Here is a 63797-nt window from a genome sequence, read left to right as displayed (position 1 = left end):
GCAAGTAGATAAATAGGTACCACTCCGGCGGGAAGGTAAATGGCGTTTCCGTGCGCTGCTCTGGTTCGCCAGAAGCGGCTTAGTCATGCTGGCCACATGACCCAGAAGCTGTACGCCGGCTCCCTTGGCCAGTAACGCGAGATGAGCGCCGCAACCCCAGAGTCGGACACATCTGGACCTAATGGTCAGGGGTCCCTTTACCCCTTTACCTTTTACACATGGGAGTTGTAGTCTGAAACACCTGGGCTATACACTTGGCTGCTGCAGGCTCCCTTAAGAGATCCAAGGATCTGTTTTGCACCCAGAGAAACAACTCAGCCTGCCTCATCAGGTCAGGTTGGAGGTGGAAACTGATGTGTCGTCCCCTCACCCCATAAAGCACCCAACACCCACTCACAGAAAAGCACCCCCATACGGCGTTTGCCCTCCCCCCTGCACTCACCTTCTTGCCTTTCTTTGCTTCGTGCTCCATGCCTCGTCCTCGGTCTGCTCCTGCCCCAGGAAGGCGGCTTTTCCTTTACGCCAGCCATCCTTTGTTTCCTCCATCCTGTGTCGGAAACTCCACCAAGCGACCGGCCCTGATGTCAAATTGCCAAGTTCCTGCCCCTCCTGGGATTGATAAGCAGATGGAGCTGCTGTGGAACAGCAAGGGGCTCGGAGGGGCTCTTGGATGTCGGAGGATGAGCGAAGTGTAGAATTGAGAGGTACCCCCAAAGGTCATCCAGTCCAACCCTCAGCAATGCAGGAACCACAGCTAAAGAATCCCTGCTAGGTGGCAACCCAACCTCTGTTCCAAAACCTCAGTGGGGTGGGGTGGGGTCGAGGGTGGACTAACAAGGCAGGGTCAAGATTCTGGGTTCATCTACATTTCCTCTTGCCCTGGCACTTTCCCCCAGGGAAAACTCATTGTTTACTGCTGAATCACAGCAAATGCCAACTAGGTTTTATCTGGATTGACATTTGCTCTGATTTAGTGCTAAAGAATGGGCTTTCTGGGAGAAAGCAAAACTGCTTGGACCCGTGCTTTCTAGGTATGGGATGGGTGGAAGTGAGGACGAGCCCGGAAACAAGAAAGGCAAGTGTTTTCCAGTGGGATCAGAACACCGGTCAATTTGTAGAGTCATAGAACTGTAGAGTTGGAAAGGGTTCTCAGGGTCATCTAGTCCAACCCTTCTGCAATGCAAAAGTCAGGAAGAATGGAACCTCCCGGGTGTGGGAGGTACATGGAAATCCACTCTGCTGGCTGGGGCTGATGGGGACTGTAGTCCAGAACAGCTGGAGGGCACCAGGTTGGCGAATGCCGCACTAAGCTATGCCTAATCTCCCTTTATTTCCCTTGTTGTGATTTGATTCATTATAAGATGCCTTGCAGGATGCGGGTGGTGCTGTGGGTTAAACCACAGAGCCTAGGGCTTGCCAATCAGGAGGACGGTGGTTCGAATCCCCGCGACGGGGTGAGCTCTCGTTGCTCGGTCCCTGCTCCTGCCAACCTAGCAGTTCGAAAGCACATCAAAGTGCAAGTAGATAAATAGGTCCCACTCCAGCGGGAAGGTAAACGGCGTTTCTGTGCGCTGCTCTGGTTTGCCAGAAGCGGCTTAGTCATACTGGCCACATGACCCGGAAGCTGTACGCCGGCTCCCTTGGCCAGTAACGCGAGATGAGCGCCGCAACCCCAGAGTCGTCCGCGACTGGACCTAATGGTCAGGGGTCCCATTACCTTTACCTTTTAAGCTGCCTTGCACACCTTTATTTCATGTGTGTGGCATAGCTGTCAAGTTTCGGATTTGAAAATAAGGGATCAGCAGTCTCACCTATCCCGGGGACAGTCACGTGTCAGTGGTGGGCGGAGCCAGAAGCAAAAGTGGGCGGAGCAGCAATGTAAACTCCAAGCGGGCTCGGAGCGGAGCAAAGAGGAGGGCAGCCAGCAAAGAGGAGGGCAGCCATGTGCTCCGCGCGATGGAGCCCCATCGTCTTCTTGTCTGATCCCATCAAAACAGGACAGGAAGCAGCAGCTGCTCAAAGGTAGCCAGGCTCCGCCCGCCAGCTAACCCTATTGGCCGGCTGAGGGGCTCAGCGGCAACGGACAGGGGCTGATGCAGGGGGAGGAATACACCCCCCTGTAAGCACGGGAAACGGCTCCCACTTGCTTTGAGGGCTGAGGCTTTTCTCTCCAAGTAGGCGAGGTCTTCCCACCCAGTCCCTGGCCAGCAGGGGAGGAGCTGCTTCCATTAAAAACGGGAAATTTAAGGGAAATAAAAAAATAAGAGAGAGCAGCGGGAAACTGCTTGAAATAAGGGAGAATCCCGGGGAAAACGGGATACTTGACAGCACTGGTGTGTGGTGGGAAGGCAGCGACATGAAGATCCCAAACCAAAACGAGCTTGGTGTGCTGTCCACAACGGCTGGCAATGGCTCCCTGCCTTCTTACCTGAACTCTTTTTTTAAGCAGCAGTACCAGGAAGGGAACACGGGCGCAGGGAGGAGGTGTTCTGCATGCAAACCCTTTCCTCCCGAGCTACGGCCCTACTCTGTTCCCCCTGCCTGCCTAAGGAGCCAGCGCTGTGACAATGTGAAGAGAGCGTTCGGATTTCATTCAGGGACTTCTTTCACAGCGCTGAGGCAGAATGCGAGAAGAAGGCACTGAGCCCTCGCCTCCCCACCCTACAACAACAGATGATTTTATTTTTCTCTGCCGCGGGGAGAAGTGTTGGAAGTCGGCACCTCCTCTCCTCTCCTGCAACAGATCGGCGCTGTCCCTTTGTCCAGAAATGGCAACAGCTCCGAACGCAGCTGGTAACTTAGCTCTCTCTCTCTCTTTAATTGCGTGAAATGGCAGGAAGCCTGGACATGAGAAATGCCGGTGTGCCAGCCAAGAGCCGGTCAGATGACAAGCATAATCATGGCTAGTAGCCACCAAGAGACCTCTCCTGCGTCGCAGGCATCTGATCTTTGCATTAATCTGGAATAAAGGCCTGTGACCTTGCAAATGACCCCTAAGAAGGAAGACCATAAAAACAGCCCTGTCGGCTCCGGCTGAAGCCACACCATGCATTTAAAGTAGCATGATACCACTGTGAACAGCCGCGGCTACCCCAAAGCATTCCCGGAGCTGTAGTTTGTTAAAGGTGTTAAAGAGTGATGAAGGGTAAAGGTAAAGGTACCACTGACGGTTAAGTCCAGTCGTGGACGACTCTGGGGTTGCGCGCTCATCTTGCTCTATAGGCTGAGGGGGTCGGCGTTTGTCCACAGACAGCTTCCAGGTCATGTGGCCAGCGAACCAGAGCAGCGCACGGAAATGCCATTTACCTTCCCACCAGAGCGGTACCTATTTATCTACTTGCACTTTGATGTGCTTTCAAACTGCTAGGTGGGCAGGAGCTGGGACTGAGCAACGGGAGCTCACCCTGTTGCGGGGATTCGAACCGACGACCTTCTGATTGGCAAGCCCTAGGCTCTGTGGTTTAGACCACAGCGCCACCCGCATCCCAGAGTGATTAGGGCCCCTCCTGTTCCCTGCCGGGTGCTACCATTCCCAGAGTGGTTTAACAATCAAGCCCTCTTCACAGGGAATTCTGGGAATTGTAGGTCTCCTAACCACCCTCAGTGCCCTTAACAAACTACAGCTCCCAGAATTCTCTGGGGGAAGCCATGACTGTTTAAAGAGCACATCACTTCCCACAAGCAGGACGTAAAGGCAAGAGAGTTTCCAGCAGCTGGCAGTCAGAGGGACTTGTCCAAACTGGGCTTAACCATAAGTTGCAGAGGTGATTTGATTCCAAGTTTTCTGGGCATCATTCTCATTGACGTTGCCCTCAGCCAGAACCAATCTCACATTTTTTGTCTAGTGACTTTGGATTTCCCCAAAAATGGGGAAATCCCTCCCCCCAAAGGAAAACCCAAGGCAAATCTGCCTAGCTGCATACTCCCTTTTCATGCAGTACATACTTAAAAACTATAAAACTCAATTGCAAAGGAGGAGGGAGAGAGGGCTTTCGAAGGCTGCTAGTCATGTTGGCTCTGCCCTGCCTCCACAGTCAATGCTTCTGAATGCCAGTTGCTGGAAAGCCCAGAAGGAGAGAGAGCTCTTGTGCTCGGATCCTGCTTGCAGGTTTCCTACAGGTGTCTGGCTGGCCCCTGTGAGAACAGAAAGCTGGACTGGATGGGCCATTGGCCTGATCCAGCACGCTCTTATGTTTTGATGTACTCCCTCTTGCATTCTCTTCACAGGTAGGTAGCTGTGTTGTTCTGCCGTAGTCAAAAAATAATAATGAAAGAAATTCAAAATAATTTTTTAAAAAAATCATTCCAGTAGCACATTAGAGACCAACTATGTTTGTTATTGGTATGAACTTTCGTGTGCATGCACACTTCTTCAGATACACTGGGCCTTTTGGAGTTAGGAAAGCAATGCCAAGATGCACTGAATAGTGTGGGATGAATGAATGATCAAGAAGAAGAGAAACACCAGGAGAAATGCTCATTGTAGTATGACCTCCCCACAAACAAATCAGAATAAATGCTCAATAAAGACTGGGTAGAGTATAATCTCCCTGCAGGTTTTCTGCAAATAAATCTGGGTGAATGGTCAATAAAGAGGTTGTCCAGAGGCCCCCCCCCCCAAGTCTGATCTGTTTTTAAACCATCTAAGCGTGTGATCCTCATCATATCCTGTGTCAATGAGTTCCACAAGTCAATTGCACGCTATGTTTCGCAAGCCATTCCCCAACGGCAATGAGAAGCGTAGGTGGCCTGCAGAGGAGAAGAGAAAGCAGCAGGAGGGAGAAGAAAGAGCCTCACCAAGGCAGGCTTTATTGAAATGAATTTTAATATCATGTTGCAGCAGAATTAAAAATATACAAAAAGTTTGTGGTATACAAAAGAGTCTCAGTACAGATCCTCGGCTCCTCCCGCCCACCGGCATGTGTCTGCGTGGGAGAGTCAAGAGAAGATGGAGGCATTTGATGTATGTACAGAACGTGGTGGAGAGGAACAGATCCCAGGAGGGCGGAGGGAGAAGGGAAGGGAGGCATGGATGGGGAGGGGGAGAATGTGTCCATGTGGGGTCCTCCGCACCTCCTCCATGGTCAGCGGCTGGCTCAAGTCAGCCAGTTTCTTGGCCTAGCATAGATCAGAATGGCCCCACCAAAAAAGCCAAAACAGGGCTCTGGATTCTAAAACAGGTTTTCCTTGAGCATCATAACTCCATAGAAGATACTGAATGACTCTTATAGCAGAACATCACAGCCACAGAGTGGCCTTGTCCTCCCTTTCCTCTGGCAGTCCTGCTTCTAATTTGCACCGGTGCAAGCCAGGAGTTCAGCATCCTCGTTTTGAAAAGTGTGTGTGTGTGTGTGTAGCACCTCTGAAGGCACACCTGCCTTGCCCCTCACCCCAAACCAGTGTTTCTCTTAAAAAGCAACGCCACTCTCCTTCCCCCTTCCACACGCACCACCATCCCAGTGAGACCTAAATCTATACGGAGGCACCCACCCAGGTTCAAAATTCGGCACGTGGCCCTTCAACCTGGGCCAGAAATCCTTGTTTCTGGGTTGCATGGTGGCCTTTAACTGGGGAGAAAAGGCTTAAGAGCGAAGCAAAACAAGGTTTGGTTTTTGAAATAGATTTCCTCATGGATACAATGCACCCTGGAGAATGGGTCCCCCGTTCTCCCTCTTGTGGGGCTCGCGGCACCCCTCGTTTAGGATCCAGGTAACAGCAAAGCATACATTTTTCAAAGGTTTCATTCTCCATTTAGTTAAATGAGTCAGCCCTATTTTCAACTTCCATGAAACACCGAAAACAGTAACGGAAAAAAGTTGCGAATGATGGGAGTTGTTTCTCTCTTTCTCTCCGAAGCTCCTTGGCCACCCATGATCCGCACCGATTCCCCAGCTGCATCCCGTAATCTCAGATGGATGTTCCAACATGGCAATAATAATTTTATTATTTATAACCCGCCCATCCGGCTGGGTTTCTCCAGTCCATCTGCAGATCTCCCTCCCCCCCCCCACAACACACACCTGTCCCAGGTATGGCAGAGCTACAGAGACTCAGTATGGAAGCAGACCCCCTCAGCCTGGGGAGAGAGGGGGAATGCTATTGTCTTCTCCTTTTAATCTCCCTTCCATCACCGCCTTTTGCATGTAGAGACATGTGCTGGCACCCACACCAAACTCACACACCTGTACACATCACCAGGGGGGAGGAGACGCTGGCCGGCTGCAGGAGTATCTGCTTGGGATCTACTCTGAGATTATTGCAAAGGTTGAGAGAGCTCGCAGCCCAGAGGCTGAGAAGACCGTGGCGAGAGTGCATAGAGAGTAGACCCCCACCTCCTTTTGCCAGCAGGATCTCCCCCTTCCCCAGCAAGAGCTCCCCATGTAGAGGATGCTGCAGAGATGCTGTGCATCTTAAAACAATGGCTTTGCTCAGCTCTCACCCAGCCCTTCTGAAAGACCCACAGAAGGTCGTTTCAAAGTCATTGCTAATCGTGCCGTTTTCCCCACAAGGAGAGGGAGCAAAACATGCACACACTCATGCTCAGGACTGTCCAGTCCTTCGTGTTCCCCATCCCAGAAAGGCCCGGCAAGCAGAAACTTCAGTCCCTCTCAAAACCCATAACCATCGTGGGGAGGGGGGCAGCTGGGCACCCAAGAGATGTGTCACCAGGGGAAATGGTGCCTTTGGTTTGGGTGACAAGGGCGAGTAGCACCAGATACCTAAAGCTGCCTTGGTTTGCTCTTTCCACTTCAGCCCTCCTGAATTTCTGGTGGTGGGGGGGATGAAGGCGGTGATTATTTGCCCATCCAAAACCACCCCCTCAACAGAACAAGTAGCATTGCGGAGACGTTACATCTGCTGCATTTTAAGAACCAGCTTGGCTACATAAGCATCTTAGAAGGGCTACTATTTACTTAAAGGATTGGTGCCCGAGTTTGCCATTTTTCCTCTTCCCTCCCTGTTCCTTTTCCCTTTTGTGTCATGTCTTTTCAACCGTAAGCCTGCAGACAGAAACTGAAACTCCAGGAACACAGGAAGTTGCCTTAAACTAAATTGGAATGATGGTCTTTCTAGCTAAGTACTGTCAGCAATGGCACTCCAGGAGGACTCTCTCCCTGCCCCACATAGGGATGCCAATGGGGCCTGACTCAGAGACCTTCTGCATGCAGTGCAGATGCTCTGCAGCTGAGCTACTTCCCCTCCTCAGAAAGAGTGCAGAATCCTGCCCTTTCGAATTGGACCCGTGGCAAGACCTCAGACCAACAACTGCACATCTCAGGCAAAAGACCTGCAGGCAAAAGAACAGACCACCAAGAGCTGGTCCAATTCACCAGGGCAGGAGACAATGATGGGGTCGCACCAGCCTCGCAGAGGAAGCGTTTCTCATAGATGCTGCCAGATGGCCTTTTAGGCACCTCTTTGGATCAACAGGATACGAACAGCAGGAACCAGCAGCTTCAGAGGGATGCTAAGGTACAAAAAATAATGTGGGGGCAGAGAAATAATGTGGGGGAGTGGAGGAACCTCCGAAAACAGTGTGCTCACTGATGACACTTGCAGGTGGGGTGGAGGGACAGAAAACCAGGAGGGAAAAGGAATGGAATGGAGTCATGTGCAGGAGGGCACAGCTGGCTGGCTGGCACAGTGAATGGGACCACCCCATACTGCAGGTCCCATTTGCCTTTATGACTACATGGCCTGATATTGCTTCCTTCTTGCTTTCCCAATAGAGTCTCGGTTCCTAGGGAGCGAAATCAAGCTCACCTGCCGAGGAAGGTGCAGGCAGGCAGCTGTGATCCGATTCAGAGCCATGCTCTAGACCAGTGTTTTTCAACCACTGTTCCGCGGCACACTAGTGTGCCGCGAGATGTTGCCTGGTGTGCCGTGGGAAAAATTCAAAAATTACTTTATATATAGTCAATATAGGCACAGAGTTAAATTTTTTAACATTTTCTAATGGTGGTGTGCCTTGTGATTTTTTTCATGAAACAAGTGTGCCTTTGCCCAAAAAAGGTTGAAAAACACTGCTCTAGACCTCATTTTCAGCCCTTGGACGAAGCGTTGGTGAGCTCCCTGGATCCCATGCCAAATCCCTTTCCCGATAACTGTGTAACCACAAGCAGCCTCCCCCCCCCCGCCCTTAACACACACAAGAGGATAAGCCAATGACTTTAGCCTTCCTTCTTCAGACAGAACCAGGTGAAGTTGGTTCACGTGTGGGCTGCACCCAGAAGTTCTAAGATATCTAGTGGACGTCTGGAGCACAGCAATGGCAGCTGCCAATGAAACCATCACCAAGCTGCCAAACACAGACTGAGCAAGCTCCTTCGCCAACCTGGCGCCCTCCAGATGTTTTGCCCTACAGCTCACGTCAGCCCCATCCAACAGTTGGTTTCCTCCACACCTCGGTTAAAACTGTAAGCCCTTTTACAACCAGTTCTGTTATTTTTAAATACCCACATCTACTTGGTGGTGTCCCACTCGCATGGACGGAAGTGAACTCTCCCACGCTGGAAGAGTCAAAGCAGTGGTCAGGTGGGCATCTGTCAGGGATCCTTGCTCTGCGATTCCTACATTGCAGGGGGTTGGACTAGATGGCTCTTGGGGGGGCCCCTTCCAACTCGACCATTCTATGATTCCGTGGTGGCAAGGAAGCCAGCGGCCCCATCGCAAACCTCCAGCTGGGTGAGCCCTCCCCCCCCCGGACGCTGCCAAATGGCACCATGGAACTCAGTGAGATGGGAAGCTGCCTTCTGTTGAACCAGACCATTGGTCCATCCAGCTCAGTGCTGGGCTGGCAGCGGCTCTGCAGGGTTTCATCCTGAGGACTTTCCCAGACCTACCTGGCAATGCTGCCGGAGACTGAACTGGGGGCTTCCTGCATGAAAAGCAAGAGTTCTGCATCTCAGCTAGGGGGCCTGTATCCTTTCTTGGAAGGTAAGAACCTGCCTCAGCCTTAGCCTTTACTGTGCCTAGCTTTGCTGAGTAATCTCCTAAGTGGTTTACATCAAGTGGACTAGAGGTGCCAGCGCAAGTCAGGCAGGCACGAAAAGCCCAGGGCCCAGAGGAGGACTGGATCTTCCATCAGGACCAGCACATGCGCCTGGCATGGTCTGGCCAGCGCCCCTGAGCCTCCAGGCGTCCCACTGCGGCTCCCGCCCCCCCCCCCCGGCACCCCTCCACTTCTCCATTTTCAACTCACTTCTCTATTTCAACCTCTCCCCCGCTGCTGTCGTCCTAATCCAGTTTGGCTGCTTTGAGAATAAATTAGGATACATTCGCAGAGACGGGAGAGCAGATCACGGGCCTTTAATGCCTTCACCCCCACCCTTCCCTCGTGTCAATGCGCATTTTGCCGCTTCGTAATAAAAAAAAACCAGGGGCTCCCATATCCCTTGCAGCACCGCTTATTTTGCTAAGCCGAAAAGCAACACACCACCGCCTACAGCTTCAGAGAACACGAGAAGAGTCTGCTGGATCAGGCCAATGGCCCATCCTAGTCCAAGATCCTGTTCTCACAGTGGCTGAACAGTTGCCTCTTATGGGAAACCAGCAAGCAGGATTCGAACACAAGAGCCCTCTCCCCTCCTGGGGTTTCCAGCAACTGGTATTCAGAAGCATTGCTGCTGCTAACTGTGGAGGCAGAGCCCCTAGCCCTCCTGGCTAGTAGCCATAAAGGCGTCTTGCTTGCCTCATGCAGAAGAGGGGAAAACACAAGCCTGGGGATAACGTTACAACACAGGTTATTCCACAATCACACCACCCGTTTGCCCTCCGTTCTGTTTCCACACTGCTGCTGATGCTGGATTTTAGAGCCAGCCTTTCAGATCCTTTCCCAGTCTCGAAATAGCCCTAGTGGCATGGAAGGCTATCCCTGATGGCCGAGACTCAAAGAGTACAGCAACAGGGACAAAACTGTTCCTTTCAAACGGCCCCCTTTCGTCTCGGCGCCTTGGCAGGCGTTGGGGGCCACAGCTGCAGTCTGCAGGAATCAGATGGCATGGGTTCCGACCTGCCACAGAAGCTGGGAATGCTTTGCTAATTGCCCCGTCCGAGCTGTGCATGGGAAGATGGCAGGGTGGCACAGGCTGTTCAGGGGAGGGAGAATGCAGGGAAGCCCCCCCTCTCCTCCCTCCTAAGGGCCCTCCCTGCTGCTGCTGGTAGTGGGTGTTTCAATGGACACTGCTAATCACAGCCTGAGGTAGATAGTTTTGCGGAAGCAAAGCGATGGGCAACTGTTTTCAGCTGAGCTGGTGAAACAAGGTGGGAAATGGAAGCAGATCGGATCCGGGCCTTTTGCACAGCAGTCGTTCTTGTAGGGAAGTTTGAGGTGGGGCCAGGGACCTCTCCCCTCTCTGCAACAAATCCTCTTCGCTTTTCTCTTCCTCCTGTCCCTGCCCTAGCAGGTGCAGATATTTTTTGCAGTAAATGTAGCACCAGGGGACTCTAAGCAACTGCTGTGTAACTGCCCTTCGACGTTGCACAGTTAAAGGCAGGGTCATGTGCATTCCATGCGCCTGAACCACGGCAGTGCAGAATTTAATGTAGGCCCTAGGATGTCAGCTCTCCAAAACAAGTTTCTAGCCCTTATGGAAGCCAGAGATAAACTCGGAAACGGCTGCGCAATGGCTGGCGGCATCTCAGGGGCTGAATGGTTTCAAGTGCTCTCCATATCCCCATCAGAACCAATGGTTCCTATTTACATAATCTAGCCACACCACAAAAGTCAAGTCACTTCATCACAGAAACATGGATGTGTGAGCACTGAATCTACAAGGCTCAGTTAGAGCTGGAGACTAATTTTCTAATCCAGTTAAGGAAAGCTTTAGAGTCAAAATCAAATGGGCTGGACACTCAAATCCCACACCCAGCAAATAAGGGTCCCACCCACAATTTTGCACACACCTCTTACTATTTTGGGTGGGAGCTTTTGTCAGCAGTAGGACTGATGGAAAGTTTCTAAAAATATCCCTCTCACCCTCCAAAGCCTCAACAGCAAAAAAAAAAGGCAGCACAGAATATTTTCAACTCAATAAACCAGAATGTGCCCCCCTTTCCATCTTTTACCCGTCATCAGTAACATCACTGCCCCCCCAGCTGACAGGCCCCATCCCCGCCCCTGCCAAAATACCAGTAGCTCCCCCCTGCTCCTCCCACCCTTATAATCCAAGTCACCTTTTCTACTGACCAAAAAGCACAGCCACTCCTTCCACATTCTTCCTTCCCCCGCGGCTGCCAATGCTAGACAAGTCGTGGATATCACTTCATTCTTGACATGTGCGTGGACAATTTAAATGATGCTCTGATACAGGGAATCACAGAATCCTAGAGTTGGAAGAGACCACAAGGGCCATCCAGTCCAACCCCCTGCCAAGCACGAAACACCATCAAAGCATTCCTGACAGGTGGCTGTCAAGCCTCCGCTTAAAGACCTCCAAAGAAGGAGACTCCACCAAACTCCTTGGCAGCAAATTCCACTGTCCAACAGCTCTTACTGTCAGGAAGTTCTTCCTAATGTTTAGGTGGAATCTTCTTTCTTGTAGTTTGAATCCATTGCCCTGTGTCTGCTTCTCTGGAGCAGCAGAAAACAACCTTTCTCCCTCCTCTAGATGACATCCTTTTATATATTTGAACATGGCTATCATATCACCCCTTAACCTTCTCTTCTCCAGACGAAACATACCCAGCTCCCTAAGCCGTTCCTCATAAGGAGGCCATCCCATCACTGCCTAGACCTAAGGGTGCTTAGTCATGTATGTGGCCTGTGCCAAGGATGACACAGGTCCAATAGGAACCCAAAGGGCAAGGTTAGCACTTCGCAATCAAATCAGTTCCTTTTAAGATCTCTTATTCTTTTCCCACACCCTGCTGAGGTTCATATCAGTCTGGCCATGTCCTTTCATCTAGTTTTAGTTTTTATTTTTCTGCTGTCAAATACAGTGGTACCTCTGGTTAAGAACTTAGTCTGTTCTGAAGGTCCATTCTTAACCCGAAACTGTTCTTAACCTGAGGTACCACTTTGGCCAATGGGGCCTCCTGCTGCCGCCACACGGTTTCTGTTCTCATCCTGAAGTAAAGTTCTTAACCCGAGGTACTACTTCCAGGTTAGCGGAGTCTGTAACCTGAAGCGTTTGTAACCTGAGGTAACACTGTATGTACACTTGACAAAGAATGCTGTATTTGGAACCATCCTTGACATATTTACTGGGTTCAATAGGGCTCGCTCCCAGTAAAGTATGCATTGCAGGTGAGGAGAAGCTTTGGCCCTCCAGATGTTGTTGAACTATAAATCCCATCGCCCTGGACATTGGCCACGCCAGCTGGGGTTGATGGGAGTTTATAGTTCAACAGCATATGGGGGGGCAAAGGTTCTCCATCCTTGCTGTTCAGGATTGCGGACTGAGGCTACAGCTCTCAGTGGGTCAGACTGCTGAATGGCCATGTTGAGGACTGCGTTGAAATTTAGTCAAATAAAAGGGATCACTTTATTTGCACTGTATGTCCGGGTTTGGGGGCAGGCATGAGTATTAGGACTCACACCACATTTTAAATTTAAACCTCTGCTCCCCCCCCAAAAAAGCCTCACACCCACCACTTTAATATGAAACTTAAGTATGTGGGAACCATCACAATTTGCTATTTTGTTATTCCCCCTCCCCTCTTCCCCCTGTTGCCTCCCCTCCCTCCACGCACATTGTTGGATGTTTGGAACAGGCAGAAGAGACAGTCCCCTGCCCTGAGCAGCCTACAATCAAATCTTCATTAGGGCAGTTGGTTTACTAGGCCAACCAGCATGTTGCAGGAATACAGAACTCTTTTATCAGGATAGAGGTGGTAAACATTGACAGGAATGGGTAAACATGATGACTCTGCTCTGACTCCACAGTTGGAGGCCGCAATGCTTCTGCATACCAGTTGCTGGAAACCACAGGAGGGGAGAGGGGTCTTGTGTTCAAATCCTGCTTGCCAGTTTCCCATTGGGGCATCTAGTTGGCTGCTTTGAGAACAGGACGCTGGACTAGATGGGCCAGTGGGACTCTTTGTGTCATTATTTGCTTACCATCCAGTCTTGCACATTATTCTGTAACCATCCGGCTGCTAGCTTTCCCTTGGAATCACGAAACGGTTGTGTTGGAAGGGACCCCCGTGGGTCATCTAGTCCAACCCCCTGCAATGCAGGAGTCCCAGCTAAAGCACCCATGACAGATAGATGCTTCTTCTTTTCTACATGTCACTCCAAAAAAGCACCAATGTATACTGATAGCGTTATGGAGTCAAATAGCCACCCACTGCATTCACCTCTGGGTCGCTCATCCCGTGGGGCCAACTCTGCTACGATCGGCCTGAACAGAGCTTTTTGTTGGGGTGTTGGGGAAAAAAATACATCATCTGGGAAGCCGGGCTGAGCGGGGGGACGGGGGACGGGATGGACAGACGACGGCCCATTTGATCCTGGCTAGAACACTCACAGCACCTCCTTTAAGGCATATATCTACACTACAGACTAAAGTGGTGCAATGGCCACGCCCCCTCTCCCCAAGGAACCCTGGGAACTGTAGTTCCGAGAGGGTGAAGCTCTCTTTAACAGAACACTGTCGGTGACCATGACCCGACTACGACCCCCAGGAACCTTTGGGGAGGGGGGGGGGAAGCTAAAAGGAGGTATAGAAACCAAGATAGGACTGCAATGTGTAACATGTCCTTAGAGAGACCGGCTCCTTGGCTTGGCGTATTAACGGTGCGTGCCCTGCCTTTTACGCCCGCAGGGCTTGGAAGAAGACCCATTCATTCTGGAAGCCCTCCTTGTCAATGCCAAATCTACATATATTTAAATGAGGGGACGTGTGTCGCGAGAAAACAGACACCCAATGGAGATGGATGGGGAACGAGACGGGCAGTCATGTTTTCGAGGGCTAAATCTGCTCTCATTTCAGCTTACGGAAGGGGGTGGGAATGCACCAATGTGCCCTAGACCAGCCTTCCCTTCCCTGGTGCCCTCCAGATGTTTTGGACTACAACTCCCATCAGGCTGGGGCTGATGGGAGTTGTAGTACAAAGCTGCTGGAGGGCACCAGGGAGGGGAAGGCAGCCCCGGACCCTCACATCAAACCCACACAGATGCCAGCAGGTATATCACACAGCCCCTGAAGGCCCATTCCCAGCCCCTAGGAGCCACCCCCTCCCATCTCCCCCCCCCCAGAAGCCATCTTTTGACTCTCCAGCACCCCTTAGTGTCCCCAGAATCAACGCTGCCACCTGCCCACAGGTTAACTTTGACTCCATCATCACTGCCCAACCACCCTCAGGCAGCCTATTCCCCCCATTGCCCAACGACCAGAGGTCAGCAAATAATCCACGGACTCGAGAGGCCTTAGCTAGCTGGGCTCAGGTGAACAGGTGAGGTATTTTGGGAGAGACCGCAGGGCCTCCTTCACAGGGGCGTATCAAGGGGGTGGCTGGCATCCCCCCCCCATTCAAAGCAGGAGGAGAAACAGCACACCCCGCCTGAGGGATGGGGTGTGTGTGTGTGTGTGAGAAGCAACCTTATGGCCAGGCAGCGAGCCTGCGGAGGAGAGATAGCACCAATTGGCCTCGATAAAGCTCACCCCTGTCTAAGGAGGAGTTGGGGGACCAGGAGTCGTCAGTGCTGTGTGTGTGTGTGTAAGTTGTGGGAGGTGAGAAAGAAAGACCAAATCAAAATCGTTAACGAGACACTGGGGGTCAAGATGCTGCTTTCTGGGCCTCCGTTGCCTCGCCCTAAAGATGGCGGGGAGAGGACCACAAGGCCAGCTCGCTCTGGCTGCTGAGGAGCCAGGCGTGGCCCTCGGGGTCGGGAAGGGCCCCTGCAGCGTGGCTCCAGGCCCCTGTGGGAGGGGGGGGGACTCCGCTTTACACCGTGGTCTCATACTCCAGCAGCTCCTGTGAAACCCCCACGGTGCGGTACTGCAAGCGCGGAGTAGCCGGCGAGGTGTACTCCAATGCCAGGATGGTCTTTCGGAGGCGCCTGTCGATGAAGTGGGCGTCCCAGGCGGGGTATTTCTTGCGGGGCAAGTCGATGCGGATGACGGGCCCCTCTGTCCGTGGGGCCCGGGCGACGGGGGTGGGGGGCACGCTGGGCCTCACCTGGAAGACCGGCACGCAGCTGTCTCTGTCCCCCGGCACGCCCTCCCTCTCGGCCCCTGTAGTCCTCGGCAAGGAGCGCGGGGGGCTGGTGATGACGTCGGCCGGGGGGCCCGCCCCGCAAGGAACCGCGGTGGGCTCCTCGCCGCACATGCAGCCCCCGCCGCGCGGCCCGAAAATGGTTCCGTTGGGATGCAAGAGGCAGTAGTAGATGAACATGAAGAAGACCCCTAAGGCGAAGCTGGAGGTGACCACGCAGACAACAATTAAGGCGTTGGACTCAGAGACCCCGCCTTGGTCCCTGAACCAGTACCAGAGGCCCGTCATAGCGGCGTTCTCCGACAGGATGATGACGTAGTAGATGGACATGCGGCAGCGGCTGCGGCCTTCCTTGACGTTGAACCAGCAGAAGATGTAGATGATGCCCACCACCATGTTGTAGATGATCTCCTCCCACTTGGACATGCAGAAATCCGTCTCGCCTTGGATGATCCAAAAGGTCATGATGCACCAGTGGGTGACGATGAAGATCCCAAAGTAGAGGTGGAACACAGAGGCGAAGAGGGCGAAGGCGATGGCCCGGGCGGCGATGGTGAAGAGGTGCCAGAGGATTTGCGTCACCGCCCCCTTGTAGGACATGGGCATCTTGTCTTCCCGGGAGTCCCTCAGCACCTTTTGGTAAGAAGCCAGCGTCCAGGCCAGGGACACCAGCGAAGCGGAAGCCGAGAGACCTGCCCAGGCGAAAGAGAGAGAGAGAGAAAGGGAAAGCCGGGAATTAGGGGGAAGAGAAACGGTCTTACTGAGGGATCGCAGGGGGAGAGAGAGAGGGAGGTGGAGGCAGGAGGAGAAAAGGAGTGGATCAGCAGGAAGGCTGGTGTCCAAGAGGAGGACAGGAGACAAAAGTCGTGGAGGGAGGCTGGAGCAATGGAAGGATGAGCAGGAGGATGCTGGTAGTAGCCTGAGTCTGTGTGCATGTGAGAAAGACACACAGGCAGGAAGAATGGAGCCATGGCTGAGGAAATCCCAAGAACATGGAGGGAAGGGAGCCAATCGTGGTGCGATGGTTAGAGTGTTGGACTAGGGTTTGGGGGAGGCTGGGGTTCAGATCCCCACTTGTCGGCCATGAAATTCACTGGGAGTGACCTTGGATGCCAGTCCTTGCTTCCCAGCCTAACCTGCTTCTCAGGGTTGTTGTGAGGATCAAATGGAGAGGGAGAGAATTGTGTGTGCCACCCTGAGCTCCTTTGAGAAAACATGGGATACAGGGAAATCAATAGATAGGAGGGGATTGGGTCACAACTTTGTGGCCGCATCTGTAATGCTGGTCACGGCCACCTCAAGGAAATATACAGTATAGCACACAGAGAGAGAGGAGCTGTAGGAGGGTGGAGCAGTTTGGAAAGAAAAGAGGGCGACACACCCTGTAATTATCAGGAGGCCAGTGCAGTGCAAACACGCTGGCAGGAGATCCTCTTTGTCACCTTCAGCACCATGCCCCTCTCCCTCCCAGTGACGGACCACTGCTGGGAGAAGGAATCTGTTCCTTATGAAACATTTGACCTGCTTAGGGTGAGGGGTGGAGGAGCTGAGAGGCACAGGAGAGATTTGTGGAAGTATGGAGAGACCATTGTGCTCTTGAAAAAAACCCACTGGAGGTGCATTTGCACTGCACCAAACTAAAGAGACTGGTAACTGCTGATGGAGCCAGATTGTTTTCCACGGCTCCAGGGGGTAGAACTCAAACCAATGGATTCAAATGACAAGAAGGAGATTTCGGCTAAACCATCAGGAAGAACTTTCTGAGGGTAAGAGCTGTTTGACAGTGGAACAGTCTCCTTTGGGAGGTTGTAGACTCTCCTTCCTTGGAGGTTTCTAAGCAGAGGTTGGGTGGCCATCTGTCATGGTTGCTTTAGCTGAGATTCCTGCATTGCAGGGGGTTGGACTAGATGGCTCTTGGGGGACCCCTTCCAACCCTACAATACTGGCCCAGCACAGTCATTTTTATTGTGGAAACAGGAAGCATGAGTAGAGGATGCAGGGAAGATGGAGAGAGAAAAGAAAGAAGGTGACAGCCTGAAAATGGAAAGAAAGAGGTAAAATTGCAGGTGTACATCAGGAAGCAACAGCAAGGTGGAGAAAGTGTGCACTACAGGGTAAAGGATTGAGGGACAGGAAGAGATACAACATTTCTGAAAATTTTGAAGGTGTGGAAAATATAACATTTTTTTACCTCTCTCTTACTTTTTTTAAAAAAATACGGAAACGCTTGGGGTGAAATGAAATAATCGCAGCATTGGATTGATTGTTAATAACAACCTGAGGTGCAAATGCTGTTGCATTCACACGTCACCTGCCCAGAACGATAGCTGGATTTGTGCAAAGGGCTCTCTGAAAAAAGAGTGGAATTCTAGCCATGTTTGCTCAGAAATAATCCTCAGCGTGCTCAGTTCCTATGATAGTTAGGGAAAGGCAAAAGTGATGCTGTGGTCCCCATCCACCGAACCCCAGTTACTGAATCAAATCCTCCTCCCATCACTTGGTCGGGAATCCATTGACGGGAGCAACAGACAAATTGCTCACGGAGCGTTTGTTCTGATTTGTTTTTAGGGAGGTCAGATGCGGTTGCATCAAAGCCAGCGTGATCCCACACTTTCCTAGCGCATTTTCCAATTTCCTTATCGCAAAAAAACAACAACCAACAACCCATCTTTTGGAGAAGTGGGCTTGTAGTACAAGGCCTCCAAATCAGCTATGCAGGCATCCCTGTACTTAAATCCCCACCAGTTGGGTGAGGGCTGCTGCACTTAGACGGCTTTGATCTCATCCGTGGAGGGGGCTTCTCATCAGGCTCCACTCACCCTGCAAAGGATCAATCCTGTTCTGCTGCACCATGATGCTGAGCTGCAGCACCAGCTGCGGGGCGCTCTTGAGGAAGGTCTCCAGGAGCCGCAGCATGCTGATGTCGGCGCTTTCGAACATCATCCTCCAGTAGAAGTGCCGCCGGCGGTTTTCCGACTGCCAGCGGCTCTGGAGACCCAGGTACAGGGTCCGCAGGTACCTGCACAGAAGAGAGAAGGTGCATGCGGAAGACAGCAGGTGAAGACTGGAGAAATGCAAGCGGGGGGGGGGGGGACAACCAAACTGCGAATTATTGCAATGGGATCAGGAGTCTTATTTCTTGCACCTCTAGAGGGCAATGTCCAGGGCCACAGAGCGCCACCACTGCAGCTGGCTGGAAAGTGTAGTGCGGTTTCCATCCCAGCAAGGATCAGGTGATCGCACTAAGCCAATGTGGTTGCATTTGGCCTTGTATAACTGCTGGCTCCTGCTTGGTTGCTTAGTTTGGAGCCCTCCTTGAAAGTCTGCTGCAAGTGCGGGGGGGGGCCCCTGTAACACTCATATGTCATTGGACTCCAGCTCCCATCAGTCCCTGCAATCAACATGGGACAATGGTCAGGGAAGATTGACATTGTAGTCCAGCAGGGACGGGAGGGTCTCAGGTTCCTCACCTGTGCTCTACCAGGCTGTCTGAAAACCTGCAGCTTGGCTTATAGAATCATAGAGTTGGAAGAGACCCCAAGGGCCATCCAGTCCAACCCCCTGCCAAGCAGGAAACACCATCAAAGCGTTCCTGACAGATGGCTGTCAAGCCTCCGCTTAAAGACCTCCAAAGAAGGAGACTCCACCACACTCCTTGGCAGCAAATTCCACTGTTGAACAGCTCTTACTGTCAGGAAGTTCTTCCTAATGTTTAGGTGGAATCTTCTTTCTTGTAGTTTGAATCCATTGCTCCGTGTCCGCTTCTCTGGAGCAGCAGAAAACAACCTTTCTCCCTCCTCTATATGACATCCTTTGATATATTTGAACATGGCTATCATATCACCCCTTAACCTTCTCTTCTCCACCCGTTTCTAAGTGGGCGGGTCACACCTGGTTTAAATAGATAAGTAAATGCACATCCTGCCATTCCATGGTCACACAAAGCTAGCAACAATTTATACTCGGAAAAATTATTGCACAGTTGTTCACACAGCACCACTATGCAAATCCCATAAGCAAGTAGACCGGGTCCCTGCCCTAGGAGTTTACTAAAGAGCAAGGAAGGGAAGAGGGTTGGGAAGTGCCCAGGGAACAAAGGGTTAATGTGAGTCAATGCCTTCTCAGATACTGAAGCTGCACCCTGGTTGAGTTGGGTGATTGGGCGGGCTCTGTGGGGAGAGAGAAGCGGCACCACAGAGGGAGGGCACTTGGAGGAAGCTGCCTTAGGACGAGACAGAACACTGATTTGTCTAGCTCTGAAAATCAGTGTCTGCTGGCACTGACTCGAACTCCCTGTGGGAGGATGTGCAGACTAAATCATAAAGGCATGATTGCTAGACAATCGGAAACCGGGACAAAGGTAGCCTGCTGTTTCAGAACCTGCATGGAGGGGACTCTAGGACAACATACTTCCAAACCTCGTGGTGGGAAAAATATAATGGGTTAATCCCTACCTGCCACTCTGTAATAAGCAGAAATCTGCCCTTATTCCCTTATGGGGTACACAAGACAAGAGCCCTCGTAGAGTCCTTTGCAGGTTCTCCATCGGTAGGAGTAAAAAACAGAGGCCAACCAGAGAATAATTAGAAGCAAAGCAGCTAGTAAGCTTGATCTTTATTGTTCTGTTGCAACAGGGTACCTTCCTCACACACAGGTGAGCAGGGAAGGACCTCAAACAAAGGGCTGCCTGTTCTTAAAGAGACATTTCCAAAAAAAAAAATCCCCCTCAGAGTCCAGCCCCACCCCCCAAAAGCATCATCCATACATCACAGAAGGGGTGTAACCCAAGACCCCCCCCCATACATCAGACCTACATCACAAATTGGGAGGATCAGAGGAGGTGATCTGAGAACTCTCACACCTGTGCCATCTCTCCTTGACCCTTCCCAGACACACATTTCTGCAAAACAAAAGGTTTCCTGCCCTGGGAAATGGCCCTTCACCTGGCACTCAGGCAGAGGGCTGCTCACCTCCTCCCTCCTTGCAGAGAAAACATTTGGTCAGCTGGGAGTCCAAAAATGGTGTCAGGCCTGCTGCTTCAGACATGTGGCCTTGTTTGCTTGGTACATTAATAAAAATCATTATATATAAATAAAAAACCTTAATATTCTTACAACAATTGCGATGGGTGAAGACGGTATCTTTGTTCTCCTCCAGAGAGCAATTTCCATTTTGAACTGGACTATGGATATTTGTAACCCTTTAGGATTATTGACTGCCTGATTTTCATCACTGTATATGTATATGCATCCTAGCAAGACTTTTGATGTGAGTAAACCTTGTGGGGTTTTGGGGTGGGGGGGTGGGGGTGGTGAAAGAACTTTGACTCCTAGGAGTTTGCTCCTATGATTTCCAGTGACGTCTCACGAGCTCACCTCCAAATTTTACAAGATCTCACCCCAAACTGCCACCACTTCCCACTGCCGCAGCACAACCTAGATAAAGGATGAAACAAAATAGAAAATTCTTTCCAGTAGCACCTTAGAGACCAACTGATAAAGGATGCTTCAGCAGGGGTGACAAGGGGGTGGCAGAAGGACAGGGAGACAATTTCCATTTCTCCTTAAGAAAATCAACAAGCAGGAGTGTTGTTTTTTTCCACCATCTACCGGGAAAAGTACCACACTTTTAGAACTATAGAATCACAGACATGTAGCGTTGGGAATGCAATGCAGAAATCGTGACTAAAGGTTCCTCCAGCCTCTGTTTACAAACTTCCCGTGAAGGAGAGTCCGCCATCTTTAAAAGCACAAGAGCCATGCCAGGCTGTGGGGGAAGAGGCAGCTCCGATAACTTGTTACCAACAGAGCAGGCTTGTGTCTGTTGGTCATCCTGCACTTCCTTTGCACTGCTGTCTCCTGTCCTCTAGGGGGCACTCATACCTGTTGCAGGGAGATCCTCCCTCAGGCCAGCTGTAGGCGGAAAATTAGTTACAGGTAGGTAGCCGTGTTGGTCTGCCATAGTCAAAACAAAATAAAAAATAAAAAAATCCTTCCAGTAGCACCTTAGAGACCAGTTTGTTCTTGGTATGAGCTTTCGTGTGCATGCACACTTCTTCAGATACACTGAAATAGAAGTCACGAGACCATTATATATAGTGAGAGAGTGAGGAGGGGTATTACTCAGAAGGGGGGTGGGAATGGGGGATTGGCTGATGGGTGTGGAAAACCTGTTGATGACTGTTAACGACTGCAATTAGTCCTAAAGGAAAAAGCAAGGGGTGAGATGGCTAAAGATAGCTTTAAAGACCAACTGAGTTTGTTCCTGGTATGAGCTTTCGTGTGCATGCACACTTCTTCAGATACACTGAAACAGAAGTCACCAGATCCTTAAATATAGTGAGGGAGTGGGGAGGGGTATTGTTTGTTTCGATTTTGTTTTGACTATGGCAGACCAACACGGCTACCCACCTGTAACTAAAGATAGCTTTGTCATGTATAATGGAATAAGAATCCAATGTCTTTGTTCAGACCAGATCTCTCCGTGGTTTTGAGTTTGGTAATGAGTTGCAATTCAGCAACTTCTCTTTCCAGTCTATTTCTGAAATTTCTTTGTATTAAGACAGCTACTTTGAAATCTTGTATAGAATGTCCTGGGAGATTGAAGTGTTCTCCTACTGGTTTCTCTGTCTTGTGATTCCTGATATCAGATTTATGTCCATTTATCCTTTGGCATAGGGTTTGGCCTGTTTGTCCAATATAGAGAGCTGAAGGGCACTGTTGGCATTTGATTGCATATACAATGTTAGAAGACGAGCAATTAAATAGTCCTGAGATGGTATGTTTGATGTTGTTGGGGCCAGTAATGGTGTTGTCCGGGTTTATGTGGCAGCAAAGTTGGCATCTGGGTATATTGCAGGCTCTGGTATCAGTGTCCATGTTGAGTGTATTATTGTGGGTGAGGAGTTGTTTAAGATTGGGTGGCTGTCTGGGGGCGACGAAAGGTTAAAGGCGGAAAATTAGTTTGCGTGGAGAGGGAAGGACTTTTGTAGAACATTCGTCTGTCTCCCTCTAGGTCTGCCAGCTCCAGAACAAACCTTCACCCGACTTCTAGTGAAACGCCCATCAAATGGGTGCTGTGATGGGGAGCTGAAGAGATTTTATAGACAACGGGTGCAGCTCATTGCACTGATCAAATGTGCCAGAGAAGGAGGCAGGAACAGCTGGTCTCCCAGAGCCACATGGAGCTGTAGCACTGTACTCCTCGCAGGGCCGGATGACGAAAGGATCCTTGGCTCCTTCTGCGGAGGACTGTGTCGACCATCTGCCCGTCAATCTGCACTTCGTGTAGGTGTTGGGGGGACAGGACGTAGTTCTGCTGCTACCCAAAAAAAGGTTTTTCTTTTAGGTGTTTATTGCGAATACTGACACACTCGTCCCTGCTTCCACCGTACCTCTGCTGCCATGTTTCCCCTGAACCAGAAAAGGTTCCCAAGTGCAAATATTCTGTCGTCGTCGTCATCCCCCCAGTGCTAAAGATTCCAGGCCAGTTCAGCTGCATGCTCTCTGCGAGTGACATATTGCTCCACCTGCATGTCACAAGTCACTTTTTGGGGCGCCGTGACAGCTGATGGGGCAAACACCATTTCATGTATGTACGGCTTAGGCCAGGCTATTTTAAATGCCAGCATTCTCTCACAAAAAAAGAAAAAAGAGAAGTGAAATTTATACCTGATCCTGGAGCCCAGTGCAGTGCAGGGAGAGAGGGAGAGATCTGAAGGACCGTATTATCCCAAACCTCCCATACAAACCTGCCTGGGCTGTAAGGTCTTTGGGGGAGCATTGTGATGCAGCAGGAAAAAAAAACCAATGCTATTCTAGGCTGCATCCACAGAAGTGGGCATCACGTTTTAGAAAGGATGTTGACAAGCTGGAACATGTGCAGAGAAGGGCAACCAAGATGATGAAGGGCCTGGAAAACCAAGCTTTATGAGGAGGAATGGTTGAGGGGTTGAATATGTTTAGCCTAGAAGAAGAGGAGACAGAGGAGATATGATAGCCATCTTCAACTATCAAAAGGACTGTCACGTGGAGGATGGAGCAAGCTTGTTGACCCAAATCAACAGTGTCAAGTGACAAGAAAGGAGATTCCGACTAAACACCAGGAAGAACTTTCTGACAGAGCGGACTGTAATTCACAAAGGCTCATCCCACAATACGTTTTTAAGGTGCCACTAGAATACTCTCTCTCTCTCTCTCTCTCTCTCTCTCTCTCTCTCTCTCTCTCTCTCTCTCTCCAAGAAATTAATCGGAATTCTATGCTAGGAAAAGAGGAAGGACTGGGGTGGAGGAGAGTGTGGGGTGGGCAGATTTTCTAAATTGTCGTGATGGACACACAATGGAACATTTCAGACTGTGGGGGGGACGACACACAAACAAAAGCCGTCAGAAAACTGTAATTAAAAATCAGTGTGAGTTTTGCTCTTGACTTCAGCGAAGCGTAGATTGCAGCACATATGAAGGGGGAGGGGGGCATTTTCAAACAGGTTGAACTTTCTATTTACGCTCCAGCAAGGAACTATTTTCGTCCTGTGAATATTAAACCATGTTTTGATTGAGCTAAGGTACATTTCCAAATGAGAGCACTGGGGGAGATTTTGTTCCAGGGCATGTTTGGAACGGATTCAAGTCCGCCCCCCCCCCAATAGCCTCTTCCTCTTAACAGTTTTTCTGTCGGGGGGGGGGAGCTGACTGCTCCATGTTGCTTCTCTAGTTTAGCAGGACCCCTGACCCCCCCAATTCTTGCCATAAAACACCAAGGCTGTACATGAACTAAGAACATAAGAAGGGCCTGCTGGATGAGGCCAATTGCTCATCTAGTCCAGCATCCTGTCCTCACAGTGGCCAACCAGATGCCTGTTGGAAACCTGCAAGCAGGATCCGAGCACAAGAGCAACTCTCCCCTCTTGTGGTTTCCATCAACTAGCCTTCAAAAGCATCACTGCCTCCAACCATAGGTGCCAACTCCCTGGGGCACAAGCACCCACAACATTCCCCATGAAGGGGCCAGGCACCCACAAATACTTGGTGCCAGGGCCACGCACACTGCATGGCACCCATGGACCTGGGTACCCTGGCTTGAGAGCAGTACATGTGAAAAGGATCTAGGAGTCTTGGTAGACCACAAACTTGACATGAGTCAACAGTGTGATGCAGCAGCTAAAAAAGCCAATGCAATTCTGGGCTGCATCAATAGGAGTATAGCATCTAGATCAAGGGAAGTAATAGTACCACTGTATTCCGCTCTGGTCAGACCTCACCTGGAATACTGTGTCCAGTTCTGGGCACCCCAGTTCAAGAAGGATACTGACAAGCTGGAACGTGTCCAGAGGAGGACAACCAAAATGGTCAAAGGCCTGGAAACGATGCCTTATGAGGAACGGCTTAGGGAGCTGGGTATGTTTAGCCTGGAGAAGAGAAGGTTAAGGGGTGATATGATAGCCATGTTCAAATATATAAAAGGATGTCATATAGAGGAGGGTGAAAGGTTGTTTTCTGCTGCTCCAGAGAAGCGGACACGGGGCAATGGATTCAAACTACAAGAAAGAAGATTCCACCTAAACATTAGGAAGAACTTCTTGACAGTAAGAGCTGTTGGACAGTGGGATTTGCTGCCAAGGAGTGTGGTGGAGTCTCCTTCTTTGGAGGTCTTTAAGCGGAGGCTTGACAGCGATCTGTCAGGAATGCTTTGATGGTGTTTCCTGCTTGGCAGGGGGTTGGACTGGATGGTTCTTGTGGTCTCTTCCAACTCTAGGATTCTATGATTCTACCCACAGTCGCCGGGCCAAGTTGGCACTCCTGCCTCCAACTGTGATGGCAGAGCACAGACATCCTGGCTAGCCCTCTCCTCCTCCATGAATTGGTATAACCCTCTTTCAAAGCCATCCAAGTTGGTGACCATCCCTGCCTCCTGCGGAAGAGAGTTCCATAGTTTAACAATGCGCTGCGTGAAGAAGGACTTTATTCCGTTCCTCTCCAGTCTGTCCTCTCATAGCTATGCAACAGAGACTTTTTAAAGCTTAACCCAAGGTCACTCAACCCAATGGGGTGTTGTGGCCCTCAGAGTACTCATTTCCTCTCTGCGGGGTAATCCCAGCTAGTATTTCCATTCTAGCTCTGCATTCTGGACAGCCGAGGAGCTCCTGGCAAACAGCAACTCTTGAATTATTCAGTTGACACTAAACTTGTCTGGCTACGGAAAGGAGAGGTGTGCATGAGCAAGGACTATGTGTAAGGGTGTCATCAGGACCGGTGCTGGGGTTTCTTGCGCCCTAGGCGAGACCACCTTCTGGCGCCCCCCACCGCCCGCCCCCCGCCAAAGCCTGCTTTGGCGGGAGGTGGGGGTGGTGGAGAGGCAAGCAGCAGTTTCTCCGCTGTAGCGCAGAAGCTGCTGCTCGCCCATCCTGCCCCCCGCCAAAGCCTGCTTTAGCGGGAGCCGGGGGTGGTGTAGGGGGCAAGCAGCACCTCTCCGCTACAGCGGACAAGCTGCTGCTATCCCCCCCCCGCCCAAGCCTGGCCAGCACCCCCTCCATTTTGGCGCCCTAGGCAATTGCCTAGTTCGCCTTAATGGACGCGCCGGCCCTGGGTGTCATTAAAAGAGGGCTGGGCGCCATCGCTTAGTTGTAGACAATGAGTCTTGCAAGCAAAAGGCCCCAGGTTCAATCGTTGATGACGCCTCCAGGTAGGGCTGAAAGAGACTCCTGCCAGAAATCCTGGATTGCCACTGCCGGTCAGGGTAGACAATACTGAGTGAGATGCAGGGTTCAAATGATGAAGCTCACTGGGTGACCGTGGTCCAGTTACCATCTCTCAGCCTGTCCTACCTCACAGGGTTGTTGTGAGGATGAGATGGGGAGGAGGAGAATGACCACCTTGAAATCCTTGGAAGATAAATGTGATAGATAAATGCAACCAACCAACCAACCAACCAAACAAACAAACAAGATAGCTTCCTTGGAATCGATGCCCTGGGTCTTTCGGGTCTAGCCCAAATCCTGTTGTCAGTGGTGAGACAGTGGTGAGAGCCAGTGTGGTGTAGTGGTTAAGAGCGGTAGACTCGTAATCTGGTGAACCGGGTTCGCGTCTCCCCTCTTCCACATGCAGCTGCTGGTTGACCTTGGGCTAGTCACACTTCTCTGAAGTCTCTCAGCCCCACTCACCTCACAGAGTGTTTGTTGTGGGGGAGGAAGGGAGAGGAGAATGTGAGCCGCTTTGAGACTCCTTCGGGTAGTGATAAAGCGGGATTATCTAATCCAATCTCTTCTTCTTGTTGTTCGTCTTCGTGTTCGTCTTCTTGTTCTTCTTGTGCTTCTTCTTCTTCTCTCCTTTGCAAAGGCAAGTGCGCCGCTGAGCTGTCGCTGCTGTGTGCTCTGCAGTGCTAAAACCACAAGTGCATGGGAAAAGCAATGGGGGGGGGGGGCTGGCTTGCCCTCTGGTTTAAGTTACTTTTATTATCAAAGAAGAAAGGCCACTACCGGCCGGCCACCTTGTCTCAGAGCAAAATAATAATAAAACAAAACCCCTCCACCACTTGCAGGAAATCTCAGCGAGGACCCTATTTGTTGTGGCTTTGATTTAATTAGGGGGAGGGGTACTGATGCAATATCCACAAACGGGGGAGCAAATGAAGAGAAATTGATTGCGGAGCAGGATCCAGATCGTCCGCGTGGGGAATTAATTGGGAGTAATGGTTAAATAAATTGAACTGATTCTGAGTGATCCGGGAAGCGGTGCAAATGAATCGGAAAAAGTATCTAGTGTGATTTGGAGGGGAAATCGATGTGTTTGCACGCCGTGAATCCTACCGATTCTTTGTAAATTTGCACATATGCATATAAATTTGTATGCCTCTGGCCTGGGAACTTTTAGGTACCCACCGAAGCCACTAGGAACCCAATCCTATGCTTGCACAGACCAGCATCACATAATACATACAAACAGTCTCTCTCTCTCTCTCTCTCCCCCCACACCCACCCAGAAGAAAAGCCTTTGGGATTCGAACACAAGACCACTTTCCCCTCCAGCGGTTTCCAGCAACTGGTATTCAGAAGCATTGGTGCCTCCAACTGTGGACTCAGACAGAGCAAAGCCATCCTGGCTAGGAGCCATCCATAGCCCTCTCTTCCTCCCTCAATTTGTCTCATCCTCTTTTAAAACCATCCAGATTGGTGGCCTTCACTACCTCCTGGGGGAGCGAGTTGCACTTTGTGAAGGGGGGGGGGGAGAGGAGGAGAGGGAAAGAGAGCCTTGTTTCCTGTGCCCCTTCTGTACCGAAAAGGATTCTTGCCTTTGTGACAGGGGAGAGATGATGACTGCGAAAGGAGAAGGATTAAGCAAGAGGTACAGGGGCCATAAAAAGCTCCCCTCTGACCTAGTAAACCTGTCACCCAAACGGATGGCTTTTATATCGGATCCATAAAACGCTCCCGGTCGACTCCATTAGCCACCGAGGGCAAGGAGAAAACCTTATCCCAGCACTTTCGCCCCATACATCAGCTCTAAAGAGGGCCGCAGGAGGGGAGGCAGAAGGCTGAGCTTGTCAGCCCCACTGCTCCAAGACACCAAATGGCCTTCTGCGCAAGAGGGTCCCTAGATGCCCTCCGGCAAGAGTCAGCCGGGGTCATTTTCTCACCTGCCACCATAAGTCAAGGCTCCTTAGTCAGTGTGGTAAGCCTGACTCGCTCAATGGAAGGTTTAAATGGAGTCTGAAACAGCCTTCAGTGGGGCTTGTTGTGGGGGTGGGGAGCACCAGGGGATGGGCAAATAGCACCCCCCAGGGACTGGGAACGTGGTCTGTCTATCACTGGACAAAAGGGGGATCTTTGGAAGCAATCAGATGACCTGACCATCTGTTCGTGACAAGGATCCTATGTCCCGTCCCCCGTCCCCCCAGCTTTTAATGTAACTTAAGAACACCAGAAGACCACAGTGCCTGGAGACAGGCAGGTCATGCATCCATAGCAGTGACCAGAGGAGGGATGACCGCTGGGAATGACCACAGAGAAAAGAAACGCCAAGGTGAATCTGCATCAGCAATTATATGGAACTCGCAGAACTGACCACGAAGCTCCGAGACCACAGGGAGGAGACGGTGCAAGAAGATTGGAAGAAATTTAAGGATTATTTGAAACAACGTGAAAAATTGGACATTTGAAGTGAAATCAGTGAAAATAATAGGTGATAGCTATACAATGTTAGGTTGAAATAGTATATAAGAAGTGAAGATTGAAGGAAATTTAGAAGTTAGTATAAGGTCCATGGGGTCACGAAGAGTCGGACACGACTGAACGACTGAACAACAACATAAGATAGAAATATAAGATGTTAAGATTAATGTGATAAGATTAAGAATAGTGATAGAGATAAGATGAGTTAAGGTTAAGATAAAGAATTATGATGAATGTTTATTAAATTAGTCAAGAAGTTACTAAAGTAAATTAAAACTGTACGAAGAGGGAATGGGGGAAGTCCCTTAAATAAGATTAGAAATGAGGTTATAAGAAGTAGATTGATATGTTTTTGTGTTTTATTTGATTGTTTTTGTGTATGTGCTTTTTGTTGTTTTTTATATTGTTTTTATGTTGTTTGTATGGAAAATCTAATAAAATGCTTATAAAAAAGAAAAGAAAAAAGAATCTGCATCAGCAAAACTGGACGCCTCCATCTGCCCCAGTTGCAACAAAACATGTCTCTCCCCTATTGGTCTCCACAGTCCAGGCACGCCAGCTTGTCACCACGATTGAGGAGGCCGGCGTCATGCAACATGCCACACACATGCCACTCGTGCAAGTTGTGCGGCATGCGCATTTTAAAAACTTTCTTTAAAACGTCGCAAGGGTTTTACTGGTGGCTTTATGCTACTTCCTTATCTTAGTTTTCAATTCACCCATTTGTTTTGAGCATTCGATAAACATTGTATTTATTGCTTGTTATAAGCTGCCTTGTGAGGCTTATACCGTAAAAGGTGGGGTATAAGTACCTTTAAATAAGCAGGCAGATCCTGAGCATGACAAATCCCCTCCACCAGAGATATCCTCGAGGGAAATTAAGTAGCAATTATGCATATAAATTGCTGCGTGTTTATGCAGCAATTTTACACGCATGGAGGGTTGTCGCACACAACAATCTACATGTGGGATTCATCTCACACGCAACTAAAGTTTGGTTTTGGCTGCATTTGGCTGACCAACACATAAGCAGGGAAGCGGGTGGCGCTGTGGGTTAAACCACAGAGCCTAGGGCTTGCCGATCAGAAGGTCGGCAGTTTGAATCCCCGCTTCGGGGTGAGCTCCTGTTGCTCGGTCCCTGCTCCTGCCCACCTAGCAGTTTGAAAGCACGTCAAAGTGCAAGTAGATAAATAGGTACTGCTCCGGCAGGAAGGTAAACAGTGTTTCCGTGCGCTGCTCTGGTTTGCCAGAAGTGGCTTAGTCATGCTGGCCACATGACCTAGAAGCTGTACGCCGGCTCCCTCGGCCAGTAAAGCGAGATGAGCGCCGCAACCCCAGAGTCAGACACAACTGGACTTAATGGTCAGGGGTCCCTTTACCTTTTTATGGCATAAGCACAGATCTGCAGCCCTACCAGAGAGTAAGTGATACTTTCTTCCAAGAAAGCAGGCACAGACTTGAGTTGCAAATTTTAATCTGTAAAGATGCACATCGTAATCTGCATATCCAAAAGAATCAAAGAAACAAGGCGATAAACAAAGAGGCTTAATTTGCGACTAGTTTTTTCTTGTTGTTTTTTGAGTCTGTTACTGTAACAAGAACTAGAGGAGGAAGGCTTGAAGGAAAGCTATCTGCCATTGTTGTACCAATCATCTCCTCCCATACAACTAATTAAATACATTGATTTATATCTCACCCTTCAAATACATTCTCAGGGTGTCCCAGGAACAATGAAAACACTAGTATAGATTAAAAGAACCTTCAAAAAACCTGTAAATATCTCATGGCGACAAAACTGCTTAGATTAAAAGGAGTAACGGACTAAAAGGATCTTCACGTGGCACCCAAGAAGCATCCTGGTAAGGTGTCAGACAGGCCTCTCTGCAGGAGAGCATTTCACCCGCAAGGGTGCCACCACAGAGGAGGCCATGTTCCTAGTATAACAGCTGCTGCTGCTGCTGCTGTTACATTTTTAAATACTGGTTTCCCCCTGTCCTCAGCATGGTGTAGTGACCTGACTTTTTTCTCTGGTTCATGAGAGCGGACGTGTTGCACTGCATTGTGGGAAACAGTCCCCCCTGTAACCTCGAGTCACTTGTGACTCTGGGAACCTAAGAGCTGACACCCTGGCTCCAGAGATAACTGACCCCTCAATAAGGAAGGACACAAAATCCATAATATTCTCCCCCTTTAAGAATGCGTCTTCTTCAAGCAAACTGAGGTGCCTTGGTTCTCCAACGCCTTGGTTCTCAAATGCCAAAAACCCAGAAGTAAGTGTTCTGGTTTTTGAACGTTTTTTTGGAAGCTGAACGTCCAATGTGGCTGTCAGCTTTTGTTTCAGAAGCTGTGCCTTGGTTTTCGAACATTTCGGAAGTCAAATGGACTTCCAGAACAGATTAAGTTTGGCGCTTTTGTTTTCGCTATTTATTTTGAGTTTTTGTTTTTGAGGCTTTTTCAGTTAATTTGTTTTTGTGACCGTGTGGAACCCAGTTCAGCTACTGATTGATTGATTGATTGATTGATTGTGTGGCTGTGGAAATTGATAGAAGCCCCCCCCCTCCAAACAATGACTATCATCAGTGCAGGTAAGAAAAAAAATTATTTTAATTTTTATCATCTACAATACTGTCTTATTTATTTTATAGTACAGTACATTGATTTTTTCTTTAATTTTATGGATCAGTGGTCACATTAGATAATAAAATTCATGTTAAATTGCTGTTTTAGAGGTTTTGTTTTTTTTAAAGTCTGGAACGGATTAATCCATTTTGCATTACTTTCTATGGGAAAGCACGCCCTGGTTTTTGAATGCTTTGGTTTTGGAACGGACTTCCAGAATGGATTAAGTTTGAGAACCAAGGTTCTACTGTACGAGTTTATGATCTATTGATTGACATGGTAAAAAAAAAAAGCCTGTTCTCTCTCACCATCCTCCTATGGATGAGCATATTTTGCACCTTTCACAGGAGACAGAGAGGAGGCACCGGAAGACCCCCCAGATCACCTATATTACCTTTCAAACAAATCCTTTCGAACTCCTCTTGGTCCATTTCCACTCCTATTTTACATTGGATCCTACGAGATCCCGAAGCACATTTAAGGTGGAGTTTCGGAACAGGTACTTTGGCACACTCTACTCCAACAGAGCTCTACCCACTCCACACCACTGTCGAGGATCACAGAACTGTAGCGCTGGAAGGGACCCCAAGGGTCATCCAGTCCAACCCCCTGCAATGCAGGAATCTCTGCTAAAGCACCCATGACAGATGGCCAGCCAACCTCTGCTTAAAAACCTCGAAGGAAGGAGAGTCTACCACCTCTCATGGGAGACCCTTCCACTGTTGAACAGTTCTTACTGTCAGAAGGTTCTTCCTGATGTTTAATCTCCTTTTTCGCTACTTGAAGCCCTTGGTTCAAGTCCTACCTCCAGAGCAGGAGCAAATAACCTTGTTCCCCCTTCTATGTGACAGCCTTTGAGATATTTGAAGATGTTTTGGACCACAATACACACCCGTCAGACTGATGGGAGTGGTAGTCGGAATCATCTGGAGGGCACCAGGTTGGCAAAGGGCGATGGAAGCAGAATCTATGTCAGGAATGCTTAAAAAAAAACTTGTGTTATTGATGGAATTTATATCCCACCTTTTTTCCTCCAACAAGCTCAAGGGGGGCATGTGGTTCTCTTCCCATTTAAGCTGCAAAACAACCCTATGAGGTTGGTTAGGCTGAAGGGCTGTGATTGGCCCTCAAGGTCACACCCAGTGAGTTGGGATTTGAACCCTGATCTCCAAGCTCCTAGTCCAACACTCTAACCATTATACCACACTGCCTTTCACTGTATTGCTAGGTCATTTTCTCTTTCTCTTTCCTACTTTCCATTGTGACATCCGATAGAAAAATGGTCCACAGCGGACATTCTTGCATGACATCTCACCCAACTGATATATCTCAGCAACAGAAGAGCCCCTCAGCATCTGGGGAACGTGGAGTGGAAAGGGGAGGCAGCAAAAGGCAGAGAGGAGGGGAAGCCTCCCCCCTAGAGTCAGGGCACGGAAAAGGACCGGCAAGGCAGGTTCAAAACCGCCGCCGCGTCAAGAGCAGCCGAGGCAGCCTGGAAGCCCTGCTCTTGAGCTGTCAGCCGGACGGCTGCATTACCAAGGACACTGACATGTGACAGACACTGTTAATCCCAGCCTTCAAATATTCAGAGAAAAAAGGGGGGGAGAGATGGAGGATTTAATGGGCTTTGGACAGTTTCCCGGGCATTCAAATATGTCCAGAACGCTGCAGCGGCGCAATGCTCTAGGAAGCAGCTGGACGAGAGGCGCCAAGGGCATGCCCGTCGCCACCATGGAAGATGCCAAACTCAACAGCTGCTTTTCAAGGCGCAGGTTACGTTGGGGGAGCAACAGAGGTAATGACTTGGGGAGGGGGCAGCCTCCCTCCATCCCAGGCGGGTGTTCTGGTCTGCAAGGGGGTCACCTGGAGCCGGGGGCCGGCACGGTGATCCGCCCAAGGGAGCGAATGGCGTCCAGGGGGGCGATGCATGATCAGCCCGGGGGGGGGGAGGTTATCACCCCCCTCAGGGATTACACTTGGGGTGGATCGTCCCCCGCCCCCCTTCCTATGCCCCTGAGTCCACCACCTCTAGAAGGAGTCCGTTCCACTGTCAAACAGCTCTTGCCGTCAGAAAATTCTTCCTGGTGTTTAGTCGGAATCTCCTTTCTTGTAACTTGAAGCCATTGGTTTTGGTCCTCTCCTTCAGATCAGCAGAAAAAACAAGTTTGCTGCATATTCCACGTGACAACCCTTTAGAAATTCGAAGATGGCTATCATTATCTCCTCCCAGCCTCCTCTTCTCCAGGCTAAACATCCCCAACTCCCTCAACTGTTCCTCATCAGGCTTGGTTTCCAGACCCTTGATCCATCTTGGTCGCCCTCCTCTGCACACCTTCCAGCTTGTCAATATCCTTCTTAAATTGTGCTTCCCGGAACTGGACACAGGCCTCCAGGTGGGGTCTGACTGCTTGCTGCTTAATTGGAACAAGTGTCAATCCATAGAAAGCCAAAAGGAAAATTTGTCTGCCTTCTGAACCAGTCCTAAAATAGCTCCTGAACAGGATTTGCTTTCCCAGGAACTGTGTTGTGGATGGTCCACTCAAACCTCTTTTCTTCCTTTGCTTACCTACCCCTGCATAATAATTTTTCCAGTTGACTCTCCAGCTCCAAGCAGTGCACATCCGGTTTTCTCTGTGTGCTTATTTTGCTTTCCTTTGTTTGGCACTCGTATAAAAATTACAATTCAACGATATACCGGTATGAGCTAAATGTGTATGTGTGTGTGTGTGTGTCCCACTCATTTGTTTTGATTGGTTGTGATGGCTCCAATCACAGCTTTATTTTCTGCCTTTAATAATACGCATTGGAAAGGTCCCAGCTCCTTTTGTATATATGTCAAACGATTGTCTGTTCATCCAGTTTTCTGATTATCCGGTTTTCTGATTCTCTGGCTCCCTGTCCTGAGTGGGCAATACTGAAGGTGGAGACAGCATGAAAAGTGCTGTCCTATTGATTATAGGAGGAACGAACAGGAAAACATGGCCTGGAAAACCCAGACCCGGAACAAATTGAAAAAAAAGAGGCATGGCCTTAAGGGAAACTATGACACTGGGCTCTGATCTGCAGAGCCGTATAATGGCATGTGCTAACTGCAGGCGCAGGTGGCGCTGTGGGTTAAACCACAGAGCCTAGGGCTTGCCGATCAGAAGGTCAGCGGTTCGAATCCTTGCGACAGGTGAGCTCCTGTTGCTCGGTCCCAGCTCCTGCCAACCTAGCAGTTCGAAAGCACGTCAAAGTGCAAGTAGATAAATAGGTACTGCTCCGGCGGGAAGGTAAACGACATTTCCGTGCATTGCTCTGGTTCGCCAGAAGCGGCTTAGTCATGCTGGCCACATGACCTGGAAGCTGCACGCCTGCTCCCTTGGCCAATAAAGCAAGATGAGCGCCGCAACCCCAGAGTCGTCCGCGACTGGACCTAACTGCAGAGTATTCTGTGCAAACTCTGCCAATCATTTCTCCCCTCCCTCTCCCTCTCCAGCTCTTTCTCACACACGACTCCAGCCTTTTCTTCCGGCTTCGGAATGGCTTTTAGCAAGAGATTTGTGCAGCAAGTGAAAGGTGGTTTCTCCCCAAGCACAAAAGCGACGCCTTGCAAGCGGCCCATAATAACCCCTTTGACTTCTCCCTCCCCGCTATAATAAGCCAACTTTCAGTCACCCCCCCTCTCTTTTCCTGAGATGGTTTCAAGTCTCTCCTGCTGCGAGTCACGAAAGGGCCGAGCAAGTGTTGACAAGTGAACAGGGCACGTCTTGTCAGCAAATAATGTGATTTTAATAGTCACATTTCCAGCGTCATTATGTCCCAATTACTGCCATGTGGTGGTCTGGAAACCCAGTGGCCGGCTTCTCTGGCTTCAGCAGCTAGGTTGTAGGGGGTGGGGGAACCAACTCTTAAGATTTAATACAGAGTTTGGCTCAAGCTGCTAAATTTAGCAGCTGCCGTAACCTGCAGCTTAGTGTGACCTTTCAATGCCCAAGCTATGCCCTGCAGCATGTGAAATATTAATAAAGTGCCTGGAATCATGCACAGAGCACATCTTCCTAACCAACAGGCAGCCTCTCCTATCTAGGGCACTTCCAGACTGTTGTGATTTTCGGGTACTTTTCTTACTTTTTTTTTTTAAAGGAAAATCTGAAAGTTGTCCAGCTTTTTTTTTTTATTGATCCAGGACAAAATGCTTCCTTCCGGAAAATCCCCCCTGGACGTCTATTCCGCCTCTGAAATCCCAGTAATGTACAGGGGAAATCTGAACGTATGGCAGCCCTAGATTTGGTCACTTGGAGACAGGAGTTGTTGGTTCAAAAATCTGGAGGGCATCAGGTTGGAGAATGCTGTCCTAAAATTATGTGTCCGTGTGTTTCATTTACTCCACGCGGGTGGCGGGTGATCGACTCGCAATAAATGTTGCTGAGTCAGCTCATGAGTCATGGCTATTCAGCAAGGACAACAATGTCTCCTATGAGATGAAACATTCTTAAGAGTGGACTTTTTTAAATTTTAAAAAAAGGGAAATGGTCCCTTTGTCAACACAGCTGCTTTCAGAAGCCAGCGCAAGTTAGGTTCTTGCAGATTAAGTGGACCCAGTGATACAGCTGGGGGTGGAAAGAGTCTTAAAGAAGAAGAAGAAGAGTTTGGATTTGATATCCCGCTTTATCACTACCCGAAGGAGTCTCAAAGTGGCTAACATTCTCCTTTCCCTTCCTCCCCCACAACAAACACTCTGTGGGGTGAGTGGGGCTGAGAGACTTCAGAGAAGAGTGACTAGCCCAAGGTCACCCAGAAGCTGCATGTGGAGGAGCGGAGACGCGAACCCGGTTCACCAGATTATGAGTCTACCACTCTTAACCACTACACCACACTGGCTCTCCTTAAAAATGGGATAGGTTTGCATGGTGCAGAATAGGGATGCAGACACAGCACCCGAGACCACACTTTCCAGGCAGAAGGTCCCAGGTTCAATTCCTGCTATGTATTTATGTTTTATGACATTTTTATCCCATATTTCCTCCAGGAAGCTGTATGGATAATGCGGAAGAATTTCGAGGAGATAGTGTGATCTGACATGGTCAGCTCCTTCCTGCCTCTGGTTATCTACCTAACTCTTCCTGGATCTATGTTTTATTACTTTCTATATCCCTTGGAAAAAGGTCTTTGATGCGTGGTCTGTTGGTAAATAGCATTGGTCAGTAAAAGCAATTGATGTTTGGCCGCTCGTAGCTGAACCTGTACTGGCCCTAATGACACAGATCTATAAAATATCTAGTTTGGGGGCACTGCAGCCAGACGTCCTGCACAGGCTGTTGGCCGCAGTGCTGTGCATCGAAGGCTACCTGGGGGTCACTTTGTCACTTCTTCGGGGCTTCTCAGTGGCAGATTGAAGTGCTGCTTGGTAATATATATTTTACGTGCTGTTCAGAATAAAATCTGTAATCTTCACACCCACTTGCGTTTGGTATTGCTTCTGAATCTACCGGTAATTTTAAAAGAACCATCTTGCATTTAGCAAGACAGAAGCTTAAGGTGGCACACATGGGCTTGCCCTCCCTTTCACCTTCACAACAACCCTGTGAGGTAGGTTAGACTGTGAGACTGTGACTGGCCAGCGCCACCCAGAGAAACTTCATGGCCCAGTGGGGATTCAAACCCTGGTCTCTCCCAGGTCATATTCCTATCCCCTAACTGTTGCACCGCACTGACTCGCCAACATCTTACAGGATCAGATAGCCTGCAAGGGAAAATATCTGGACACTAGACCAGCCTTCACCAACCTGGTGCCCTCCAGGTGCCTGTGGTAGACCCTCAAGAAGGTCTAAGCTCAAGAGCCCTCTCCCCTCCTGTGGTTTCCAGCACAGGTTTCCAGTTGTGGAGGCAGAGCTTAGTCATGCTAGCTGTTGTTGTTGTTTAGTTGTTAAGTCGTGTCCGACTCTTCGTGACCCCATGGACCAGAGCATGCCAGGCACTCCTGTCTTCCACTGCCTCCCGCAGTTTGGTCAGACTCATGTTGGTAGCTTCGAGAACACTGTCCAACCATCTCATCCTCTGTCGTCCCCTTCTCCTTGTGCCCTCCATCTTTCCCAACACCAGAGTCTTTTCCAGGGAGTCTTCTTTTTTCATGAGGTAGCCAAAGTATTGGAGCCTCAGCTTCCGGATCTGTCCTTCCAGTGAGCACTCAGGGTTGATTTCTTTAAGGATGGATAAATTTGATCTTTTTGCAGTCCATGGGACTCTCAAGAGTCTCCTCCAGCCCCAGAATTCAAAAGCATCAATTATTGGTGATCAGTCTTCTTTATGGTCCTACCATAAAGAAGTCATGCTAGCTAGTAGCCATCAATAGCCATCCCTCCATGAATTTGGCTAATCTTTTCATGTCGGAGACCATCCCTGCCTCCTGTGGAGGTGAGTTCCACAGTTGAACAGAGTGCCGCATGGAGAAGGACTTTATTTTATTCACCCTGAATCTTCCAACAAGAAAGTTGGGAAGGAGAGAAATCACAAAAGGAACCCCTAGGGAAAATCTGCACGTGGTCTCTCAGTTCGGTCTCAGACACATTACGGATCTAACAGGTCCTTCCCTCTCTCCCCCCACCCCCACCCCCACCCCAATTCTGTTTTCATTGCAGGGAACAAACCTTCTCTCTTTCAGGTGCCCAGCTTGCATCAGAAGAAGATTTCATCTCCCATCAGCTCACCAGAAAGGACAAAATAAAATAAAAAATTCCTTCCAGTAGCACCTTAGAGACCAACTACTGTAAATTTGTTCTTGGTATGAGCTTTCGTGTGCATGCTCATACCAAGAACAAACTTAGTTGGTCTCTAAGGTGCTACTGGAAGGAATTTTTTATTTTATTTTGTTTTGACTATGGCAGACCAACACAGCTAAACACAAAAAGATCATAACCGGCTGATAAAGTAATCACAATTCTCATCAATTGCACATATAAACAAGTATAATATAAATCTCAAACATAATAATAGATAGGTACAACCATTCAACTGTAAATTCATGCCATCAACATGTGTCCATAAGTATCATGGGATCCACATATTACAGATCAAGGTCCTATCTATTATTATGTTTGAGATTTACATTACACTTGTTTATATGTGCAATTGATGAGAATTGTGATTACTTTATCAGCTGGTTACAATCTTTGTGTGTTTGGCATAACGTCAGTCGTGACCTTGGTTCTTTTGGGTGTTATTTGCTAGACCAACACAGCTACCTACCTGTAACTCCCCAGAAAGGGATGGTGATCCCTATTTTACTATGTGTTTGATCCCACGGTTTGCATTTCAGTCCAAAATAATACTGCCACCCCCACCCCCAGCAAGCTGACAGGCCATCAGTAGATTGTGAGGGATGATGAAGGCTGCTTCATCTCCATGAACAATAAGGAATCAAAAGCATTCCCTCCCTCCCTCCCCCTCTCTCAAAAACAAACCAAAAGAAACCTTTTAAAAAGTATTTAATTCTCCAAAGCTGATGATCAAGCAGAATCCCACAGAGAAGACCCTTGCAGCTAATTGCTACCTCCATATTAAGGAGGTGGTTGTGGTGGGAGAGGCTAAGGAGCTTAATTATAACAATTAACATAAAGGCTGAAGGTGTAATACAGATAAGGGGAAAGGGGAAAGGGGAATAAATAGTGGGGTCAAAAGAAGCTGGTTCTTTTAAAAAATTGCAGCTCCGGTGACCACTGCTGCTTGTTGGCTTAGCCACTGTGGCCTTAACTGGCTTATTATTTCTTTGTTGGTGCAATGCTCCTGAATTTAAAACTGAACTGCTGCAAGGGAAGTATAAGCTACTCTCTATTCTGCCTTGGTCAGAGCTGGAAGGGACCCCCAAGGGCCATCTAGTCCAACCCCCTGCAATGCAGGAATCTCAGCTGAAGCTTCCAAGACAGATGGCCATCCAAGCTCTGCTTAAAAACCTTTTCTGAGGGCGTCTCTTCCACCGTCAAACTGCTCTTGCCATCAGTCAGAATCTCCTTTCTTGTAAGTTGAATCCATTGGTTCAGGTTTTAACCTCGAGAGCAGGAGAAAACAAGCTTGTGCCATCTTCCATGTGGCAGCCTTTTAGATATTATTATTATTATTATTATTATTATTATTATTATTATTATTATTATTATTATTTTCCTCAATAGATCACAGGGCACTTCACAACAAAATTTGAAAATGGCTATTATATCCCCCTGGACGCAGGTGGCGCTGTGGTCTAAACCACTGAGCCTAGGGCATGGGTCCCCAAACTAAGGCCCCGGGGCCGGATCCAGCCCAATCGCCTTCTAAATCCGGCGCACGGACTGTCTGGGAATCAGCGTGTTTTTACATGAGTAGAATGTGTCCTTTTATTTAAAATGCATCTCTGGGTTATTTGTGGGGAAGAGGAATTCATTCATTCCCCCCCCCCCCCCCACCATATAGTCCGGTCCACCACAAGGTCAGTGGACTCACCCACTGCTGAAAAAGTTGAGATGAGCGCTGCAACCCCAGAATCGTTTGCGACTGGACTTAACAGGGGCCCTTTACCTTTTTTATATATCTATATCCCCTCTCAGTCTCCTCTTTTCCAGGCTAAACATACCCAGCTCCTTCAACCGTTCCTCATATGTCTTGGTTTCCTGACCCTTGACCAGACCCATGATGAAGGGTCTGGAAACCAAGCCTGATGAGGAACAGTTGAGGGAATTGGGTATGTTTAGCCTGGAAAAGAGGAGACTAAGGGGGAGGGGGATATGACAGCCATGTTCAAATATCTGAAGGATTGTTGTGTGGAAGATGGAGCAAGCTCATTTTTTGCATCATGAGGGGTTGGACTCCTAGACTGACCCTTGGGTCTAGCTTGCAGCTTTACAATCCTAGGATTCCACAATTGACCTGCCATGCTGCAGGAAAGCTATTAATAAGAACATAAGAAGGGCCTGCTGGTTCAGGCCAATGGCCAATCTAGTGAAGCATCCTGATCTTACAGTGGACGGCCACAGCTGGAGGCAGCAATGCTTCTGAATGCCAGTTTCTGGAAACTGCAGGTGGCGAGAGTCGCTCTTGTGCTCGGATCCTGCTTGCTGGTTTCCCAAAATGGGCATCTGGCTAGCCACTGGGAGAACAGGAGGCTGGATGAGATGGGCCTCATCCAACAGGTTTTTCTTACATTCTTGGTATGCATTAAGTACAACAATGCGTACAATCAGCAGCACGGTAGTATCACCAAAGGAGCCCTTTCCATTATACACCCAATGCCTACTACTGCACAGAAGAAGTACACAGTTAAATGGTGGAACTACCTCCCTCAGGAGGCAGTGATGACCACCAACATGTTGTTCAGTTGTTCAGTCGTGTCCGACTCTTCGTGACCCCATGGACCAGAGCACGCCAAGCACACCTATCTTTCACTGCCTCTCGCAGTTTGGCCAAACTCATGCCAGTCGCTTCGAGAACACTGTCCAACCATCTCGTCCTCCGTCGTCCCCTTCTCTTTCTGCCCTCCATCTTTCCCAACATCAGGGTCTTTTCCAGGGAGTCTTCTCTTCTCATGAGGTGGCCAAAGTCTTGGAGCCTCAGCTTCAGGATCTGCCCTTCCAGTGAGCACTCAGGGCTGATTTCTTTAAGGATGGATAGGTTTGATCTTCTTGCAGTCCATGGGACTCTCAAGAGTCTCCTCCAGCACCATAATTCAAAAGGTGGCATTAAAAGAGGATCGGACTAATTTGTGGAAGAGGAGAGGGCTATGGGTAGATATTAGCCACAATGGCTCTGCTCCGCCTGCACAGTCGGGGGCAGCAATGCTTCTGAAAGCCAGTTGCTGGAAACCACAAGAGGAGAGAGTTGCTCTTGTGCTCAGGTCCTGCTTGCTGGTTTCCCATAACGGGCATCTGGTTGGCCCCTGTGAGAACAGGATGCTAGACTAGATGGGCCATTGGCCTGATCCAGAAATGTTATTTGTATGATCTTAATCAGAGCCGTCTTTCCCATAGGGCTTGCTGGTGCATCATGCCAGGGCGCCGGCCTCTCAGGGGCGCCCCAGCGAGTGGGGGAGCTGCGCGGCTTTGCTGGCGGCCTCCCCTTTCCCTGCACACCCGCCAGCTGCGCCCCGCCAACCATAAGGCTGGCGGACGTGCAGCTTCCCTCCCAAGCCTCCTAGGGGACCGCTCTCCTCCCGAGGAGGCTTGGGAGGGGTGCAACTTCACTCCCAAGCCTCTGCGGGGACCGCTCTCCTGCAGTGGCATTGGGGAGAGTTGCGCCCCCCACCCCACCCCTATGGCTGGCAGTGCGCAGCTACGGCCACCCCAACACTATCCGTGGCAATTTGGGGGCACTGGGCAGACATTTGCACCCCGGCGCCGCATCTGCTAAAGATGGCCCTGATCTTAATCTGAATGAATAACCCTCTCTTCCAAAGTGCGAACTGCCTCAGAACCCTCCGTTTGCCACAAAGCAGACAATCGCAGGCTTCGAATGTGTGGGTTTTTAAATTTTATTTTCCCACAAGCACTTCTCACTTTACCCCAAGTGCCATTTTAAACATTGCATTCCGGAATGGACCTGTTGAAAAAAAAAATACGTTTCGTATTCCAGCCGCTGCCTGGAGATGAGCCTCACAGTGAGTGGCCAGTTAAAGACCCTCATTATTAACCTTCTTCAGAGCGATATAAATAATCCAAACCAATCCAACCGTCTCTCTCCCCCCAGCCCCTTTCCTCAGCCAGCCACGGCTCTTAAGTTGTTCCAATTACAACCGCCCATTTCTGAGTGTCGGGAAGAAGAAAAGCAAGCCCCCGTTGTAACTAAATTCATTAATCATCATCTAGGATTCCTCCCCCCCCCACACTTCTTCTATTAAAAAAAAGAGAGAGAAAGAGACAGAGAAAAGGTGGTGGAGGGAGAGATAAAAACCCACAGATCTAAACCTAATTGATACGGAGTAGAATTTTCCTAAAAAGTAATTTGGCGATATTAGTCTATAATCCTTTATTTAAAACAAGGAAAGGGAAAAATGGCCTTTGGGAGGGGTGGGGTGGGCTGAAGCCGTTTAAATCCATTATGCATCGTGCGAAGTCAGATAATTAGACAGGCCTCCGAGTGGCAAGTCAGTCTGAATGATGTCACGTCAAAGAGCATTGATTAAAGGCTTAGAGCCCCCCCCCACTTGTCTCTCCCCCACTCCCCATCAACACCATCATAAAACAGGCAGCTGCGGGTTTGTTAGATCACACTTGTCAGTGTGCAGACCAGAAGGGAAGGTGATGGGTTCAGTGCTAGATTTAGGGTGGTGCAGGTGGTCCCCCCCCCACAGGGTTCTGAGCAAAATAATAATAATATTTATTGTGAAAATAAGAAATATTTGGCGGTCCCAAATGTTGTCCTCACTCAGGGCGGCAAAGTACCAAAGTCCACCCCTGAGGGGCTGCTGGGGTGGGGAAGAGCAGGATTAAGTGGTCAGATCCTGCGAGGGTCTTCTCTTGTTATTTTACTGTTGTTTAAAAACTCAGCATGGCACAGATGGGTCTCCTCTCCCGATTCCATCCTCACAACCTTGTAAATTAGGTTTGGCTGAGGGAAGGGGGGACTGGCCTAAAGTCACCCAGAGAGCTTCATGACAGAGGGGGGATCTGAACCCGGGACTCCCAGTCCCTAGTCCAATGCTGTAAACCGGGGGTCAGCAACCTAAGGCCCATGGGCCAGAAGCGGCCCGCAGAGGTTGTTTGACAAGCCCACAAGCTGCCCCCAAACCAAGTTGCCCGGCCACACGCTGCACTAAACTGGTGCGGCATGGGAACTCGCTTCTGCGGTGCCGGAAAGCACGTCTGCACAGACACAGGTGCTGAAAATCGTATCTGTGCACGCGACGAAAATCGCAGGCCCACGGAGGGATCTCCGCAGGACCAATCCGGCCCAGGCAAGATTAACCTTGCCGCCCCCTGCTGTAAACCACTAAACCATGGCGGCTCTCATTTAGTGCATATGGGCCACCTAGCAAAAAAGAGAAAGCCATTCCAGAGAGCAGCAAAGTTTCGGTGGAAATCAGAGGATGGGGTGAGGATAGGGCTATATAAGAAGATGCAGAGAAAGCGGACAGAGAAAAGTTTTGCATCCCTCTCTGAGGACACTAAAATCCAGTGGGGTTATCCAGTTATTGGCATCCGTTTGTCTCAAGAGACGATGGAAGAGTGCTCCTTTTGGGGTGAAGCCAAACAACTGGAAGGTCACAGCGCCAGCTGTGGCTGTAGAGGCCCATAGGGGAGAGACATGTTTTGTTGCAGCTGGGGCAGAAGAAGGCATCCGGTTGTGGTGCTGCAAATGCACCTTGGCATTTCTTCGCTCTGTGCTTCTCCCAGCAGTCATTCCACCTCTGGTCTCTGCTGTGGGTGCACAACCTGACTGTCTGTCTCCAGGTACTCCAGCCTTCATGTGACATTTGCATGCATCTTTGTAACACAGAGACAGCGGGTGGTGCTGTGGGTTAAACCACAGAGCCTAGGGCTTGCCGATCAGAAGGTCGGCGGTTCGAATCCCCGCAACGGGGTGAGCTCCCGTTGCTCGGTCCCAGCTCCTGCACACCTAGCAGTTCGAAAGCACGTCAAAGTGCAAGTAGATAAATAGGTACCACTCCAGCGGGAAGGTAAACAGTGTTTCTGTGCACTGCTCTGGTTCGCCAGAAGCGGCTTAGTCATGGTGGCCACAGGACCTGGAAGCTGTACGCCGGCTCCCTTGGCCAGTAAAGCGAGATGAGCGCCACAACCCCAGAGTCGTCCGCGACTGGACCTAACGGTCAGGGGTCCCTTTACCTTTTCCTTTGTAACACAGAGTTGGTCCGCCAATGGACCTGGTGCCAGAAGCCAGCTCCTTGCAGAGCTCGTTGTTGGGGATCCATTTGGGACAAACAGCAGAAGGGACTTCTTCACACAGTTCATAGTAAGTAACTAAGTAACTCAATCCCATGGGAGCAAGTGATGGCCTTGGACCTAGATGGCTTTAAAAGTGGATTGGACAAATTCACAGAAACATGGAATTGTAGAGCTGGAAAGGGCTCCCAAGCATCATCCAGTCCAGTCCCTTGCAATGCTCAACTAAAGCATCCATGACAGATGGCCATCCAACCTCTGTTTAAAAAACCTCCATGGAAGAAGAATCCACAACCTCCCGAAGGAGGCTGTTCCACTGTCAAACAGAATCATAGAATCATAGAATCCTAGAGTTGGAAGAGACCACAAGGGCCATCCAGTCCAACCCCCTGCCAAGCAGGAAGCACCATCAAAGCATTCCTGACAGATGGCTGTCAAGCCTCTGCTTAAAGACCTCCAAAGAAGGAGACTCCACCACACTCCTTGGCAGCAAATTCCACTGTCAAACAGCTCTCACTGTCAGGAAGTTCTTCCTAATGTTTAGGTGGAATCTTCTTTCTTGTAGTTTGTATCCATTGCCCCGTGTCCGCTTCTCTGGAGCAGCAGAAAACAACCTTTCTCCCTGCCCTATATGACATCCTTTTATATATTTGAACATGGCTAGCATATCCCCCCTTAACCTTCTCTTCTCCAGGCTAAACATACCCAGCTCCCTAAGCCGTTCCTCATAAGGCATTGTTTCCAGGCCTTTGACCATTTTGGTTGCCCTCTTCTGGACACGTTCCAGCTTGTCATTATCCTTACCGCCAGAAAGTTTTCTTACCGCCAGAAAATAGCTCTTACCACCAGGAAGTTTTCCCTGATGTTTAGTCGGAATCTCCTTTCTTGTAACTTGAAACCATGGGTTCGAGTCCTACCATCCAGAATGGGAGGAAACAAACTTGCTCCCTCTTCTATGGGACAGCCCTTAATTCATGGAGTTGGATGAGGCTAACAAAGGCTACTAAGGCAAGGATGGAGGCAGCATGCGGTTGAAGTGTAACGGGGAATCGTAAGCAGGGAAAGGCCTGTTGCACTCAGGGCCTGATTCTAGGCTTCCCATAGGCACCTGGTAAGGATAGGGTGCTTGACAAAATTGTCCTTTGGCCTAATTCTGCAAGCTCTCCTTTTTTGCTCATGATGCTCCCAGCCTCGCAGGCACACTCCTTGCTCTACCACTGCAAGCTACGTGAGGAATTGCAGGCTCTTCTCACACACTTCACGGGGCATGGCATTTATTTTATTTTTTAACATGCTCATCCCTCTTGTGTTCTGTCCACACTGCTGAACACCACATGGCTGCAGGGACAGGCAAGTGACAATGAGCTTCAGCACGCTATATCCGTAGAAAGAAAACAGCGATACTGTTCTGAACTGTGGAGATGCGACAAAAGGCTAAGGCACCTGAAATGTCACCGCACACGGTTAGAAGCGTCACTCTTTCAAAAGGCAGACGAGGAGGGTTAAGGCTGTCTTTGCCAACCTAGTGCCCTCCAGATGTTTTAGACAGGAGTGCCTCCTCCCCCATGAATTTGTTTCATCCTCTTTTGAAGCTGCCCTATATCTTGTGGGAGTAAAGTGTCAACAGCCAAGAGGCACACTAGCAGACTTCAGGGTGGGAATCAGTCACACGCCAGCAAGTTTAGGCTGCACAATTTATAGTTTGCGCAACACGCCCACTTCCTCAAAGGATCAGTCTTTTTGCAATAAGGAAAGAGGTGGGAAAGAGATAGCCCTTGCTTTGATGCAACTGGCCTCTGCAAACAAATCAGAGTGAATGCTAATTGAATAGCCGGCAATGTCTAATCTCCCTGCAAACAAATCAGGAAGACAGGTTGTCTGGAGGTGTCCAAGCAAGGAGTGAATGGGCAAGCACTCTACGGAACCTGTCAACCCGATGCCTCTGGAATCTCTCAAGCAGCGCCTGAATGTGATGGCCAATCATCTCTTGCTTCTCTCCAGCATCCCATACACAGAGAGAGCTACGTGGTCTCTGACCATAGAGGTTCAATTTAGCTGTCATGGCTAGGAAGAGTTAACAGACTCCCAGCCCTTTCCCCGAGGTTGTCTCACCCCTTCTCTAAAGCCACACTGTTGACTCAGATTCAGTTTGCTGTCCACTATAACCTCTAATCATTCTCAGAAGTCCCACTGCTGAGCTGGTTGACGGTTATTCCCTGGCACGATGACAAAACCAAAATTACTGCCAGTCTCTGACCGGAGACGAGCGGCAGCTTGTATTACAGTTCTTAGGGCTCATCTTGACTTCTGCCAGTCCCACCACTTCCCCCCAGTAAAACCTGATCTTTACCGCTGGATCGGAGCCAATATCTATCGGGTTTTCCACGGACTGATGTTTGCTCCGATTCAGCAGTAAAGAGCAGGTTTTCCCTGGGGAAGCAGCGAGGCAAACAGAAAACAGTTTGGACCCGTGCCTAGAAAACACAGGGGAAGTGGAAAACCGCTCAGACCCATGCTTCCTAGGACCAGGACAAGCAGAAATGTGGGCGAACCCATAATATGGAAGCACCCCCTTGCAGATGTTAAATCAGCCTCCCCAACCTGGCGCCCTTCACATGCTTCAGACAACATTTCTCATCAGCCTCAGCCAGCCATGGTGCAGCTGGGTAATTATAGACCCTGGACTTCACGGTCTTTACTACAAACACACACACACACACACACTGGACAGCCATGTGCATTATCCCATAACATCTTGCTTCTGCATTCCAGATACATTACAGCAGAATATGTTAGTGTGCCAAACTTGTGAAAAGCAAATAAATCCTCAGCTCACAAGCAGTTGCCCATTTTTTTGTGGGTGTATTCTGCAAAATGACATTCTGCACACAATAATAGTGGTGGATTTGTACTGGACCGTCTACACACCATTCCATTTGGGCAATTGTTCTGCAACGCTTTCCCAACGTTACCTTATTATTGCCATTTGCTGGTGGGGGGGAGGGAAGAGCACTCTTGTGCTGTGGTGCAGGGGCAGACTTTGGTTTTTCAAATTTCAGCAGTGCCCTGCACGAAGCCAAAGTTTGGCATTCCCCCACTTCTCATCTTCTGTTCCGCTCATGCTGTGTCATAGATGCAGCACCCTGGGGTGTCCCCCGCTTAGCTTGGCACCTAGTGCAGTGGAAACAGTTGCGCTGCCCTAAATCCACTTAAAGAACCTCTTAATGAGGGTGAAAGAGGAGAGTGCAAAATATGGTCTGAAGCTCAACATCAAAAAAAACTAAGATCATAGCCACTGGTCCCATCACCTCCTGGCAAATAGAAGGGGAAGAAATGGAGGCAGTGAGAGATTTTACTTTCTTGGGATACATGATCACTGCAGATGGTGACAGCAGTCCCGAAATTAAAAGACGCCTGCTTCTTGGGAGGAAAGCAATGACAAACCTAGACAGCATCTTAAAAAGCAGAGACATCACCTTGCCGACAAAGGTCCGTATACTTAAAGCTATGGTTTTCCCAGGAGTGATGTATGGAAGTGAGAGCTGGACCACAAAGAAGGCTGATCGCCAAAGAATTGATGCTTTTGAATTATGGTGCTGGAGGAGACTCTTGAGAGTCCCATGGACTGCAAGAAGATCAAACCTATCCATTCTGAAGGAAATCAGCCCTGAGTGCTCACTGGATGGAGAGATCCTGAAGCTGAGGCTCCAATACTTTGGCCACCTCATGAGAAGAGAAGACTCCCTGGAAAAGACCCTGATGTTGGGAAAGATGGAGGGCACAAGGAGAAGGGGACGACAGAGGATGAGATGGTTGGACAGTGTTCTCGAAGCTACCAACATGAGTTTGGCCAAACTGCGAGAGGCAGTGGAAGACAGGAGTGCCTGGCGTGCTCTGGTCCATGGGGTCACGAAGAGTCGGACACGACTCAACGACTAAACAACAACAACAAATCCACCTCTGTTATAGTGCAAGAAGCAAAACCCAGAATATTTGTGGTAGGAAAAGTTACAAGCAGGAAGTTGTGGGATGTGAGCTTTGTGGAAATAAAGTCCCCCCTAAAACCTCTGCAGGAGCGAAACAGTACAGTTGTACCTTGGATCTCAAATGCCTTGGCTCTCAAATAAATCAGCTCCTGAATTATCAATACCCGGAAGTGAGTGTCACAGTTTTTGAACGTTCTTTTGGAACCCAAATGTCCGACGCAGGTTCTGTGGGTTCTGTGCTTTGGTTTCCAAACGTTTTGGAAGTCTAACAGACTTCCGGAACAGATTCCGTTCGACTTTCAAGGTTGAAAGTGCACAAATCATTCTCAATACATAATGAAAACGGCAACCTGAGAGGAGTTGTGCAAGTCAGCTAAGCTTCATATACTGCAATATCTCACTTCCAACTAAACATCAGAAAAAACTTTCTGACAGTAAGAGCTGTTCAACAGTGAAACGATCTGCCTTGGGAGATGGTGGACCTCTCCTCCTTGGGAAGTTTTTAAGCGGAGGTTGGATGGCCATCTGCCAGGGCTGCTTTAGCTGAGATTCTTGCAGTGCAGGGGGTTGGACTAGATGGCCCTTGGGGTCCCTTCCAACTCTATAATTCCATGATTCCGTGATTCCCGAATGCTACACTTTTCAATATTTCAGCTCAATACAGAATGATACAAATCTGAGATCAAATAGCAACGCTTGGCAGGTGAGTCCCATTTTTTGGAACAAATTCAGTTCACTCCAGCACCCTGTGAGAAAATAGGCATTGTAGCCATTCAGCACGTATGGTTAGAGGGTAAGGATCTCCTTACTACCCACCTAGCTAATGCATTTTTAAACATTTAAGTTGCCCCAAATCTATATATTTTCCTGTGCACCATACAGATCTGCCTTCCAAATACTATAATTTTCAGGCTTTCAAGACAGTGTATTGTTGGAGATAGGGGCCATTGGACAGGAGAGGGTTAATGGGGCCAGAGCAATTGCTATCTTTTGTTAGGGAGACTGCTAGCTTTAAATGGGGAGTGGGTGCTTTCTAAATGGCTAGGAAATCCCTGCAGACCCTAAAGCAGGGGTCAGCAAACTTTTTCAGCTGTGGGCCGGTCCACTGTCCCTCAGACCTTGTGGGGGGCTAGACTATATTTTGGAAAAAAATATGAACGAATTCCTATGCCCCACAAATAACCCAGAGATGCATTTTAAACACCATAAAAGGGCACATTCTACTCATGTAGAAACACACTGATTCTTGGACTGTCCGCGGGCCGGATTTAGAAGGCGATTGGGCCGCATCCAGCCCCCGGGGCCTTAGTTTGGGGACCTCTGCCCTAAAGGGTCTTATGCAGTCTCTTCCTCTCATTCCAGCTAAGAATGATGTAATCTGTAGACTGCTTCCAGATTCCCAGTATGTTGCAGATGCGATTCACTTGCATAATGGAAAATTCAGGTTACACAGTGGATCTGACACTCTTGTGCCCCAAGCCTGCTTCCCTAAAAAAAGGGGGGATTTTGCAAAAGGGGGAATGCAATGCAAGTTTGAGATAGCAATTGATGTGAGGATGTGTACATAACCTCTTTGCAACCCAATCAAAATGAATTATCAGTCAACAGCAGATAGGTAGCCATGTTGGTCTGCCATAGTCAAAACAAAATAAAATAAAAAATTCCTTCCAGTAGCACCTTAGAGACCAACTAAGTTTGTTCTTGGTATGAGCTTTCGTGTGCATGCACACTTCTTCAGATACATGAAAGCTCATACCAAGAACAAACTTATACAACCTCCCTGCAAACTTTGTGCAAAAAGTCAGGATGAATGTTCAATAAACAGTTCTTTCAGAAGTGACCTCGGTCTGTGATGCAGCTGAAAGGCAGGGAAAGGAGACAGGCAGCAGCAGTAGTTTTTGGGAGAAAGAGAGGATCGTGAGATATAGGGTTGTGTCTCACTCTGGAGATCTGATGTGAAACAATGAAGTCAGCTCTCTGTTGGAGAATTAAGCTGCAACTTCACCTTTGCCTGCATACATAACACTTGCTAATAAAATATTGCAAAACACCATGAGCTTCCAGTCATCCGGAAAAAGAAAACAAACCCACACAAGCACTGTGTCTGGGCAGCCTCAAACTTCTCACCTTGTGGGAAACTTAGGGCAAGCACAATAACAGGCTAGCAGTACGATCTCCATGCAAAAGCAAGGAACTGGCACTTTCAGATGGCAGCAGTGGCAGAGCTTAATATGAGCCAGGATATCACCAGGATGCATATCATTATGTCGTAGTTTATTTCTATGCCGCCTCTCTGCCAAAGGGCTTGTATGCCAACCCATGCCTTCTGAAATGCCCTCTTCTGCACAGTTGTTAAGGATGCAAGAGCTTTGTCTTCTTTCACACGTGCCCCCCAATTTGCCCGCTTTTTTGCAGCGTAAAGGAGCAGGCATAGGGTGTCATCGGTGCATGTGCAGAGAACCTTTCCCTTACCACTCTTAAATCACAACCAGCCTGCCAAATGTCAAGGGGTTAGAGATAAATGCTTCCATAGCATGACTGGGGTCACCACAATTTCCCCACCTAGCAGGTTTCCTGCCCTATGCCTTTAACAACTGCACAGCAAGCAGAAATTCAACAGGTCAAGCCTTTCCCAATTTGGTGGGGCTGCAGTAAGCTAGATTGCACCTGTTGAATTTCTACCTGCTGCACAGCTTCTTAAAGGCATAGGGCCTGTGGAAATGCAAGGTCTGATCTGTGAACAGGTCTAAGTCCCAACACCTCTCACTTGAGAAATTGCGAACTGAGTAGGACAGGCTTCCTAAACCTCAGCCCTCCAGATGTTTTGAGACTACAATTCCCATCATAAACATCTGGAGGGCCGAGGTTGAGGAAGCCTGGAGTAGGAGATAGAAATTTGGACGATTTGCATATGGCACCCTTGGGAGATGAGATAGAAAACTCAAATTGTCCTCACCCAGCAATAACATAATGATACTTTAAATACCTCGCAATTTGCTGTCTTTCGTGGTGCACAAAATTGGCTGCCTTGGGCACAAAGTCGTTGGAAAGTAAAGGTGCTTAGGATTGCCAGATCCTCGCCTGGAGTTCCTTGTTGCCTTTTAAAATAACCCCAGGTGGTATTCAGCTGCTGCCTCATTCCACAACTCTTCTGCTCACTCCCACCTGCTATATAGGAAGAGGACTCAGTTCTACTCTTGCCCTATCCAGGTGGGAGGCAGAGGCACAGCAGGTGGTCAAAGCACAGGCAGAAGTTTAGCTCCTGCACGTGGGGAGTCCTGTCCTCTTTCTTTCGCATCTTGGCACCTTATGGACAGAAGAACACAAGAAGGGCCTGCTGGATCAGACCAAGGACCCATCTAGTCCAGTGTCTTATTCTCACAAGGATCAACCTGAGGCCCCAATGGGAAGCCCACAAGCAAGACCTGAGCACCGCAGCAGCCTCTCTCCTTCCTTGCAATTGGTATTCAGTGGTATATTGCCTCCAGCTGTGGAGGGAGATCGTAGCCGTTGTGGCTATCGGCCTGGATAGCTCAGTTGGCTAGAGTGTGGTGCTGATGGTGCAAAGGTTGCAGGTTTGATCCCTGTACGCGTATTCCTTTGTTGCAGGGGGTTGGACTAAATGATCCTCAGGGTCCCTTCCAACTCTACAATTCCATGATTTTATCTTAGTAGCCATGTGAAGTCACAATTAGCTGTGCAGCCATCCTTTGCTGCATAAATGTGCATCATTATTTGCAAGATCTACTTAGAGCATACTGTTTGGGTTTTGCACAAATGTAAACAAGGAAGGAAGGAAGGAGGGAAGGAGGGAAGGAAGGAAGGAAGGAAGGAAGGAACGAACAAACGAACAAAGGAGAGAAGGGTGTGTGGGTGTGTGTGCAAAGGATAGCATGAAAAAGCAGATAAGGACTGGAAGGAAAAGGTAGCAAGCTGTGCAAAATACTCATTTACTTATTTTGTGCAAGTTCTTCCTACAGCACAGTCCTAGGCAGGTTTACTGATCTCATTGGGCCTCACCCCCTAGGAAGTGTGCACAAAATTGCAGCCTGCAAGCCCCCATTAAGTTTCCGAGTCTTTGGCAACCAAGGGCTACAACTCAAAGCAGCCCTTATGAACTCTCACACAGATCTCTCATGTATGTGGACAGGGGGTGCTTGTTCCCACCATGAAATGCATGCCGGGGGGAAACAATTCAGAAACGCTTGATCTGTGCAACTGCGCGCAGATTGACAAACCCTTCAGATTTGCTCAGGGCTGCTGCCACAAGACGCTTTGGCACCCCCAGGGGACCTCTGTGGTTGCTTCATATGGCCCGTAGTGGATTCTTGCTCATGGCCCATTTGTTCCAGCTGGGCCTGCAAAGTTTCAAGAGCTCTTGAACTGGATAGAGACTCCCGTATGGCTGCAACCTGGATCTACCCTACTTTTTTGTATTATTTCAAGGTACGCTCTGCTTCCTAGCAGTGCCCTTCCAAGTTAGGTGCCATTCTAAAATGATACATATGCAATCTAAACTCGCGGTCACAATTAAAAAGGCCAATACATACAACTCAAAAAACAGCAGAGCAATAGCACTAATCCGAATCCAGAGTCAATACTGCCACATAACACCCATTCTGCGTTTGTAAAAAACTGGATCTTTTTAGGGGCAGCACCTATACTCTGGAACTCCCTGCCTATTGACACCATGCAGGCACCTTCACTGTTTAATAAGATATCCAAAATTACAGCTCTCTGCTTTATTTTATGTTGGCAAGAAAGCTCCCCCTGGGAATTTTTTCTCCCCATCTATTTAAATTTGGAGTGGCAATGAATGGACCATGATGTGTCTAGATCTGGCGTGGCCTCCCTTCTTTAGCCCTGCTCACACACAGCAATTAGGCTTAGCTCCCATTCATGCAATGTTTGCATCCCTCACAGAAGTCAGACTGCAAACTGTCTAGTTCCCTGAGCAACTGAGTATTGGCAGGGGGTGGACTGGGGATACATGATAGGTGAAAAGCACCTGAAAACCTGTGCAAAAATTGTCCCCTCAACATCTGACTATGCCTGAAGGGTCTTTGTTTCCCTCTTGACAGTTCTACAATGTACATGATGAGAACAGGGCTTTGACCTCTTGTAACAAGGCACGGGGGAATCTCCCCACCTTGGAAATCTTATCAGCCCAAGACAGATGCAGACGGGCTCATCATGTTAAGGTGGTTAATTATATCTTCACAAGCACATCACATTGGTGCTACGGCAGGAGAAGAGGCTTCTGGACGCAAGGCAAGGAAGGCAGACCACCTCCTTTCATGAAAGGCACTTTCCTGTAGGAATTACCATGCAGCTTCTGTGAGAATCACTGCATGTGACAATGGCTCAAGATCACTTTTGGTTCCAAGGCGGTACCATGGACAGAAAACCTGCCTGTTCAGTGATCAGTCTGCACAGAAGGTCACACATGAACCAAGCTATATAGGAACATAGGGAACTGCCTTGAACTGAGTCAGCCCATCTAGCTCAGTATCATCTTTACACCAGTGTAAAGGGGCAACTGCCCCTCCCCGGCCACCTACCCTATAAAAAGCATTGCTCAGAACATCAGTTTTCACGACCCACTAAGGAAAATAATAACACAATAATATTCAAAAGCATGACAATTAATTGCACATTTATCCAAAACCCAATTGAAACTACTTAGTTTAGTTAATTCAACGTAATTTATGAACTTGATCCAGCTTCCCAAACTCTGATAGTCATTTGCACCTCCAGAACCCCCCCCCCCAGCTGCTCCTTTCTCTCTTAGCACCCCGCTAGGTAATTCCACTTCCCACCAGGGGGCACCACTGGCCACTTTGGGAACCACTGGTCCACAATGACTGCATGATGGAGGAATTGTGCAATGCATGAGTTGCCTCAGGGAGGCTCAACATTATTAGCCTCTAAGAAAATTCATTTCAGAATTGCAGGCTCCTCACAAACGCAGCCTCTCAGCAACGAAGTAAACCACAACCGCTATAGTTGGTTTTGCATGGAAACAGATTCTGCGATTTTTGAAGGAGAAAAAATGTTTTGGTGCAAAATTATGCTCAGGGACCAGATACCAGGCCTTGCACAGAGGTGCACACAGGTACACACACACACACACATATTGCAATTGCAGAGATGAAATTGGGGAGTTTGAGAAAACAAACCCACCCCCTACCAAGTCAGAGCATGGGTCCATGTAGCCAAGCATAGTGCATGCTAGCAGGCAACAGTCTTACAAGCCAAATATCCTACGATCAGATGCCAGAGATTGAACCTGGCACCGCTGGCATGCAAGGGATGCCTTTCGTCACAGAACTGTGGTACGAGCCCTTATATCTACTGCGCACAACAGGCACCGTCTCCAGAACCGTGCTATAAAGGAGCTTATGAGATGCAAGGGGAGGGGGTCGGGAGGGAGCCCAGGCTCACATTCTCCTCTTCCCGGGCACAGTTCATCTAGCAATAATTCATCACTTCTTAGAAACAACTGTCTACTTCCTGCACCAAATCCAGCCTCACTAATGGGTTTAGCAAACCGCATTTAACTGGTCAGTGGAGCAAGTGCCACAAATCCCAAGATTAGGAAGAGACTGATACACAGCTCAAGAGCATCAGTGGCCAGGAGGGCCTCTCTGAGAGGGACAGCTTTAATTGGCTTAATGCCCTGCCTGGTGGAGCAGATCAGAAAGAGGAGAGGGCCAGGCAGGAGAATAGAAAAGGGAAACTTTGTACCAATTGCCATGCCTGTTTATAATCCAGCAGATCAGCGGGTTTGTTTGTAGAGATGTGTATAGATGCTAGGAGAGGATATATTTATTTGATATTATCCTTCCTTCCTCAGCCAGTGTGGTGTAGTGGTTAAGAGCGGTAGACTTGTAATCTGGTGAACCGGGTTCGCGTCTCCGCTCCTCCACATGCAGCTGCTGGGTGACCTTGGGCTAGTCACACTTCTTTGAAGTCTCTCAGCCCCACTCACCTCACAGAGTGTTTGTTGTGGGGGAGGAAGGGAAAGGAGAATGTTAGTCCCTTCGGGTCGTGATAAAGCGGGATATCAAATCCAAACTCTTCTTCTTCTTCTTCACCCTGAGTTCAGCAGAGTCCCATCCCTTTGCAGTTTAAAAGGGAAGCTTTGATAGGCTAATTTTAGCATTTTAGTTTAAGTAATCCGGGATGCTATAAAGCAGAAGGGATTTTCCTCGTATTCCCCCCCTTAAAACAATAATCACACAGACAATCTTGTAAAAGGTAAAATTTACATTTACTCTCTCAAAATACTTGTTGAAGAGTAACAGATAACAACAGCTTTGTTCAGGCAGGCTTAAAATGGTAATCCAGTTACATAGACATACTTCAGTTTAGTTTAAGATGGTGTCTGAGCACATGCAGATTGCTGGAATGAGGTCAAAGAGCAAAGAGGAAGCAGCCTGGCCAGGCGATTAGGGCACAGTGGGAGTCTCTCTCAAAGTCCACTCTGGGGAATTAACAGGTCCCTGAGCTTCAGCTCCTATCATCATGTGCCTATCTAGCAAACGTGCATTCTTGGTTTGCCTGCATTGTAAATACACCGCATAATCGACCCAAGTGGCTTAAAACCCATTCATACCTGGTAGCTTATTTTCAGGGCTGGGTGTCACCCACACAAACAATACATTGCCCTGTGCCTGGGCAATCCAAGACAAGCTGAATTATGCAACCTGCACATGGTGGGCAAATTTGCCCAGTTTATTTTCTTTGGCCTGATTCAAACCAGCTTTGATAGTTTGTAGGAAGGGCCAAGGAATGCGGAAAGGCACTGAAGCTCTGCCCCTGGCAACTGGGAGTCTCATCCAGCCACTCCTCTGGCTTTTGAGGTTTCGGTGGGTATTGCTCGCCCACTTTCTAGCATAGCTCTGCAGCCACTAAGATATTTTGAAGATACAGTGGAGATAGGAAGCTGAATCCAGTGTCCAGTATCACATGCTGTGCCCTGCAGATGCTCAGGGTACACACCGTTCTGTTTATTTTCTGACCAGCGCTCCCATGCCAAAGCAGTGGTCTGAGTGGATCCTGTGCCAGGGCACACACAGGACTCGCCCAAGGCATTTTGCTGCTTGAAGCAAAGGGCCACATTCCCCCCACTCCCTATTCCATGTATGGAAGCCAACTGGGCTGCCATTGATTATTTCGAGGGGGTCGCATCCTGCACCATGGGTGTGGCAGTAAAACAGATTAGGGGGTCCAGGCCAGGCTGTGTGATGTAGCTGGGACTAAGGGCACCAACACGATTTTCTGAACCCAGTACACTGTATGCAGACTGAACCCACTAAGTCACAAGAGAGAAGAAATTCGGGAGATTTCAGCCCCTGGGTGCTTCCCTTCCCTTCTCCAGCCCCCTCCCAATAAATTTCTGGTTCTCTGTGCTGAAACCACTTGTAGCAACCTTCATTGCAAGTCACTCAAATGCATCACAAATACTTTGGGGTCTCAGGGTTAAGTCCTGCAGCTCAAGTCAAGGCCCTGATACATCTCCATGCCCAAACTGAATCATCATGCTTTTCTCACTGTAATTTTCTTCAGCTAGCAATCAGCAATTTCCTCCATTCATAACCGACAAGCTGTACTTCATGAATCTGCAACAACTTGAGCCCGTCCTTACAGCAGCTGAATAAATGTGTGTGGGGGGGGGTAGGGGGGGGCTCCTCAACGTCCAAGCAGCACAGAACAAAACCACAAAAAGCTTTCGATGGTGAGCTGCACAAAAGGAAACCTGCCAGAGCCTTTTGCAAGCTCCACACGTGGCAATCCCCAGTGTCAGGGAAAATTCAGACTGGCGCGATGTTGCAAACCGATGAAATCCACTGAGGCTGCATTTCTCCATGAAGAGCACATTCTGCCGCTTTCCCTTGTCAATTCCCCATGTCAACAGCTGCGATGAGAATGGGCTGGAATCATGAATGGGAGGGGGACGTGGCTTGCCTTCTTTTGAATGGGGAGAGGAGCAGCCAAGAAGGCAAAGCTCTGTACCGTATTAAGGATGTGCGCTCTGCGTTCCTTCCTTCTCCAGGCGTCCACCCGTCCTGCCTGAGCAAGGCCACGGGTAGCAGGAGCGGGGGGAACACCCACCACATGGCATCCCTGGGAGCCAGACGAGACTTCACCTTACACTGGAGCGTAAGGGGCGAGAACTCCCTTCTGCAGCTCCAATTTGCAGCGATCGATGAATAAGCTAAGCAGACTCTTTCAGAAATTCACCATTGTCTCCAGCTCAGCTCCAACTTCCCTAGCAGGAAGATCCATTACAGACCGGTTGTGCCGTGTGGAGGGAGGGAGCTCTGAGGCTCAGGAAAAGGAGAGCTGTCTGGAGTGTGTGGGTGGGTGGGGGGGGGAGAAGCGAAAGGTCAGCTCAATAGTCTGGCCTGAGGAAATAGACCTGCCAGGAAATGATCATCTAAGAGCCCTGGAGTGGAGGTGGTTGCTGGAGAGTCATTCAGTGCACCTACTCCATCTGCGTTCTCCCTCTTAAGCCGCCTCCCAGGGGCCTACTTGGCTCCTCCCCGGTCTCAGCTCCTTTGGAGGTGGTCTCAGGGAGTGGGGTGGGGTGGGGGGCTGTGGATAAAATGAAGGGAAGAAGAGGAGGATGGGTGGGGTGGGGGGTGAAGAGGAGAGCTCTGGCTGGAAAACACGCACACAGCTTCTGCCCTCGTCTCAAATTGGAGAGGGCCTTTCATTTCAATGGAATCAAAGGCACTGTGTCAAAACAGGCTGTGGTTGTCTGAGAGCTCCCATGTAGCAATGATCTGCTAGCCTCAGTTGCTGGGGTGGGGCATGGCACTCCCCACCACCACCACCACCAGTGCCAGCAAAAGGAACCAAACAATGTCTCGGATCAGCCTTCCTCAGCCTGGTGCCCTCCAAATGTCCAGGGCTCCAGCCAATGGGGTTGGGGACCTGTTATGAACAGGACAGCTCAGCACGCTCTGGTGAATTCTTAGAAAGTCGGAGGCGTGGAGTAAAGGAGGAGGAAGTGCTTCTCAGGTTTCTCTGAGAAGCAGAATGGGATGGTGGACACTACATTGCCCCCCTCCCCACCCCGCCATGCCTGCCTAACAGGGCTGTCATGACAGTGAAGTATGACTGGGATGCACTATAACCTTCTAACCTTCTGCTCACCCCGTCACGCATGTGTCTCCTGGGGTGAAGAATCTAATTCTATTTCTGACACCTTCTCCCCTTGAAAGAACCCATGATTGCCTTGCCCTCCAACCTTTCATTTCATGGGTCCCGTTCCCTCTGGTCAATGATATGCAAGGATACAGTTTAACAGCAGAGACACCCAGTTATGTCATGGCAACCCTTCTCTCTCCCCTCCTTCTCTCTATCTCTCTCTCTCTCTCTCCCCCCCCCCCCACATTGCAGTACCTTAGATAAATCATATTTAGTACAGCACTTAAAACATCTCCACACAGAGCACCAAATCAGTGACTCCAATGTCGCCTTCCTTTCCCACTGGTGAGAATTCGTTTAACAAAATCAATGCTGCTTTTTCGATACCAAGCCAAGACTTGGCCCTGAAGAGAAAGAGGGTGCCAAGTCCCCTTTAAGCATCCTTGAAGCTGGTCTGGAAGAGGGATTTGTCCCTCAGATACATAACAGGGACCAGCCAGGTGCTGCTAACCTCCTCTCCCCTCCCCTCCCCTGCTTGGAGCCAGATGGTTCAGCAAATGTCTCAGATTTGTTGCCTTGCAGGGCTAAAGGGCTGACAAGTATCTCTATGTCCAGGACCCCTTAAAGCCCCAGGCTACAAATTAGAGCTGGGAGGCATGGCAGAATAAAGTGAATTGTGTATTAGATTTCTAGCCCACCTTTTAGGGAGTGTAGCTTAAAGAAAGCACAGGCTCAATTCCTGCCCCCTGGTTTGCAGGGGTGAACAAGAGAATGGGGAAACGGAGCACAGAGGTTCCCTGGCCTGAATCAGGCCCTTTTGGAGAGAGGAGAAGGAGGTGGGGTGCTGCTGGGCAGGGCAAGGATAAAGAGGCAGGGAGGCGGCGGCCGGTTTGCCGAGGAACCGCCGGCGTGCCAGAGGGCTGTATGGCTGCTCTCTTTTCCTCCTGCCACGGGGATGGTTCCCCCCTCCCTCTGGCTCGGAGCCCCCGCCCCCCTCCAGGCGGGCCGCGTCTCCTCTGCTCCCCGAGGTTCACGAGGCGCGGCCCCCCACCACCCTAAAACTTCCTCTGATGGGGAGCAGCGCCTGGGGGGGATAAGCCGGAGGGCTTCCCACGATCTGCCTCCGCCCCCCGCCCCGCTTCCCCGGTGAGCACATGGAGGGAGCCCACCGCTCGGCCTGCCTTTTGTGCTCGCAACCCAGCCCCTCGCAGACACCCAGCCCCCCGGGTCCCCTGGCTCGCCATGCTCACCTCCAGACCTGGCCGAGTTGCAGGAGGTGGATGAGGGACTGGAGGATCCAGACGCAGAGGCGGCAGCAGCCGCCGGAGGAAGCCCGCGGAGAAGGCGGCTGCTGCTGCGGCGGCGGCGGCGGCGGCTGGAGGCCGGCTCGGGCGCTGTCCTTGGTGCTGGCGCTGTCCTTGGTGCTGAAGGCGGCGGCGGGCGGCCCCGGCGAGGCTCTGTTGGGCGCGGAGAAGTCGTAGACGAACCACCTGAAGCTGAGCAGCTGCACGACGAGCGAGGGCAGCAGCACGAAGAGCAGCGTGAGCCCGAAGAAGGAGTACTCGCCGCGCAGGTAGTAGTGCGCGGCCAGCCACAGGTCGCTGGCGCCGTCCGAGAAGAAGACGAGCAGGGCGCCCAGCACCCAGCAGCAGTCCAGCAGGCTGTACTCGCGGCCCGGCAGCAGCAGAGACGTCGGGGCGGCGGCCGAGGCAGAGCCAGAGGCGGCGGGGCTGCCCGGGTTGGGCAGCGGAGGGGGCGGCGGCCCTCCTCGACGGGACCCCCGGGCCAAGCTCGAGCTGCAGCTCCCGCCGCCACCGCCGCTGCCGCCGCCGCTCCCTCCACCGCCGCCGCCGGATCCCTCCCGGCGCACGAGCGACGACGAGGCGGAGGCGGCGGCGGCGCCTGCCGCTCCTCCATCCGACTTCGCGGCCATGTTGGAGGAGAGGCGGAGGGAGAAAGGAGGGAGAGACGGAGACTTCCGGATGGAGGGAGAGAGGGAGAGAGGGATGGAGAGAGAGAGAGGGAGGGAGGGAGGAAAGAGGGAGGAGAGTGGCCAGATTGGGGTGGGGGGAGGAAGGGGAGGAGGTGATGGAGGAGAGGAGGTGGGGGAGGGAAGGAGGGAGGGAAGGAAGGAGGAAGGCAGGCAGGCAAGCAGGCAGCGCCCTCTTTCTCCCTCTCCCTCCTCTCTCGATCACCTCCCTAGATCAGGAGAGGAGGGCGTCTGGAGGAGTACGAGAGCCGCCTGCCTCCGCCCCGCTCCCTCCGCCCCCCATTCATTCCTCTAACTCGGCTCATTCACGCGCTCCCTTCGGAGCTGCTTCGGGCGGCGCCCTCTCCACGCTCTCACTCGCCGCCTTGCAGGGGTCCCAGATCGGCCTCTGCTCTCCCTCCTCCTCCTCCCCACCGCCGGCCTGCCACGCCTCCCTGCTCCCCATGCCTAATCCTGCCGGGGACTCCCTGCTCCCCTCTTCAAAGGTGGGAGGCAACGGGCTACGGCTCTCCCCCCCCCCGCCCCAATCTAGAGCATGCATGGTGTTGGAAGGATGCTGCTGCCCCTCCCACCTCATGCCGGTTTGGGGACTCTTCTATCATTTGAGGGGAGGGGGTCTATCTTCCCGTGCAGGTGTGTGGGGGGGGGGGCTTGACAAAGGCTAAGAATCTCCTGGGTGGGGCTCCTGCCGCTGCCTTGACCGTTCAGTTAAGATTGCTGTAGCCCTGGCCACACATGTGCTCGGTGCTGTGCAAATCACATCAGCCGGGAGAGTTTTTCCTCGGAGGTAAGAAGGTTATTGGGGATTTAGCCATTTAAACTGGGGAGCGGGCAGGGTGTCTGGAGTCATCACCGCCAACCCCGATGATTGCACCGCAACACACAGGGAGGGTAGTTAGGTAGGTAGGTTGGTTCTTGCCAATGTCACAGAGAATGTTTGGCGGTGGGAGATTGGACTTCCTCCAGTCTAGGGTTCCTGTGACTTGCATGATCTGTGCTGAGTACCAACTCTTTCTGAGGAGACCTCCCTGTCCTGGCTACTGTGAGGTACTTTTGTTGATTGGCGACTACAGATCTTCTCAAGGCACTTCCACCCTGCCTCCATGTTGCATTAAAAGAGAATTGAACCGGACCGGTCCAGGGATGATAGGGCTATCGATGGCTACAGTTCTAAGGCTACTGAGTGCCATTTGCTGGTAACCGCAGGAGGAAAGAATGCTTTGGTGCTCCAATTGGGTTTCCCAAAAGAGACATCTAGTTGGCCACTGTGAGATCAGGATACTGGTCTAGATGGGCCGTTGGCCTGATCCTGCAGAGCTCCTCTTAGGTTCTTATGCTTGAATCCAGTCCCTCCCAATCCTCCGGTGCTTCAGCTGCCTAGCTAGTGTGAAAGGTCTTTAAACATTTGTGGGAACATTTCATGCCCCTTCTTTTTCAAACGACAGATACATAAATGTCCTTTAAAAATAATAATAATAATAGCAATTAGACTGCCTTGCCTTATGTGCCCACCAAATGTCAGATTTCAAGCTCGTACATATGCCCCTTACAGGGTGTTCTTTAGCATGGGGTATACAGAAATAAATCCCATTGTATTCAATAGAATTTACTCCCAGGTTAAGTGTGCATGGGATTGCAGGCTTAATAATTCTGGCACACCAAGGAGACAGCCAGATGATCGGTCCTCCCAGTGTCTTAATAAAGATGATGTGTTTTAAAACACACACACAAGATGCATTTTCAGCCTTTGTTATGCTGCCGTTTTGTAACCCACTCGGAGCCTTAGGAAAGTGCAGAGCAAGAAATCAAATAAAAGGAGAACAGAATATTGCCTTCTTTTACTTTCCTCCTCTGCCTTTGTTTTCTTCTCTGTCATTATGGCAGGCCTGTATGACCCCCTAACCCAAATGGGGCCTCCCTCATCATGTCACTCCTGCTTCTCGGGGACCATGAAGGGAAGGTTTCAAAGGGGATTCTCCAGGGGGTTCACAGAAATGATGGGAAAATAATTTCCCAGTAATCTTTAGTCCTCTCCAGAGGCTGCCCAGATCCCCTGAGCAGAAAGTGAAAGGATGCAATAGGCAGTAGGTTCTACAAGTTTCCTGCAGGATGTAAAAGAAATTAAGCATAAGTAGGGAGAAAAAGAAGCTGTTTCTCTGCTAACCAGAGGAAGAAAACCTAGCAAAAGGGCAAGCCTTGAAGCCTGCGTAACAGGAGAGATAAGGACCAAAGGGAAGCAGCTTGAATGAGATTGGGCATTTGATTAACTGTCTGTCATTCTCGCTCTCAAGCAAAAACTGGATCTGCAGGATGTCGTGTCTTCTTCAGCAGGATGGGAGAGGGGGCTGTGCGATGGCACCAGCAACTCATGGTTTCGAGATTGTGTCACAGCTGCAGCGCATGAATGGCACCGCAGGTGTTGTGAATGCTCACAAATATTTGGCCCGGATCAGCACATTGCTAACGCCAAGGAAAAGAGGCTCTTCTAGCTTAACCAGGTGTTTCGGGGCCCTGGCCAATTCTCAGGACACCACCCCTACCACGTCGAACGTCGGAAGCTGCCTAATAGCGAGGTCAGATCATCGGTCCATCTGCCTCAGTACTGTCTACACAGACTGGCAGAGGCTTTCTGGAGTCTGTCCCAGCTGTACCTAGATTGAACCTGGCCTTCAGGGACTGAACCTGGGACCTTCTGCATACTGTAGCCCAGGCATGTCCAACAGGTAGATTGTGATCTACCGGTAGATCACTGGACGCCTGTGGTAGGTCACTGTAGATCAGTGGCTCCCCCCAAATAAGCTAAAAACTTTGGCTCCCCTAAAAAAAAGCTCAACATCTTTGCCCTGCACCCCTAAAATGACCGGAACCCCCAAACATAGGGCTTTCCTTCCTAAAAAAGCTCAAGGTTGCTTTCCTCTTCCCTAAAGAAGCTCGACAACTTTTACGTGAACCCCCCAAAACAGGGCTTTCCTTCCTAAAAAAAGCTCAACCAAAAGGGGGTAGATCACTGCCAGTTTTTAACTCTGTGAGTAGATCGCAGTCTCTTGGAAGTTGGCCACCCCTGCTATAGCTCTTCAAGCCCCACTGAAAGGAACAGGTGTTGCGCAAGAGCATGCACTGTGTCCATCGTGGTTAATTAGCCCCTGACAGACACAGGACACCGCTTATCAAGGACCCTTTCCACCCAGCTAGCCTTAGTGTTGCACTTACAGTAGAGCAAGTCAATGGAGCAGGGAGACATGTTTTTCAACCTCACCCTCATTTCTGTATATTTCGAAAAGCGCAGTGGACATACAACTAAACTATGGGACTCACTGCCACAAGAGGCAGAAGCAGCCACCGATCAAGATGGTTAAAATTAGACAAATTCATGCTTCGGAGGGCTGCTGGTGGCTTCTAGCCACATGCTAGGCTCTGCCTCATAGGAGCTAACTCCTAGGGGCTGAGGTCACTTCACCCTCCCCAATAAAATATTTGAGGGGGACAGTGGGCCCAAAGTTGATGGGCATTGCCATTCAAAAGATCTGCATATTCCATGTCTTGGATTAATGATGTGGGGTGGGGCTTATCTCTCTCTCTCCCCCCCCCAAATTTTATTCAAACTGGCACCCCTGCAAGTCTGCCTCCGCAATTGGAACAGCAATGCTTCTGAATACCTGTTGTTGGAAACTACAGGAGGGGGAAGAGATGCTCTTGCGCTCAGATCCTGCTTGCGGGTTTTGCACAGGCATCTGGTGGACTAGATGGGCTGCTGGCCTGATCCAGCAACCTCTTTGCATGTTCTTATATTATCATCACATGAGATTACAGAGTAATGCAGAGCTGAGCATGCTTAAAACATGCAATTCTGGGCTGCATCAATAGGAGTATAGCAT

General features: G+C 49.8%; 3 protein-coding genes across 5 annotated transcripts in view; all 3 read right to left on the bottom strand.

Moving 5' to 3' along the window:
- CCM2L (CCM2 like scaffold protein) overlaps positions 1–591 on the bottom strand; it is an 18167-nt gene extending 17576 nt beyond the window's left edge. The window contains exon 1 of one of the 2 annotated variants that reach the window (XM_033153865.1): positions 443–591. In XM_033153865.1, coding sequence (XP_033009756.1) covers positions 443–472 — 30 coding nt within the window. In that variant the 5' untranslated portion in view covers positions 473–591. The remainder of the gene's footprint in view (positions 1–442) is intronic. The other variant, XM_033153864.1, reaches the window with a different exon arrangement.
- Positions 592–14864: 14273 nt separating this feature from the next.
- On the bottom strand, positions 14865–59384 carry LOC117049162 (XK-related protein 7-like). 2 transcript variants are annotated; one of them, XM_033153862.1, is made up of 4 exons: positions 59319–59384; positions 59183–59258; positions 17979–18178; positions 14865–15851 (listed from the first exon to the last, which is right to left on the bottom strand). In XM_033153862.1, the coding sequence occupies exons 3-4, from the start codon at positions 18100–18102 to the stop codon at positions 14890–14892; spliced, it is 1086 nt and encodes a 361-aa protein (XP_033009753.1). In that variant the 5' UTR covers positions 18103–18178; positions 59183–59258; positions 59319–59384; the 3' UTR covers positions 14865–14889. The 2 variants fall into 2 exon arrangements, with proteins under 2 accessions (XP_033009753.1, XP_033009754.1); XM_033153863.1 differs by having other exon boundaries at positions 59183–59254; positions 59318–59378.
- LOC117049260 (XK-related protein 7-like) lies at positions 59179–59865 on the bottom strand. Its single transcript, XM_033154000.1, has one exon. The coding sequence runs from the start codon at positions 59863–59865 to the stop codon at positions 59179–59181; it is 687 nt and encodes a 228-aa protein (XP_033009891.1).
- Between the last annotated feature and the right edge of the window lie 3932 nt (positions 59866–63797).

This window comes from Lacerta agilis, chromosome 6 (assembly GCF_009819535.1).
Source record: "Lacerta agilis isolate rLacAgi1 chromosome 6, rLacAgi1.pri, whole genome shotgun sequence".
Taxonomy (NCBI): domain Eukaryota; kingdom Metazoa; phylum Chordata; class Lepidosauria; order Squamata; family Lacertidae; genus Lacerta; species Lacerta agilis.
Note: the sequence above shows the minus strand (reverse complement) of the source record. Positions and strands in the feature narration are given on the sequence as shown.

What these genes read in the sequence shown, in the direction of transcription:
- LOC117049162 (XM_033153862.1), bottom strand. Translation starts at nt 18,102, where the DNA reads ATGATGTTCGAAAGCGCCGACATCAGCATGCTGCGGCTCCTGGAGACC. An exon ending in CAGGATTGATCCTTTGCAGG is followed by an intron (nt 15,852 to 17,978) that starts GTGAGTGGAGCC and finishes TCGCCTGGGCAG; the next exon opens with GTCTCTCGGCTTCCGCTTCG.
- LOC117049260 (XM_033154000.1), bottom strand. Translation starts at nt 59,865, where the DNA reads ATGGCCGCGAAGTCGGATGGAGGAGCGGCAGGCGCCGCCGCCGCCTCC.